Genomic DNA, 72,089 nt, shown 5'->3' with positions numbered 1-72,089 from the left:
GTGGTGGCCTCTTCAGTTTGCAGATGAGGAAACAGAGACTCAGGGAGGCTGGATATGCACCCAAATTCAAGGACTCACTCCAAGGGCTTCCCAAGGCATCTCACTGCCCCCTGGAAAAGGTCCAGGTTTGGTCCCTTTCTCCTTCCCCAGTCCTGCATAGTCCAATGCAAATGTCATGCTCGTGATTTTGCAGCTCTGTTCACTGTTCTTTTCCTAAAATGTCCATTTGTAAGAAATAAAACAGTTGGGCTCAGCAGCAGAGCAATAACTATGAAGCTAACTGCCATTAGGGGCATGGACTTGGCTCCCAGCATTACCGTATTCAAAGTAGATTTCCAAACACCATTTGACGTCAATGGCAACTCCAGAGAAGGCCATATGCCTCTTTCCTGCCCTGCCTCAGGCATGTCTGCCAAGATCAAATCAAGAGTAGGAGATGGGGTGAGAGGGGCCTCCAGAGGACAACAGAGGAGGAGTTAGTCTGAGCCACAGGAAGATGTCAACACCTCAATTTAGGGGACAGATCAACTGGTTATTCCCACCTCCTCCCCCTCTTGTAGATGGGGAAACAGGTACAGAGAGAAGCAGTGATTGGATTATGATGAGATTAAATCCCAAGTGCTTTGACTCTCAGCCCTACCATTACCTCCCAATAAAACTCCAGCTTCACAAGGAGCCAAGAAATCCATTTATAAGGAAAATTTACATATGTATTACTAAGAGTCCCAATACATATCTTCCAATGCAAATAGGCAAAGACTGTATCTGCATATAAACAGAAGGAATGCACAAAGATAACAGTGTTCCTAGCACTGTCTTTCATAGTTAATCTCCATGAGTTTACACCACACAAGACACACCGGCCTTTTTCTCAGTCCCTTAAAGGCCCCAAATTTGTTCCTACATCAGCGTTCTTTCTCTTGTTCTTCCCTCTGCCAGGAACATGTTTATCCCAGCTTAAGTGACTACATTTCTCTTGTCACTCAAATAACTCAAATGTCACCCTCTCTGAGAAGCCCTTCCTGACTACTCTGCTAAGGTGACCACACTCAGTCTCCACGAAGGTAGGTCTCAACCTTGAACATGCATCAGATTCACCTGGGTGACTTCAGATACAGATTGCTGGACCCCACCCCCAGAGTTTCCAGTTCAATCAGCCTGGGTAGGACCTGAGAATTTATGTTCTAATAAGTGCCCAGGTTATATTAATGTTATCAGTTCAGGAACATACTTTGAGACTCACCATTCTATAGTGTCACTCCCCCTTTATCATCTTCATGGTGTTTATTACAGTTTGAAATTATCACGGTGATCTATTCAATTAATCCATTACGGTCTGCCTTTCAGGACCTAGAACTAAGCTAAGCATATGATGGATGCTCAGTGAGTATTTGTTTAATTAATTAATTAGTGAATGAGTGGATGAGTAGATGTATAGATAGATAGGGAGGGAAGGAAAGATGAGAGGAACAGTGGGAGGGAGGGAGGGAGGAAGATATGGATGATTGATAGTAGATACATGGAGGATGGATGGACAGATGGATGAATGGATGGATGGTAATCTCAACCTCTGGATTTCTGCCTGTGTATACACCATCTTTGTTCCACACCAAGCTGATCCACAGGTAAAAACAATCCCATCTTCAATTTCCAAAATTCTATACCACTACTAACAGCATGAACATGGAACATTTTGCCAAAAAAGTTAGGGTAGGGGGTCTAGCCAGGAAATACATATTACAAAACGACAGATTATTGTACTTAAAACTGAACATAGACATGATCCTCTCAGATAGTCCTTTCATCAGTGGTTACCACCCTTCTGCTGTCCCAAAGGCTCTCCTCCTCTTTCTCTTCTCCCTTGTTCTCCTCATTCTTGTTTTCTTTCTTTTGCTCAAAGATCTGAAATAATCCCTCTCATTTTCCTATATAGAGCAGCTTAATCATAATTTTTTATTGTTCAATTTTCCCTTCCTCCCAGGAAATCTCCCGCATTCAGTGAAATCTTGAGTCCCAGCTCAATGACTTCATCCTGATGCAGACCACAGGTAGACTGCTGATAGCAAGGTGAGAAGAGGCATTGAGAAGTATACAGGGGGGAGGGAAGATTTAAGGAACTGCCATGAGTAGTTGAGAAGTGAGCTGGCCAGATAATCACAAGTCTAGCTTTGGAGATTGAGTTGATGATGTGGACACCGGAATGGAAAGTCCAAAATATGAACAGTCATCCAAATGATTTCTCCTCCATTCTCTTAGTCACTTGTTAGTCTCTATTGCTGCCAGTACAAGTTACCCAATATATTGTCTTACAGTTCTAAAGGTCAGCAGTCTAAAATGGATCAGCATGGTGTGCGCCTTCTGGGAGCCCTAGGGAAAAATCTGTTCTCTTGCCTTTTTCAGCTCCTGGAGGCCACATGAATTCCTTCGTGGCCCTGTTCTTAGAATCACCTCCCCCTACACACATCTCTGTGATCTCTGCAAGGTAACATTCACAGGTTGCAGGATTAGGGCATGTGGACATCTCTAGGGGGAGGGTGCGTTATTCTACCAGTCACCCACTGGATGAGTCACACCCTGTATCTTGTCATCATCTATAACTGCTTCCTCCAAAGTTCTGAACCCATACATTACTCTCCCCCTGTAACCTCTTTCCAGCTTGCCAGCTTGAGCACCCACTGCAGCCCTTCCTCAATTATACCAGGGCCTCCAATCCACCAACCTCTCATCTTCCTCCTATCCACAGCTCAGCCTATCTTCCCTTTCCTTCCCTTCTCTCTTGGATCATCAAATCTATTGTTACCTCACTGCCACCCCACTATATCTCTCCATCATATCTATTGGCAATGGCCTGACCCTGAATGAATCAACCATCTCCCTCCTCCATCCTGACACTGATGGATAAAACCATGCAACAGTATCCAACATAAGTTTACCATGGAAGCAACAGGAAGCCAACGAAGGATTTGAAGCTTGTGAGTGATCCATCCAGAGTTATATTGCAGAGAGATCATTTCTGAAATAGTGTGGGGAAAGGTTCAGAGGAAGAAGTAGAGAGATGAGGAGTGCATTCTCTTCACCCCAACACCTCTCTTCATTCTCAGTTAGTTCACAATCAGTCCATAATCAGTTCACAGTTAGGACTCTCCTCTTCTCTTCTTTAGTGCTCTGATAATCCCTCGTATCACTTGTATATGTGTCTGTCTCCATGGCTAGACAGGCAAAAAGCTTAGACAGAAGGTCCAAGTTCAAGCTTAATCATTCTTCCCTGAGGGAACTTCAACAAGTTATTTAACCTCTCTGAACTTCAATTTCCTGATGCAATCATAATGCTAAACAAAAATAATACTGTATTAATCATAAATTGTGATATGACACTGACAAAAAGTGTCTTGCAAACTGTAGAGTACCCTATAATCATGACCTACTGTCATGGTCCCTGTTTACAACTCCTTTGAGACCAAGACTTATCCCTTAATGCATTCATCCCTCCTATTACCTCATGCATTAAAGGTATTCTATGATCCTCTACTGGACAAATAAGCCAGGCTTAACCAAAATGGATATTTAAAGAAGTAAAACCTTACCAATACAGCTCTTTTACAGATGCTCCTTCCCCCTCCCAAGAAGGTAAACTTTGCTCTGATTTTGATTTTCCTCTGCTCTGAAACATCCACTCTGACCCACTGTAGGAAATGAGTTGTTTACAAAGGGTTGCTGCCTCCTAGTGCCAACCTTGAAGAACCAGACATTGATGGCTTAAAGGCCCCAGTGAGATGCTGAGATCATGAGAATTTGGTTTCAACAAATTCATCAGGCTAATCCATATTGTCCATATTCAGAAATATGGCTTGTGCACCACTGAGATGCTTGACCCTAGTTCTTTGGAATCCCAAAGTAAGGCCGCCTCTTAGAGTCATCTGATCACCCTCATCCCTAAAAATACCTCCCTGCTCCAGCATGGGCAAGATTAGACACCGCCTGGGCCATTCTTGCACATCCAGGCACAAATATGGCCTTGCAACTGTGTCTTAATTTCCTGGGCCAATTTTCACACGGAAATAAAAAATCTTAAAACTGTGGGCCATTCACAGTGGTGGGAAGGCAAGAAGCAAACAGGGCTGAGCCATCCCCTCTACAAGAGCCTCGAGGCTTGGGTCTGCTGAACAGCGCCATGCCCAGAAATTGTATCTCTCAGTCTCCCAGGCTGGCATTGCTCAGGAGAACACTACAGCTGGGTTTTACTGTTTAGTTTGCAGAGTACCCAGAGCAGTCAGATTCTGGGCATAGGGACCTGGAAAGTGTGACAACCTCATGACAACAGCAAAGGTGATCTTTTCCCACCCTAGGAAGCTGTCTTCTCTCTCTCTCTGGAAGTGCTCTGTGCCATCTCATACACTGTATAATTGAAATTTAAATTTTGAGCAGAGGGACGAAGAAACTACAAAACTGTGGGGATCCATCCTAGGCCACACTCTTCCTGCTTCCTCTCCTCAGGCGCTGCCCTGACTCTGGCTTCTCATTCTCTGGCCCCACCCACTTGATGAGCTCTAACACCCTCCATTCTGTTGGAGTGCTTTCAGATGAGCTCTTGGGAAAAGAAGGACCAATTCTCCAAATTCTCCTATGTGTTTTCTACATGTCGATGATATAAACATCCAGCAAAGAGCTTGACTCCTTCGACACATTTGACCCAAAGGATATAAGACTGAACTAATTCCCCTTTCTTTCTGAAGCAGGTATGTCCCACTCCACCAGGTAGAAAATAAACAGCCTCTGTCCTGAATCCCTAATGGCAAGACAGAAGTTGCTGGCAGAGCTTCAGGGTCAGTGATCTTCACCTGCTTTATAAAATTCGGTCCTACTATCAACTGTTGAAATAGCAAGAAAAGCGGCTCTCAGAAATAGACCTATTTGGCAAAAGCAACTCAGAGTCTTTGAGTTGCTTGAAGAGTCAATCCCTGAGGAGTCGACCCTGCACCACTGAGATAAAGCACACTGATAATTCCTGGAGAATGCAAAATGCAATGCTTACCTGCAATTTGGAACCATTATGGCTGCCCAATGTTCTTTCTATTCACCTCAAGGGGCATCACAAAATTCACTTCATTGGTTAATTTAGCATATATGGAAGCAGCTTTGTGCTGCCAGAGAGCCTCCATCTAGCCTTTGTTAATGAGCTCAAAGTTAAAACACCTTTTTCTCCAACAGACAGCCTCCTTCAGAGAGCCTCCATCTAGCCTTTGTTAATGAGCTCAAAGTTAAAACACCTTTTTCTCCAACAGACAGCCTCCTTCCAACAGACAGCCTCCTTCTAAGGAGGCTCAAGGGGTCCCAAGGCAGTTTTCACAATACTTCCCTGTCAGGCACTGTGTCAGTCAGTCAGCTGATACACTAGCCCACAAATCTCAATAGTATGACATAAGGATGTTTATTTCTCACATCACAGTACAACACAGTACAAATGGAAAAGTGAAAATTTCTGCTCCATGCTGTCATTCAGGGACCAATGCTCTTTCCATCTTGTGGCTCCACACTTTTCTAAATGTCTGAAGTTCTCTCCAAGTAGTCAGTAGATAGTGAAAGAGATGGAGTTTTCAGATTTGCACAGAAAGTTTTTACCTCATTCCATTGGGCAGAACTTAGCCACATGATCTCATCTAACTACAAAGGAGCCTGGGAAATGTAGTCTAGCTCATGCCCAGGAGAAAAAATGAGTGGAGTTTGGTAAATAAAAGAATACCATTGGTCCCTAGCATTTATGTTGCTGTGAGGGAGGGTCTGCTTCCCCTGGGACTGCGAGCACCTCAAACACAGGAACCAAATTCCTATTTGCTTCTCTGACCCGTCTGCTAACCCTGGCTGAGTGGTCCAGAAGGTAGTAACTCAGAGGTGAAGCTCAAATCAGATTAGAACCATGTGAATGTGGGCAAGTCACCCAGTTCCTCTGAGTTCTTGTCATTCCCACCTGTTGTGGAGGTGATATGGTCTCCCTCCAAGCCTGCCAGGAAGAGTTGATTAGATACCATCAGTTACTCCTGAATCTTCTATTCTACAATTTTCACAGGCCTTCTTTCTTTCCAAAGTAGCAGTGCAAGGCTTCCTGGAAAGGGAAGTCACTAGAGCTGTGAACCTCACTTCTCTGCAGCGGGGCTGAATAAACTGACTTAATATGCAGCAAGACCACAAAGAGACTGCAATCAGCAGTCTTAAGTGCTGAAATGTCCTCCCACCCTGCACTTTCTCAGACAGCATTTTCACTAGCCTGATTATTATGATTATTTTAAAGGAAACCTAATGAATTGTTTGGACTTGCCTCCTGACCCATTCCAGGCTAATGGACAGTGGGTTTCCATTTCAATTAAATGGATATTAAAGAGCTGCAAAGGCGGTGTATCTCACACATTGATTGGTGCATATCTCAGATCCAGCTCTCCCTCAAGCAGACCCTAAGGCAAGGGTATGAATGTGAGTGGTTTGCTTGGAGCAGTCCGAGGAAGCAATGGTAGGGGAGTGGGGAAGTGGGACGAATAGGGTACCCACTGGTATTGGCAGCTGGGAAATTTCTAGTGGACAGAATAGATCATGATCATTCCTCCTACAAGGTGAGGGAGCTGGGGCATTTATCTGCCACTTCTGGTCTGGTACTGATTGAAGGCTATAGTGGGGGCATTTACTCTTCGACATTCCCATCCTGCATGCAGAGGACATGCAATAGGAAGCTATGACCATGCACAGGAATGGTAACTGACAAAGGGATGTGGTCTGCATGATGGTATCTCTACAAACTTAAAAATCTGGATCCCAAAGCACTCAAGACAGAACATCTCACATTTATAATATTATTCTATATTTGTCCTTTTCTCTAGATTGTAAGCTGTCTGAAGGCAGGTCCATGTTTTACTTTCATCCTAATGTCCTGTTCCAGAACAGTCACTCAGCAAGTACCTGCTGACTGTATGAATGAGTGAGTGAGAGAATAAATGATCCATGACCTGAAAATGCATAGGGCAGGGATTGCAAACTCAAATGCTTGTAAAGGCTGAAGGGATGACTTTACTATGCTAGAAAGAAGAAAAGACAAAAAATAAGAAGGTGTGCATCATGGGATCTGCAGGACACATGTCCTGTCTGGAGACAGCTACAACTCGGCTTTAGGTGACAATCATCTATAAGAATCAGGCCCACAGCCAGGCTGGGTATAGTGGCACACACTTGTAATTCCAGCCATTTAGGAGGTTGAGGTCAGAGGATTGCAAGTTGTAGGCCATCCTGGCCAATTTAGTGAGACTGCGTCTCAAAAATTTAAAGAATGAAATGAGCTAGAGATATAAAACAGTGGTAGAACACTTCTGGGTGCAATCCCCAGTACTAAAAAAAAAACAATTTTTCATATTTTTATGTGAAATAACTTGATCTTTAAATGTGCACAGTGACTAAAAGTCTCTTTTTGAAAACAAGAGACAGACCCCTCAGAACACATACACGTGATATAATTCATCACTAAGCATATGTGGTCACCTGTTTACACACAGCAGGAGACAGCCCAGGGTGCTTCCAGAAAGAGGTAAGGGCTTTCCAGGTCCCTAGAAGTCCCCACAGGGATGTTCTGTTTACTGCTTGTAGATGGATAGCATAAAACACTATGCTAGAACACTAACTCTAGACCCACACTCCTGCCTTCTCACGGGACTGTATATGTGTCCATGCATGTGCAAGTGTATGTGTTTGCGTGTCCCTGTATTGGTAGACAGAGAAAAGGAAGGAAGAGAAGAGCAATAAGATCTACCCTTGGGTCTCAGAAATACACTGAAAAAATGAAATCTCTTGGATAACCTCATAGCATAATCCCATTAAGTGGTCACAGATGAGTGAGGCCAAAAATACAGCATCCTTGTCCTGGGCTGATGGCAAGATCAGGGGGCAACATATGCAGAGGGTCAGGCATGTAGGGCTGACTCAAGCAGTGTCATCTCTTTCCTTCTCACCCCTGTCCCAAGTCTAGAAACTAGAGGGGCCTCTGGTCTGGATGTTCACTGCTACCGTCTGCCTTCTAGGATCCCACACTGCCTGCTTCTATCAAAAAGCCATACTAATAATTCCAACTCATCAACCCTTAAATTCATGGCCAATTTTCCCAATACACTGTCTATTTATTTTCCAGGCTGCAATCTTTATGATGCATATTCCTGAGGCAGTTAATTTGCTCTTGAATACTCTTCTTTGTGTACTGGTTACCCATTCCATTAGCTTCAATATTGAGAGTGGCTGGAACATGTGGGGGATTTTTCATGAAGTGAAAGAAGGTTTCTAATAAGTCCCATCATTGCTGGCTTTATGGTGCCATTTGATGAGCGACTAGTGTATTCATTTGGCAGCTGCATTCCTTAATCAGGTATTCACTGTGTAACAGCTTATACAAATACAGAGAAACACAGAATTTAAGGCACTGAGTGCAATCATGTTCCACAGGGACTGGCACATAGTCTGTTCAACACTGGTGTTCAGGCAAAATCCTCCTTGCCACGCGTGGGATTCTCTGTTTAAGAATGCAGTACCACAAAGGACTCCTGGCCGTCTCCCAGGAGTAGCCCTCCTCCACCTCAGGGACAGATCCTCCAGAGGAAGCTTTACTTCTTCTTTACATTAAACCAGCTACCTGCAAGTGAGCCTCTTTGGCCAATGATACTAAACCTAGTTTTTAAACACAAACTGTCTCCTAATGGTCAGAACCGGAAATTAAACTTTCAGTTTCTTGTTTTCTCAGGTGACTACACATAAAAACACACACAACTTTTCAGAAGCTTGTCGGCTCTGTCATGTGGCTTCTTTCTATCTGGTCACACTTGAGAAATACAAAGTTCTTTAATAATGATGGCTTCTTAGCTTTTTGAACTAAGGCAAAGGCAGACATCCCTTTAATAAATAGTCATATTTTGTCACTCCTTGCATTAAAATGCCTCTGCAGTTAGATATACTTAAAACATCAGTTTTAAGTTATCACAAACTCCCTTACAGTGCAGATGTCACAAAGATTCACTAGCTGTGGAAACTACAGAGTTGAGTATAGCAGGAAATTAATTTTCCAGGTAAATTTAACTATCACCTTGTAATTCAAGGAGAGTCATAATCCAAGTGAATCTGTCCCCATCGTCCCATAATCTCTTTCTGCTTCTCCAGCATTCCCTATTTCCATTCATACCAAATTGTTCAAGTCAGAACACTTTGTATTTCCTTTCCCACATTGAATCGACCACCAAATCCTATTAGTTCTAAAATGTAACTACCTGTGACACTGTGTCCTCTACCCTAGCCTTCACTCTGCCTAAGTGGTACATATGTAGCCTGCTAATTGGTTTTCTGCATCCTTTCTTACCTTTCACTATAACAGATTGTTTTGTACACAAAAGCTAAGGAAATGTTTCAATAGCACCAATCAGATTCTGTCAGTCCATGCCCAAAATCCCTCATGGGTTTCCCACTGACCTTAGGAAAAAGTCTACAACCTTTGTTTTCCAAAGCCTTCTACACTTTGGCCACTGTTGGCCACTGCTGTCCCCTCCACACACAATGCTTCCTCTTGCTACAGCCAAACTTAAGGCCACACCATCCTCCTTCTGGGTTGCTCCACCCTGTTCTATTCCCCTTAACCTGGCCAACTCTTACCCCAGGTCACACTTCCTAAAGGCCTCCATACAGTGGGCAGGGGGTGGGTTGTAATCACCAAAGCCACAATTGAACCCCTCAGGACCTTAGTCTAGAGCTCCTAGCTTGGGTGGTTCCAATGGGTGACTCTTCTTGGATAAATTTTGCAGCTCTCAGAAGATTAACTAGAGGTAGAGGAGGGGAGAAAGAGCCAATGACGGCCAATACATCTCCCCCTAGTCAGTCAGATCTACAATGTGTCCCTCCTGCACTCACTGCTCAGCAACGATGGTGAAAACCATTGAAAATAGGAGATCTGTCCAAGGTCAGAAGGGCCTCTGTGGATTCCCCATCCCTGCCCACAACCAACATAAGAAGATGGATCAGGTTGGTCAGAGAGGGCTATGGCAGAGATCATCTCAGACTCTCACCAACTCAACTCATTCCAGACCTCGGTTTAAAGAATCAACTGTGAATTTCCATTGAAAATTGGACAGAAATAAGAAGTCCATTGAAACAATCAACCTCTGTTTTTCTTCTCAGCTGGAGGCAAATTCTGTTATCCCTAGGCCTAGAACCAAGACAATTCCCTTGAAGACAGTAAGACTAGGTTTCTCAGGAGCTTGAAGACCAGGATATGTGTGTGTGTGTGTGTGTGTGTGTGTGTGTGTGTGTGTGTGTGAGATGTGTGTCCGTATGATAGTTGCTTCTGTTGATAAAGAAAGTGCAATCCAGTCAGTTAGGCAAGGCAGGACTGGTGTCTGATTGTTATTATATCCCTCTTCCTAGAGCAATGACTCACACATCCAAAGGTAGTTAACCAGTCAAGGGTCTGTCTCCATCCAGTTACTTCCAAGCATCAAATGAAAATTCCCAGGTGTGCCAACAGAACAGTGGCTCTCCTCTTCCTGCTCAGGTCGCCCATGGCATGTCTGAAACAATGCCTCCACTCTCCCGTCACCACAGGAAGAAAAAGGGTAAAGAAAAGAGAGTGGCAAAGAAGCAATTGAGCAGATGGAGGAAACCTATCCCAGCTGCTGGCAGCAATGAACAAGGAAAACCAATCTCAATTTGGAAAGGGGAATGTCTGCAGGGACTTGGCCAGGATTATAATGAAAGGAGGAAATTTATTAAATGTTGTGGAAATAACACCAATCTTTTTCTCGCATTTTGAATGGCCTGAACCTCTCATTATAGCCACAAATGTCAACAGGTCCTGGATCACTGAAAAGAAAGCTAAGATCTCTAATACATAGGGAGCTATGAGAGTCAAGGCCGTGGTCAAAGGGACACGGCAGACTCAAGTGTGAATGGTTTCATCCATAAGACAGAGTCCAGAAAACACCAGGGCCAGAGTCCAGACAGCACAAGATAAGACCTCAGGCAATCAGCACCCCTGGATGTGTGGTCCTTGCTTAAAGAAGCACATGGGTAAGAATCAGGAAATACTCAGGCAGAATGAGAGACCAACAGCTTGTCACCTCTGAGAAGACCTCCCTGGCTTCTTCTCCAGGTGAAAGTGTCCCTCCCAAATCCCCACCAGTTAGCTCTATTTATGGCATCTTACACTTCACACTTGACAGCTTCCCCAGCCAACTAAACAACTGATGTCTCTTTACTAGGGGGAACCACATGTCACTGGATGTGCAAAATGAGGTAGAAAATGAGGACCCTACTATGCACGTAGGCTGTTCAAGCAGAAAAGTGATTACTCTGGAACCAAGAAACCAGAGCTTTGCTGCTCAAAGTTTTGCTATTCTGTGGAACAGTACATCACCTGGCACTTGGTTACAAGGGCAGCATCTTGGGCTCCACCCAGACCTTCTGAATCGGAGTCAGCATGTTAGCAAGATCACAGGTGATTTGTATAAACATTATCACCTGAGAACCAATGGACTGGAGAGGTAAACTTGAATCTTTAGAACTCTAAACTGAAACCTCTTTCAACTCCCACATCTCCATGGTGTTTTGAAAGTCATATCACACTCTGATATGTTTTCTTTTTACGCCTTACCGACCTGAATAGGAAGAAAAGAAAGAGGGAAGGAGTGTTGTAAAGGAAGCCAGGACTCATTGATAGGGAGTGCCTGCTCAAAGGCAAACATGATCCTGGAAGCTATCACATCAGTTTCCTTATCACACCAGTTTCCTCAGTTTCAGGTCACCAAAGCAAACACTGAAGTCAAGAGAATGATGGCACCATTTTCAGATGAAGTAAGACTGAAAATGGTTGAGTCACTTCACCAATATCCACCGTTAGCACTTATTTCACTGCAAAAAACAGAGAGCTAATGCCAACTCAAGGCAAAGGGGTTGGATTATTGTGAAAAAATAAAAATAAAAACAAAAACTAGGTGCCCCAGAGTCCTAGGATATATTGGAAACACAAGACCAAACCTGAAAGAGCTCAAGAGTAGGCAGCCCTTGAGTGCTGGAATCTGCCTCTGTTTCTTGGGACTCCAACTTGCCCCTGAGATGAAGATTCATACAAGTGACCCTATGCAGTCTCTCAGGACATAAAGAGTGGGCAGAAGGACAAGGAAGCAGAAAGAAACTAAGCTAGGATAGCATCTCAGATGCATACCTGCCTCATCCTGATCCTCCAGCAGCTCAAATATTAAATGGCACTACAGAGTTGGTCCCCTGTGTACCCCATGTCAGTCAGTCACAGGCAGCTGCTTGCTGTGCAAAGAGGAGCTAAGGATTTCTCTGGAAGGGAAGACCCTAAGGTATTGTCAGCCAATACACAGATGCTTGAGCGATAGGGACACCAACACTGAATGTGTGTGTGTGTGTGTGTGTGTGTGTGTGTGTGTGTGTGTGTGTGTTCCTCTCTCGGGCATGAAGTAGTCCTGTATTTCTCTGTAAGCTTTTCCACTCCCCAAAGTAACCCTTCTTTGCCCACACTTGTCCTCTTTTGTTTTCTAACTCTGGTTTGTAGATGCCCCAAAATAACCAGTCCCGACCAATAGTGCCTCTTGACCAAAAGGTTTCAGCTCCCTGCTCTCACTGGTCAAGCCTCTTAGCCAAAATCCTGAGTGAGAAATTTGATTGGCCAAACACATTATAGCTCCCCGCCAACAGACAGAGCACCCTCCAATTACATGTCCATCCCCGCCCATCAACTGAAGCCTTAAGTGACACAGTGGGACATGACCAAGAAAAGTGGGGGAAGTGAATCTTCCTTTTTCTTAGAAAAATTATAGATAGAACAAGCAGAAATGAAAATTTCTATTGTGCTCAATAGCTGAAAATTCAGGCTTACATTTCAGACTCCATAGCTATGTTTTTCCCCCATTACTGCCCCTTTATTGTGAAATTGTTCGGAACAAAATTCTACATGGGTCAGATCCCAGATGCACTGTTTGCTGGCCCTGAAACTTCAGGCCATTTATTTAACTTCTCTGTACCTGAGTTTCCTCATCAAGGACATAGAGTTGTTGCTTCTAGGGCTACTGGGAGGCTTAAATGGCTTAATACTTGTAAAGCACTTAAAATAATGCCTAATGCCCAATACACAGTAAGCATGATAGAAGTGGCTGGTAATAAAAAAATTTTTTCAACTCTCTGCAAGAGGAAGGAGGTGCTGAACAATGCGGCCCTGTGGAGTGCAAGCTGGCCACCAATCCAGAGACTGCAGACACTGTCTGGGAGCTGTCTGGGACTGAGCCCTGAGACACAGACAGGTATGTCAGCATTGTGGCTTAGGTAAGAAAGGCTGTGCTGTCCCCTTTCCAGGAAATCAGCTCCGTGGCAACTTGAGGTGACAGAATGATACATCAAAGCTCGCAAGAATCCCGAATGGTAATGATGACCAACATTTCTACATTCTGCTCTAGATATTGCAAGTGTTTGTTGTGTGTTGGATTGTGTCCCCCCAGAACTGCATATATCGAAGTGCTAACCCCAGCTACCTCAGAATGTGACCTCATCTGAAAGCAGTATTTGCAGAGGAAATCAAGTTACAATGAGATCAATAGAGTGGGTCTTAACCTAACAGGCCTGGCATCTTCATATGGAGGGGAAATGTGGACACAGACACACTCAGAAGGGATGATGATGTGAAGATACAGGGAAAAGACGGCTGTGTACAAGCCAAGGTGAGAAACCTGGAACAGATTCTCCCTCATAGCCCTCAGAAGGAACCAAACTTGCCAACGCTTTGATTTCAGACTTCTAGTATCCAGCGCTGTGCAACAGTACATTTCTGTTGTTTAAGCTACAAGTTGGTGGTAACTTGTTACGCATCCCTAGCAAAGGCAACAGTGCCTTATATGACCCAGGGACCATTGCTAAGCTCTTCATAGGCCCTCACTCAATTATCTGCCCGCCCATCCTGTAAGGCAAGGATTATACTGTCTTACCTTGCAGAAAACAAGCCCAGTGGAGGTAGTCTGTCTCCAAGCAGTCAGTTAGTAAAAGGTAGATCTAAATCTTGGACTATCACTGGCCTTAATAATGCCCAGCACATGGGAGGTGCCACCTGGCACATAGGAGACACCCACCTGCACTCCCAGGAAGTGCCCACTCTTATTCTACCTCCCTCTTGAGACACCTTCATTAACCAAAGAGAAAGGTGACAACCAAGAACTCTTTGAGGAGGAATCAGAACTAGCTCTACTTTCGGCAATATCAGGTATGAATCCAGACCCTAGGGAGAAGCAGGGATTGCCCAAGCCCGCTCCAACTCAGCTTCAAGTAAGCAAAAGCAGCTGGGGTCACAGCTTCCTCAAGCACTTTGTACTTCCTGGTCCCAGTCCTCTCCTCCAGTGCCCAGTCATTGTTGACAGCCCCTTCTGTCCCTGTTGTAGAGAAAGAGCCTCTCCTTCCTGGGAGAGCAACAGAACTACCTTCAGTTTTTCCCCTGAAAGGAAAGGCCACATTTTGGGCTGGCTTTTATTCCTGTAGAAAATTGCCTGTATCACTCTAAAATAAACTCACTAACATATCTTTCATATCTAAGACTAGGACAGTTATGGCTTTCATATCTAAGACTAGGACAGACAACGCCATCTTTTTGTGTGAGAACAGAGAACTCTATCCAGAAAAGAGGTCCAGTGAGGAACATCAGATGAGAAAGAGAAGTGGCTGCAGACATCGACACTCTGCCTTTTGTCTTAAATTATTTCTTTAGGGCAGAGAGAGAGAGAGAGAAAGAGAGAGAGAGAGAAAACAGGAAGGAGGGAGGGAGAGAGAAAAAGGGAGCAATTTTTCCGAGTATAAGGAAATTGGTAAAACATAATAAAAGCAAAGAGAAGAAAATTTAAATCATCCACAATCCTAACCCTCAAAGTTAACCACTTTTACATACATATAAAAAAAAGCATTGTATGTATATGTGCACACAGATATGTAAAATTGGTCTGGATTTGTTTCTTTTTTCCACTAAATATGTTGTAAAATTTTTCTGTGCAGAATCAGGCTGCTATTTTTCTCCAATATCTGTTCTTTCATTTTCCTGTTATTTACAGAATCGACCAAATTTTTTATTATTGCCTATAATTTTTTTACAATTATACTTCTCAGCTTCCCTTGCAGCTAGATGTAGCCATGTGGAAGTACCAGCCAACAGAAGTGATGGGTTTGCTGCTTGTGGATGTTAACTGAAAGACAAGGCTCTGCCGTCTCTTGCCTTCTCTTGCCACTTTCAGCTAACAGGAGTGAGGATGAGTGTGGATTGTCTATATCATGCTCTCCATGATAACAAGACTGCCAGCAAGATAGCCTTGGTATCCAAAAACAAGATAGACTCTAACAAGACAGGAGGCTGACATAACCAGGTAGATGGATGACAAAGACAGAGGCACAGCAAGACAAAAAGAGGATGGGCCCATGAGTGACTTCCAGGAGCCACCAAAGCCATAGACTGACTATTTCCAAGCAGCTGCAGGAAAAAGAAAGAAATTTCCATCTGATCTAAAACATTTAATTTTGGTTCTTCCTCTACAATATAGTATGAATGACTGCATGTTTTTCCATCATATGAATGCTCAATATCAAATTTATCAAATTTTACTGATTACAAATTGTTGGCCATTTGTGTTGCTTTCGAACTTTTCTTCATAAACACCATAAAATGAATACTCCTTTTTTTTTAATTTAAAAGAGCAAAAGAAGGACAACAGAGCAATAGGTGGATTCATCAAATTACAGACAGAGTGGTAGGACATCATCAATGGTTGTTATTTTACCTATTGGTATCTTTAAGATAGTTTCTCAGGAAAACAAATAGACAAATAATAGTGAGTTACAGACAAAAATGGTAGGAAATTCTCTATCATTGTTGTACCATGCTTTGCTTTCTTCAAAGTGGTTTCTAGGGAAAACAAATAGAGCTATACATGAGTGATCAATCAAATCATCATTGACTATTCTCAATGGTTGTTGTTGGAAACACATAGTAATAAACATACATCCATTTATGAAATGGCATAGGAACAATAGAAACATTACAGAGTTATGGACAGATTGGTAGGAAATTATCAGTGGCTGCTGTAATACATGTTGGTATCTTCAAAGTGGTTTCTCAGGAAAACAAAGATATGCAAGAAAGATCTAACAAGTAATTACAGCCCAAGGGTTGTGAAAAATAGTAGATTACCTCCTCATCAGTGAATCCCCTCACTGAGGTGTGACGGCTGGAAGAAAGGCCAGGATTGAAAAGAAGGACCGAGAGACCAGCACCAGTGTCCAGCAATAGGCCGTTTACTTTTTCCTCTATAGTCATGATTATGTGGGGCTCCTCCTTGAAGATAATGGGCTGGCCAAAAGGAGAAGGCAGAGTATGCCCTGGGCCCCTTCATTCCTGTTGGACCAGCTGGTAGGAGGGGTCTGAGCTCTGGAGCCTTCGCTTTAGAGGGCAGTCTGACCTCTGGTGGTCACCTTTACAGTCAGGGCATGGCCCAGGGGGCTTCTTAGGGCAGTCTCTCTTGAGGTGGCCTGGCTTTTGACAGTGGTAGCAGATGAATGTAGTCGACGAGTTCTCCTTGGGGCCCCGAGAATCAGACTTAGAGTCTGTTTCTCTTAGTGCTGCAACAAAGGCAGCTGTTTTTTCTCAGTCTCTTTGTTTTCTCTGCTTGGCCTACTCCTCCTCACAGCTATAAAATACTGAGGAGGCAATTCTTACTAACATCTCAAGTGAGCTATCTGGGGCAAAAGCCATTTTTTGTAGCTTTTTTCTACTATTTGGGGCTGACTGAGTAATAAACTTGTCTTTAAGAATAGTTTGTCCCTCTACTGAACTGGGATCCAGGGAAGTATGCTTTATCAATGCCTCTTGTCTAAGAAAGCAGAGAGGTGTTCTCTCCAGCCTCCCAGCACAATGGGATCCCGTGACCACTTAGCGTCCTCTCCCCAACCGTCAACACAGGTGGCAGGAACATGTGGATGAAGTCCTCGGCCCACTAATCAGTCTCAGCGCCATCAGGTGCAAAGTGTCCCAGGCAGGTAACCTAGACACATACCTTCTCCATGAAGGCAGTTCTTCAAAATCTGAATATTGGGCACCCATGTAATCCATGAAGTCCCGGTGCAGACCTCTCTGGAGCTCCACTCGCTCCTCCACTGCAGCTGGCACAGTCAAGGGAAGAATGGCCTCCAGGGGGTCTCCCCAGGCATTTCACAAGGTCCTCCTGGCTTCCAGCTCCTGAATGGCTCCTGCCTCCCCAGTCAGCTAGACCTGGGAGTCATCAGGCATTGGCACTCCCACACTCTCCGAGTCCCTGTTCATCAGCTGTTCCTCCTCTGACTCCGAACCTTTCTGGCTCTCAAGGGCAGGGCCAAGAGCAACCCACCGTGTGGCATGTTTTCCCACAGGTTTCTCCATGTCGGGATGGTGCATGCATATCTCCCAATGGGCTTATTGTGTCAGTACTTCTCTGTAGCATGCCATTTCTTGACTGCGTGGCGGCAGCAGGCCCAAGGGCCGGTGCACCTCTCCCCGCTGCTTCCCTGGCACCTGCTGCCTGCCCTTCCTGGCACCTGTGCTGTCGGGTGCACTGGGCCCCAAAGGGCCCACGCTCCCCAGCCACGCGGCCTCCCAGAGCAGGCGCCTGCAGACTACCTGCCTCCCCAGGCGCCTGCACGGCCTCCCAGAGCAGGCGCCTGGAGCCTGCCTGCCTCCCCTGGCTCGGCCTCCCGCAGCGGGCGTCAGCAGCCTGCCTGCCTCCCTGGGTGCCCGTGTGGCCTCCTGGAGCAGGCACCTGCTGCCTGCCTGCCTCCCTGGCGCCTGAGGCCTGCCTGCCTCCCGAATATTCTTGTTCATAGACCTTTGAAAATATTTCTGATTATTTCTTGGGATAGGCTTATAGAAGTATCACTAGTATCACCATTAGGTCAAATAATACAAGTTTGAAATTTTTTTTTTCTTTTAAGAGCTTTGTATGTATAAAAAATATCTTGCTTAAATTTTCTTTCTTCTTTCAATTTTTTTTTTTTTTTTTTTTTTTTTTGTCTTTTTGAGACAGGGTCTGCTATGCAGTTCAGGCTGACCTTAAGCTCACTTTGTAGCCCAGGCTGGCCTTGAACTCACAACGATCCTCCTGTCTCAGCCACCCAAGTGCTGGGATTACAGGCATGCGCCACTACGCCTGGCCTTGCTTAAATTTTCACTTGAGCTACTTCCTATACAAAATTTTATTTTCATAGGTTGTAAGGTTTGCCCCATATTTATTTTTAGTATCCCTTCCCTTAGATAAGGGAATATATCAGACATTAGATATATTTATGAAGATATTGGCTATATTTATGAAGGAGTATAATTAGTCAAGAAGATGCTGGAGTCATCTTTCCTGAAGTTCATGTGTGTGTAACCTTGAGGAAAATCACTTTGCTTCTCTTGTTCATTGTCTTCATTTTTAAAATAGAGGTTCTGAAAGTACCAGCTTCATAAAGGTAATTAATGAGTTAATATGTATGGGTAAAGCACTTAGTACCTACCATACAGGAAATATTCCCTAAATATTAGCTATTATAATTTTATTCTGCCTATAATTATTTATGGTATTTACTGTACATTCAAAAATACATTTAGATTTATGCTAAATTTAAACTATTTCAATTCTTACTACCTATCTTTGATATGTCCATTTTCTATTAAAGTATTCATTTCATACCTAGATATGTTGAAATGCATTTCTCTCTTTTCAGGAAAAAATACAAATGGAACAATCCCATCTCTGTATTTTTTTCTAGTACAAATGACCTCTTGCTTAGGCATAGAATTTTGGGGTAACTTTTCTTTTCCTTCAAAGCTTTGACTCTGATGTTCTACTTTCTTCTGTATTCAGCATTGTGGAGAAATTCATTGTCAGTTCAGGCTTATTTTTCTTCCTTTGTTTCTTTGAAGAATGTTTACCTTCAAGTATTCTTGTAGAATTGTTTCTTTATCCTTGAAATGTAAATCTTCTCTAGCAGGGACTAGGGGATGTGTTCTTTTTATTACGTGGGAAGACTTCAGTCTTTCTTTTGTTAAGTTAAGCTTACTATAACTCTACCATTAGAAGCTGCTACTGTTGTCCCTTGCTTAAATAAAACAGTGTTCTAGATTTTGAATCTCCCTTTCATTCCTTGTTGTGTTTATCAGCTTTCCATCGATATAAATACCCAAGACAATCAATTTAAAAGAAAAGGTTTATTTTAGCACAGAATTTTGGAGGTTTCAGTTCATAACCTAGTTGCTTACAGGCTCATAGTGAGACAAACTACTGTAGCAGGAGCATGTGATAGAGCAAAACAGCTCACTTCACCATCACAATGCAAAAGAGAAGAAGGAGAGGACTGGGCTACATCCCCCCTGTAACCTAAAGTCCTCCCACTAAGCTCCACCTCTTAAAGTTCTATAACCGTCAAATAGTGCAATCCTAGGAACCAAGCTCCCAACACCTGGGCTTTTGGGGGACATTTAAGATCTAAATTACACACTTTTTTTAATTACCCACTTCTTATCCTTCATGCTTCCTCTGATCACTTTATAGCTCCGTGTGTTCTAGGAGAACTTTCCAGTCATTGGGTCTCACTGAAACTATCTCCTAAATAGTTCTTAAATGAGTCTACTTCTCTCCACCCCAAAAATCTCCTACTAGAGGTCTTCCTGCTTCTACTTCAGCACTTCTACAATTAATTCTCCTTGGAACAAAAAATAAAAAGCATCTCTGTTAGAATATGTCCTTCTTCTCTCATGTGGTAACATTCTTCAATGATTTCTGGTTGCATTTTGAGTAAAACTCAGTCATTCCATGGCCTTATTGAAAAAAAACTCCATATCTTTTAACCATGTGAGTCCCAAAAAGGTATCTACCAGCCTTCCCTACCCTGGCCTGTTAAAGCTGTTGCATTCTAAAGTGGGTCCAAAGCTTGGAAGGTAGAAAAATTCTAAGAAGGTGAGCTTCTCTTACATCCCAGGCACAACTATCCTGACAAAGATAAAAAGAGGTGACAGTGGGTGCAGGAAGTGAGACCACAGTGCACAACTAGTGGCCACCACCTTGATCAGTCAGCAGGGACAGACTAAAATTCTTTCTGCATCATACCAGGAAGGTAATAAATGGCATATTTATTGAGCACCTACTGCAGACAAATTCTTTACATATATAGCTCATATAACCTATTTGATCTTCACATCTTTATTAACTACTCCCAATTTTAGTAAAGAAGCACAGATTCTGAGAAGGTAAGTAACTTTCCCAAGGTCCTGTGGTTCATAAGAAGTGAAAACAAAGATAAAATTCAGTTCTGCATGATTTCAAGGTTTCTGGCCTTTCTTTATATTTTATATCCTTCCTAAAATGTGAATTCTGCAAGGACAGAATTACGTGGAAGCAGAATGCTTTAATAGTTCCTCAAAATGAAAACCAAGTCCTCACACTGCTCCAGAGAGTCAGTTTCTCTATTAGTTAGAGTGGGCTAGATTTGGTTGAAATGACAAATAGGCCCCCAAAATGCAACAATCAAGCAGATATTCCTTGCTGGAAGATAGCTTTTTTTATATATACATTCCCTGTTACTGGGCCATCATCATTGTCATCATATGTATTCATCCAGAAAAAGGAAGCCTTCATCACCTGCTTCTCAAAGGCAAATTATCTACCCAAGGACTTTAAGGTGCTTGGAGATGGTAGAGTCAAGAGAGACAAGTAGGGGCTGGGGATTTAGCTCAGCGGCAAAGCGCCTGCCTGGCAAGCGCAAGGTCGTGAGTTCGGTTTCCGGTACCGGAGAAAAGCCAAAAAAAAAAAAAAAAAAAAAGAGAGAGAGACAAGTAGATTAGGGTCCTGAATCACTCAAAAGATAACTCACCAAAAACTTAATTCCATCCAATTGCAGTGGTGCATGCTTATAATCCTAGTGCTTATGAGACTGAGGTGGGAGGATCCCTGTAAGTTTGAGGTCAGGCTGGGCTACATAGTAAGTTCAAGGCCAACTTGAACTTCATATTGAGACCTTGCCTCCCCCACAAAGAAGGCCAATTGCATTATGTCTTGAGCAATATATAAACCTCCTATTGTCGAAGAGCCGCTGAGATTTTGAAATTATTTATTACAACAACAGCAGTAATTGCATTGACTAATACAAGCAATATAGAAGGAGCTTGCAAAAGGTAATGTTCACATCCAAGTCTGCTTTATACTACAGTCACACCTCCTTGCCCACTGGCAGCTGCACTGCAGTCCTAGATTGGGCTCTAGTGCTCTGTAGAACTCAGAGAAAGCCACTTTCCCTCTCTGGGCCTCAGTTTTCCCATTTTCAAATAAGAGCTCTGTCTTGAATGGTGGCATGGGACACTGTGAAAGCAAGTCAGTACTGCCTGCAGCCCACATGCAACATTCCACAGTGACCAACTGTACAGCCACCATATCACTTGGGTTAAGGAGTTGTTCATTGTAAGAGGAAAGACAAAACTTTCCTTTTTTTTTTCAAAAGAGAGTCATCGCAGCTGATTATATAATCATCCACATTTAGAATGCCTTTATGGTAACCATGGCAACGATGGCATGTGTAAGATTCAAACTTTGTTCTAAATCTGTGATGAGGATGAAGAAAAGGCTCTTTGTGTGGACTTTGGAGGGCCCAGTGTGGTTCTGCCCCTCCTCTGTTGGCATCCAACTTGGCTACTAACCTAAAGATCCAAGACCAAGAAGAGGAAGGCTTTCTGGAGGAGGTAACCAATATTTAGACTGAATTTTGCAAAATGATTTGAGGTTTTCTGGGCAGAGGAGTCAGGGAGGGAATCCAGATGGGAGACAGAACATGTGCAAAAGGCCTGACTCTATGGAAACCTTGGTTTACCCAGGAAACACCAAGTGCGTATTTCCCAGGCATAAGTATGATGAGGTAGATGGCAGCTGATGAGGCAGCCAGGAGTTAGATTAGTGATAGATCACCAAGGTGTGGGTATGCCAAACTCAGGAATTTAGGCTCTGCTCTATCAAGTGGACAAAAGGTCAGGAGGAGCTCACCAGAGAGCCTTGAGAAGTGGAGGTAGCAGGTACTCCGCTCCTCCCTTCCCCAGACCTACTGAGTCGGCATCTCCCAGGCAGGCCTTGAAGCATCTATAGTGTTTAAAGTCTTTCCAATGGTACGGTGGTTCCTCAAAAAATTAAAACTAGGACTACCATATGATCCAGCAATTTCACTTGTGGCTATATATCCCAAAGAACCAAAAGCAGAATCTCGAAAAGGTATTTGTATACACATGTGTATAGCAACATTACTCACAATGACAGACAGGCAGAAGCTGTCTAAATGTTCACTGACTGATAAATAGTGGGCTATGCATGCAATGGAATATTATTCAGCCTTTAAAAAGAAGGAAATTCGGGCACAGCTATCACATGGATGAACCTGGAGGATATGTTAAGTGAAATAAGACAATCATGAAAAACAAATGCTGTATGATTGCACCTACAGTAGTCCAGTTCATAAGGGTAGAAAATAAAAAGGTGGCTGCTGGGTGGGGGGTTGTTCTCTGAATATAGTTTGTTCTGTAAGATAAAAGGAGTCATAGAGACCCATTGCACAGCAATGTGAATATGCTTAACACCACTGAACTCTATGCTGAGAAATGGTTGAGATGGCAAGTTTTATGCTATGTGTCTTTTGCACAAGGGGGAAAAAGGCACCTTCCCAAATGCATCTGCAAAATAGAGGAAGAGGTCACATGGCTTAAAGATGAAGGTGGGAAACAACATGACCAGCAGAGAGACCAGGAGTTGCGCTCTGGAGCCTGGATGAAGGGACCTAGACGGAAGATGGGAGCTAAGCCATGCCTCACTGAATCAAGTTTCGTTATTCCACTTTACAGATGAGGGAAGGAGGCTCTGAGAGGTAATGATCTTGCAACAGGTTCAGAGTAGGTGAGTTTCACACCCAGGTAAGTGTGAGCCCAGAGTCCACCACACACAACTCATTACCCCTCGTGAAGGCAGGGAGCGCCCTTCCAACCGAGAAGCACATCAAAAGACACGTGTGGACTTCAGGAAAGGGACTCTTGGTGCAAGGAATGGGTGAATGGCCTCTAGGAATGGTGATGGGGGCTCTGTACAAGTCCCAGACAATGAGTCCAGTCTTAAAGGTCAAAGATACACATGCACAAAATAGCACTGGCTTCTGACGGTCATAGCTAGCAACAGGAACCAGAGTTCCCCTGAGCTTGGCCAGAGGAGGCATCAGATGCCAGCAGGAACTCAGCCTTCTCCAAAGCCTCAAGGACATCCCACTTTCCCCTTTACCTCAGGGCCTTTGCACTGGCTTTTCCTCAATTGGGAAATTCCTCTTTTCTCCCACTTTCCCACACCTGTTTAATCCTTAGTCATTCTTAAGCTCTCAATTCTAACTGCAAAGAAGCACACCTGTGCACACTCACAAACCAGCTCAAATCAATGGTCCCTGTTGTCCTTTGTCATAGATCCTGTACCTCTTCTACCCACCAGTCTCCCAGAGGAAGCAGAGCACAGCAAGGCTAGGGAGATGAGGACAGTTTAGTAGAAAGACTAAACAGAAAGATGAGGGTAGCATGATGGGAGACACCAAGGACAGCACAGTGCTCCAGAGCCCCTTGTCACCCAGTCTTGGAATTGGCCCCACTCAGAGCTGGGTACAGGGCTGTGGCCTTCAGCAGGGACACAGCCAGCCTCCAGTAACCCAGGGGAACAAACACACGACACTGCATCTTCCTCTCTCCCTCCGTCTCCTACAGGGCTGCACTTGACCCAGCCCGAATGGAGGGCAGAGGACAGAAGAGCTATTCGAGGCAGTCCACAGCGGTCACCTCCAGGGCATAAGGAAGGACGGAGAAGAGGGGGATATGGATCTCGAGAGGACAATCAAAGGCACCAACTCACCTTCAGAACTCTGACCCCACCTTGTGACTAAGGCATATATCAGCCATTGTGGTTATGTAAAGCCTGCCTATCTCATTTGATCTTAAATTGCTTGAGAGAAGGCACTGGGTCACCACCTCATTCCTAGCAGCCAGCAAATATAGAAGGCACTCACTCAATGTTTACTGAGTGAATGAATGAAAAAAGTTATCCCAGCACTCAGGAGGCTGAGGCAGGAAGATCACCATGGGTTCGAGGTCAGCCTGGGCTATATAGTGAGTTCAAGGCCAGCCTGGGTTACACAGTGAGACCCTGTCTTGATAAATAAATAAATAAATAAGCAAAACTCCTCAATACAAAGAGTAAACACACAGAGAGAAGGCCTCAGGATCATTTGGGACCAATCATTCCTCTGCAGACCCAAAAACTAGGGACTGGGGATTTAGCTCAGTGGCACAGTGCCTGCCCAGCAAGTGCGAGGTCGTGAGTTTGATTCCCGGTACTGCGGGGGGCGGGGGGGGGGACCAGACCCAAAAACTGGAACAGTTGTCACTAAGCATCAAACATGACCCTCAGAGCCCTTTGTCATTCGATTGGGAATCACCCCTGCCCAGCACGGGGGCTGGGGTAGACTGTGCTGCCCCAACATATTACATCAGCACCCACTCAGGGCTGGACCCCACCACCACACACCGACTCTGTATGGAATCCCACGGCCTGCTGAACACCTGCTGAACACCAACTCCTCTAGCAGGACCTGCCACTCACCGTATCTGAGCCTCACATGAGCAAAGCAATCTGAGTGAGCTGAGAGGTCCACACATCCTCTGATAGTGTTTGGGGTCATGAACTGCCCACTACCACCCCCACAAAGTCCTGCAGCCCGGTTCCACCCCTATCCCCTAGGCCACACCTAGCCCCATCCCGCCATCTTTCCCTCATGCATTCTGCTAAAGTCCCGGGATTCAAGAGGATTCATAGCATCCAGGATTCATAGCATCCATCCAACCAATCAAGGTTCTACTTAGTAAGAGATGGTATCCAGAATCTGTGAGCTTGACTCCTGAGGCCAGGTTTAAAATGGTAAGATCTGGCTTTGCCTTCCTGTCACCTTATTCTACATGGCAAAGGATACCAAGTCTGCTACATATGTAAAAGTTGTGCACTGCACAAAAGGCCAATGAGAGATGAAATCCAGCCTGTGCTTCATTTTCCAAGCTGTACATTCTACGATGGACTGGATCTTTGCAAAGGAAGAGATGACTCTCGTTAATATGTACTAAGATGTCATTTGGGGTGGACGGACACTCTGAACAAATCCTATATAAAATGTGGGCAACAGAGTATATACCCAACACAGCGGGAGCCTGGAAAATTCTCTTTTTATCTGTGATTTTCAGGAAGTCAGATGGCTTCAAGGCCAGTCCTTCCAGTAGAAATTCATTTCACAAAAAAGACCTTCTAGTGTCACAAAAAGATATCCTTGCAATTACATTTATCAAAAAAAAGCATGGCAATCAGTGTCTCATGCACAGACCACATTTCATATGCCTTTAATCGATGGCTGTGCTAATTACGCATTTATTGCAATTAATTTCATTTCAATTATACCTTAATTACTAACCTTGAGCGAGATGGGACAGCTCAGAGAGTTTGTGTCACCACAGAGGTAGGATCCAGAGATAAGTTGCTGTCCTTCAACTGAAAGATGCTGCTCCATTAAAAGTTGGTTTATTGGCCCAAGACCTTTTTGGGGCAGGGAGGGGGTTAGTTTCTCCAGGGAGGCAGTTCATAATGTGAGTGTGAAACAACGCAGAGAGCCAGGCAGCTGTGCTTACCAGTGAGCTGGAGCTGGTGCTTAATTTGCTCCTTATTGATGCCATCTCCTCACTGGTTCATCAGCGGGCATGGGGGATGAATGCCTTCAGAGTTCATTCTGTCTTTCCCTTCTGGTTTGGTCCCATTCTCTCCTTGTCTTCCCTCTCCTTTCACATCTTGAAGGCTCAGCTCTATATTTCTGAGGCTTAGGGTTGGCTTCAGTCTGCTCCCAGGGCTGAGAACCCTTGACATCGTGGGCTGCCCACTGAGACACCCTAAAGAGATGCCATGGCCACCACCCAGACAGAAGTGGGAGGAGGGAGAGCTGCCTTTTAACAGAGCAGTGGCAGCTTATCTGATAACTAGAACTGACTTCAGAACTCCTCAGAGTAAAGTTCAAGTTCCAGTTCTGATACATTTTAGGTCTGTGGTCTTAAGAAAGCCTTTTCATTTCCCTGAGTGAAGTAAATGCAAAATTACCATGCCTAACACTTGCTAACAGCTTAGAAAGCATTAATTATCTTCTGAAATAAAATTACTAGAACTTAAAGCAAGCCACCTCTGGGAGAGCTATTTTATTCACAGAAAGGAAGATCATTTTCTAAACTTTTCTTCAGCTGAGAACAAAGGGGCTGCAGAGATTTTTGGGTCCAGGCCTTCACTATAAAAACTGAGGCCAAGGGAGGGGAACCTCATGATCATATTGTTAGTTGGTACCAGAATTGGACTATAACCAAGTCCTCTGGTTCCCAATGCTAGAATCTTCCTACCATATAGAAACTGTTTGTCCATCTCTGATAATAAGTGAAGATATACGAATATGTCATATGAGTGGACAAAGAAAGAAGTATAAAAATATTTAGTGCCTTACCATGCACAAGTCCCTCAGTTCAATCCTCATCAATCCTCTCAAAATTAGTGCAGCATCATTTAACAGGAAAAAACTTAAATTAAAAGTGTCAACAACCTAGAGAGCTCTCAATATAAAAACACAGAGACATACAAACTGTGATGTGCTCTTGGGCTGTACTGCTATACAGCAGGCTGAGATGAATGCTCTTGGTCTACATGACCAGCAAGAATACATTTCTAAAACATCATGTTTGAATTTTAAAAAGTTGCAGAATATTTACAACATGATATCACTTATGTTAATTTTTTAAAAATCATAAATGCAAAGGGAGATTATAAATACGACCATATGCAATTTAAATATTAAAACAGAGGCAGGAAGAACCTATCAAACCAGGGGTAGTGGCTACCCAGCAGTGAGGGAGAAGGGGCACAAAGGTGACTTGAGCAGTAAGTGTAGCACTTTACACATTTGAGAGGGTATGTGATGACATGCCCTCCTGTGGCCACTTTGGGTGGTACCATGGTTTAGGTCTGGCTTAAGCACATTTCCTCTAAAGTCTATGGGTTAGAAGCTTGGTCCTCAGTACGCTGATGTGGAGGGGCAGAACATAAGAGGTAAAGTCTAGGGGAAGTCTTTAGGTCACTCGGGGAGCTGCCTTCAGAAGTAACTACAGTAGCTCTCTTGAGCTCCTTGGAGGACAAGTTGTTTAAGAACAAGCCCAATCCCTGAATCATTCTCTTGTTTCCAGTTTTGCTGCATGATCTCTCCTTCCACATACTCCAGCAATTACCGTCCACTATGAGATGACAGCCAATGGAGACCCTTGCCCCAGCCAGTTCCATGCTGCTTGGAGGCCCATCATCCAAAACTATGAGCTAAATACACTTCTTTCTGTTCGAAAATTAGCCTGCTTCTAGTATTTTATCATAGTAATCACAAATAGACACAGTTGGTAGATTCTTAGTTTTCTTACTTGCCAAACTCTTCTTCCCATGTGAAATTTTTCATCATTACAACAAAAATAAGAAGGTTAAACTTTGATGCACATTTTTCTGTCTAAAAAAAAATCCCAATAAACATCATACACTGAGAACAAAGAAAATAAGATGGTTCTAGGCTAACATATAACACCACCACTGATAGCAGTGACCATATAGCTCACTTTTCCAGAACCAAAATAGAGCTGGTAACATGTACTAAGTGGCCGATAAATATTTATTAAATTAATTAATTAAAGAATTAAAATGTAGTGAATACTCAAAAATGTATTTTCTCTCCTTTGCTTATGAAAGATTCATAGGAGATCAGTGATTTGGGCCAGAGGGAGACATGGAGATCGATACTGCACTCATTACAGTTGCCTATGCCTTGGCTCCTGGAGAAAGATGGTGGTGGTAGAGATGGTGATGGAAGTGGGCATGGAGAGAAGGCAACAGGCTTCAAAGACAGGAGATAGAATTAGTGGGATTGAGAAGATCCTGGCTTCACTGCTCCCCACGAGAAGACCAGGTAAGAGGGAAGATTCTGAGTTCTACCGTGGACATGATGTATTTGAGATACATCACAACCTTCAAGGGAAACATATGTCATAGTGCCCTATCCAGTGCCAATATATCTTCTCCTGCAACTCTGGGTGGTGGCCTCAGCCCTATACCAGGAGTGTGCATTTGCTTAATGCCCCAGAGATCTCTCAGCTTCCATTCCTTGGGCTCCCAGCAAGGTTCCAGTGATTCAGGTGTTGCATCACCTGCTGTCAGGTGGGCTCTGAAGCAATAGGTCAATCTGAGCCCAGCAAGTCGGGACTCTCTCTTCTTATGTTCGAATTGTCAAACTTCTGACAATTAGAGCAAGAGGAAAATGTTCATGAATCTCACCAATAGACTTTCATCCCAGCTGGATCTGACCCCCAGAGGAGACCCACGCCAAGAGCCTCTTTGTCACCTGGGAGAAATATGAAAGGGCTCTGGCCCCTGCCTTCCCAGGGAACGCTCTGCTTTGACAGCACTGGCCCACACCCAACAGTCAGCGGCTGCTTTCACAACCCTTAAAAGGGAACAGAGAGGAAAATCCTTTGGCAAGTAAAAGATTTGTACAGTTCCAGTGAAAATTATTCAAAAAATGAGGAACATAATCAAAATCTTTGTGGGTCATGCTGAAAATGCCTTTTCTTCAAACATTAGTTTTGCTCTTGAGATGCGTTCATTCTTTTTCTGTCCTGAATGGTGCGGAAATAATGGCTCCACCCAGATGGACTCACTGACTCTTCGTAGCTGCAAATGGATTTCCCAAAGGGTGTGTGCAGTTGGTTTTCTTTCAGCTTTTCTTAATTTTCATTTATTTTCTTCCACTCCTCACCCTGGCATTAGGCCAGCGCTTGTGAGTTGAATATATTTAAATCCTGTTACCAATAATTGGAAAAGCTAAGCCCACCTTTGAGCCATGCTACATAATACAAATTTTTCAGATGAGGGGATTATAAGTTATCAATATCCCCACTCATACTTACCCGTAAACCCATCACACACCAAGTCCTAGTTCACGTTTTATGCAACTCCAGGGTGCCTCCAATTACCTCAATGGCTCTTTCAAACTGCTCAAAAATTTCTTGAAACAAATTGAATTGTCACTCAGTATCCAATTAAAAATAAGTACATGTCATACAAGACTTTGAAGTGAGGCTTCTTAATCTGGGGTGTACAGGCCTACAGCTGCACTGCAGAGATCTAGGTACTTGGGCAAGAAAGAAGTCACATCTTTCTCACACACCTCTGATTGAAATGTAGAATTTTCTTCCATGATGAATGTAATCAGCAAACCACAGTAGCAGTACCTGGATTTGGAGTTTTCACCAAATAAAAAAAAAAAGAAAGAAAGAAAATCCATGGATATTTTCTCTCACCTAACCATTGCTACATGTACCAGATATTTATGAATATTTACATTCAATACTACTTTAAAATCAAAGTAAATGTTAAGCCCTTTGCTAGTTTGATATTCAAAGCATTAATAAAAAGTACATTTATTATATTATCACCAGTGTATTTTGTTAACATATTGATATATTTGTTATGTATTTTAGAAGTTTATACTGAGTAGAAACATACGGGTCTTACTAGATGGAGGACCACATGGGCTCACGTGGAATAAAAAGGCTTTGGAAGGGGAGGAACAGAAATAGGAGAGAGGAAATCCCATAATCTGATGGAAAGTCTATTCACATGCCATTGTACTTTGAGCTTACAGAAGGGAAGAGGTGTTTGAGGGTAAAAAAAGCAAAGAGTCCACCCCTCTTTGACCTGCTTTAAGTAACACTCCTCAAACTAACGTTAGGCAGCAAAGAACCTGGCCTTTTCCAAAGAAAGATTTAGCCTTTGCTCCTGACTCCTGGGAGGTAACCTCTAAATCCTTGAAACTTCCTGTGATTAGAGTCCTTGTTATTCACAGTGGCCCCTCTGGCCACCCCTGACTGTATGCTAAAAAGGTGACCCAGAGTTGGCCTCTCTATGAAGAAGTTCTGGAGAGTTGAGTTCCGCTTGTGGGCAATCAGCCAATCCTGACAATGGATTGAGACCCCAGGAAAAAACTCTGAAAACCAAAGCACAAGTGTGCTTCCTGAGTTGGCAATACTCCATCCATGTTGTCACATGCTGGGAAGGTCACATGTCCTCAAGACAATGGAAGATTTGCATTTGAAGCTGCCTCATACTCTGCCCTATGCAGCTCTTCACTGATTTTAATGCGTACCTTCTCTGTCATAAACCGAATCCATGAGTATAACTGCTTTCAGTGAGTTCTGGGAGTATTTTAGAGAGTTATTGAAACTGAAAGTGATTTGGGGAAGTCCTCTAAACTTGAAATTGGTGTCAAAGGACAATCCTGGAGGGACTTGTCCGTCTAACTTTCCAGTGGGACCCCCAGCTCCTTGTACTTAGGGTCAGAAGTCCTGGACAGATTTTAAACCTGGAGAACTATGCTCATTTCAGTGTAGGCAAAAGGAGTAAATGTACATGAGAATTGCCTTGAAATTTCATTGAAATGCAAGTTCATATTCAATAGGTCATGGGTGTGGCAGGTTATACTGATGCTATTGTCCGTAGACCACTCTTGGAGTGTCAAGATCCTAAAGCACAACTCTGATCATAACCCTCTATCGATTCAGATTCTCATCCAGGAACCATCTGAGGCAATATATACTCCCAAGATGGCAATTTCAGTCCCTTCAGGGTCTAGCCTTGCCCTGCCCTTCCACAGTCTTCACCACTCCTGGCCCTAGCTGTATCTCAAGTAATCCACCTGCAACATAAAACCTCCATATTTGCATGTGATATTCATCACATGGCACATCCGTCCAGCCTGCTTCTGGCCACAGGCCCACCTCTTTATAAGCCCATCACTGTCCCAGCCTTAAAGCTAGGCTTAGCCAAGAGCATTAATATGGCCCTCATCCTAGGCCCTAGTTCTGAGAGCTAAGCTCCTACCAAAGTATGAGCTCAAAATACATTTATAACAGAGTAAAGGCCAACTGTTCATTTTCTATCTCTTTTTCTCTTTGGCTATCTGGACCCCAGTTTTTTATGGAACAGGACTAATCCCTTATGTTTCATTTGAGCACTTTTATTTCCCCAGTGTAACTAAACTTCATGGGTTCCCATCTGCTCTAGGTCAGTTCACTCAGAGCCTAACCCATGTAAGAACCTAATGACCTAAGCTCAACTCCTAGGATTCACCTTTCCTAATGCCTGTCAAGACTGTCAAGACTGCTTGTGAAGACTGCTTCCAGGTGCCTCCTCTGGGGTTGACTACTGTTTCCTCTGCCTCATTTCACTCTCAGCCACTGCGTAGACTTAGGTGAAGAAAATCTGCCACCCGTGGATATTTTAGATGACTGTTCAAAAGTACTCACTCTTGCAGAGCGTGGTGTGGCACATGCTTGTAATTCCAGCACTCGGGAGACTGAGGCAGGAGGATCAGTATGAGTTTGAGATCAGCCTGGGCTACATGGTAGGTTCAAGGCCAGCATAAACTACATACTCAGACCCTGTCTCAAAAACAAACAAACAAACAAAATATTTGCTCTTTGCCACCGCTGTTCTCAGGAAAGTTATACTTCTTGGTGTTGTTGGGCAGTGTCATGTGATTAACTTGTACATTATGGTGGACAGTGTGTTTTCCTATCTCTTTACTTTGGGCTTAGCCACATGAAGTTCTTTGTCCAGTGAGATGCTAGAAGACATAATGCACCAAGAAACTTAAAATGTGCATGTGTAGTTGGACTTATGCTCTTGTACATGAAAAAACAGGTTGCCAACAACAGTCCCTATAGCCTGGGGCACAGGATGAACACACTTAGAGCAGATCTGAGCAGACCCACATTGATGAATGTAGCCCAGCAAGATCCATAATTTAAGGCCCAGCCTAGATCATGTCACATCTAGTAAATCTTAGCTATGTGAGAAATTTAAGGGTGGTTTGTTATGCAGCAGTAGCTGAATGATACACCTTTGGACACTTGTGCTTACTGCATTTGACTGAGCTTCTGTGCCCTCATCTTCCCTAGGTCAGTTCCTCCAGAGCCTAACCCACACCAGGGGCAAAATTTGCACCTATTCCCAACCCTCTATCTCCATTTTGTCTGTTCCTGTTTTGTTTCTCATTATCTGCGTGATATTGAGGGGAAAATATTTAATTTCTCTGAGCCTTACTTCTTTAGATGTTGAGACTGTTGAACACAAGTGTTTGTAAGCTCTCTAGGACAATGTTAGCATATAAAAGATGTTTAATATACAGCAATAAGTCAGCCAAATTCCTGAGTAATAGAATGGGCATCACTCCACTGAGATGCCAGTGAAAGAACTAAAATCCTACACTACAGCCCCATTTTATATCTTTAATCATTCCCTCCTTGGGATTCTTTCTTCCTTGTTCTATGGCACTTGTGAATCTAGATGTGATGTGTCACATTCATTGCTGTCTTGATTAGAGGCCCCTTAAGGGCAGAACTATTACACACTCATTTTTTATATCCATGGTGCCTAAACAGTGTGTGCTCAGCAGAAACTTATTAAAAGAATGGCTCAACTAGTCAGTGAATAGATAGTGGATCAATGAAAAATCAGGAGGAAGGAGAAAAAGAAGAAGAGGTAAAGAGGGGAGATGTACAAGGACTTAGATGATTGGATGGGTGGAAGAATGGATGAGGACACCTATCCCTTGGGAAGAGTGGCTAAACAGATGAATGGATAGTTTACTAATGGATGAATGGAGCCCTCATCGCTGGGGATGTCCAACTGCTTCACACTTGCTTCTTTTTCAACCTCATCTAACTCACACTTATTTCTCTCCTTTCACAGTCAAGCCTTGGGTTTATTTTAAGTGTCCCTTTGAATAAATAACAAAACTCAAGTTAGTTTGTGAGGGCTTTCCACGTTCTAATTGCGAGGCATGCTTCTGAATGACTTAGGAACTGAGGCGAGCTTGAAAAAGCACAAGATGCTGAGAGAAAATGAGATACATGACATTTTGAAAAGGAAACCAATTTTCTTCAGCTGAAACTGTTGCCTCTGTGACCCACATTACCAATCCAATAAATTCACATAATGCTATGGTAAGAACCCCACCAAAGAAGTGGGAGGGAAGATGGAGAGACAAGAAAGAATAAGAAAAGACTTGCAGCTATCTCCAAAATTATTCCTCCCTTTAAAAACAATACCTTTGATTCTTGGGCTAGGTCGTAAAACTCACACTGCCTGAATTCAAATACAGACATCGCCAACTCCGAGTGCAATCAACTTTTGCAAATCACTCTGCCTCCCCACACTTTACCTCCATAGTCTATAGAATGAAGATGATATTATCACCTACTTCATAGTTGTAAGAATTGCTAAGGTTACACAGGTGATGCTCCCAGTCACATGGTCAGTGCGTCGTCGTGAATGTGACCAACTGCCATTACTCAGGTTGGCCTTGAACTCTTGATCCTACTACCTCAGTTTCCTGCATGCTGAGATTATAGGAGTGCACCACCACACTTAGCAAGAAGTGTGTTCTTAATACACAACAAGCATCTTTAAAACCTTGCCATTGTGACTTTCAAGTCCACACATGCAGCATTTACCCAAAACTCTTTCTTTCACCACTTCTCAATCACACACCTTAAGATTTTCTTATTTCTGACCACCCCCGTAGTTTCCCATATTTCTTCTTTGCTGGGTAGATCAGCTAACGCTTTTGCCATCTTTAGTGCATTCTCTCCATTTGACATATTACCACAAAGGTCTGTACAACATGTTAGCCCAGGAGATGACGAAGCATGTCATATTTCTTCCCCACAGAATCAGGGAAGCAGTTAAAAACATTCATTCGTAATTATTGCCCTTGCTACACCAAATTTTCTGATATCTCCATCCCTTGGCTCAAGTTATTTCTTCTACCCAGAATGCACTGCACATTATTGGAGAAGCATTTGGTTGGAGTGGGCCTCTGTTCTGAGGGCTGGCAGCAAGTTAGAATGGAAAAGGAGAAGCAGCCTAAAAACCTGAGCTCTGTTTTAGACAGGCTGTCTCACCTCCAGTCATGTTTGGAAATGCAGAATGTGTTTCTATGTAGCCAGGATGACCACTGGCCTAGTAGGTGATCAAAAGGACATAATGGCCAGTACAGAGCCTAATTTTCTCACTCCAAAAATTTAGATTCTGTGACATTTAGGACAAAAAGTGTTTCTTGGGGTGGGGGACAGGCCAGTGTTCATCCACCTGGTAGAAAAGCTGGCCATACCCCATGGTCCCGATCAGGCGAGAACCTGAGACTTGGAAGGTAGTAAAAGATCCTCCAACAAGCAGGCATCTCTACAGCCTTACTTCCACACCACAGTCTGCAGCACAGAGCCCCTGAATCAGACCTTAATAAATACACTTTGGAAATCTCATCTTTTATTCAGAAGTTCATAATTTTTGATGACTTACCCATGTCCTCACCATCCCATAAGACGAACAGGAGCAGAGCTTAACCTCTGACCACGACTCCATGAGGCTTTGAGCTTACCACTTCTCTTCTCTGGAGCTGTTTTCTTATTCGCAAATGAAAATATATTTATTAGATATTCAAAGTGAGCTTGTCCGGAGCTCTGCTGTACGCAACCATGCTGGCTGCCGGTCTCCACCATCTTGTAGCTGCACCAAAAAGACTGAGGTCAGTTGGCAAGAAAAAAATCACAACAGAATGGACTTCTCAACTCCTCAGGAAGGTCATACAGGAGTCCTACTCATATTTCATTGGCCAGAACCAGTCATGTGGCGCTGCCTACCTCCAAGAGGGCCAAAAAAATCTGACATAATAAATGAAATATTTGGTGAGCAATACTGTTGCTGCTACAAGGTAGGATAATATCTCTCTTACTAGGTAATTAGAAAGATTACATAAACACATTTGAAAAAGACTTTCAACACTGAAATCTCGGTTAATACATACTGTGCACCTACTATCTTCTAGACCGTGTGCTTAATGCCAGGAATTCAATGGCCAATCTGTCCTCATGGAACTTATGGTCTCCAGCATGAGATAGAAAGAAATGAGATGATCAATGACAGTGTATTGAAATGCTGAGGCAGATGCTCTAAAGACAGATGTGGGGTGAGACCATAGGAAGCTCCAATTCATTGGGGGCCAGGAAGACTTCTCAAAGGACCTCACTCTTAAGTTACAATCTGAAAATGAGCAAGCCCTAAGCCATGGGCAAAGGAAAGGGCAAAGGCCCGGTGGCAGGAGAACTGCACCATGCTTGACTAGGAAATGTCAGAGAGATGTGGGAGCAGAGATCAAGGGGCAGTGTGAAGTAAGAGGAAGCAACTGAGTACAGCAGTCAAACCTTGTGGGCTGGGACATGGATTTATTTGTCCTTTATCCCTAGAGCAAACTGATGCGATACAGTTATTGTAGTCATCATTCCCACTTTGAGGAAGTGGAAATTGATGCTCAGTGAATCCAGGATAATCATTTAGGGGTCTACGACCATCAAAAGAGGAGCTGGAATTCAGGACCAAAACAGTTTCCTTTATCATGGAAAAAAATGTTTCCTGTCTGGGGTAGAGGCTACATCCAACAGCCAGTGATATGGACAGAATCAAACATTGTACTAGACAGGGCCATTAGACAGGGCTGGAAAGGACTGCAGCCAAACACTGAGAGTAAAGATTACTGAGCAGAGACCACAGGCACATCCTTACCATCTCGGCAGTATCAGTTTTGCCACCTGACTCCAGGCAAGCAATTTCCCCTTCCCAGCCCTCGGTTTCCCCACCTCTGAAGTGAAAACATTGGATTACATGGTCTCCGAAGTCCCTTCCCACAACAGGAGTCTTAGGTGTGTTTTCTGGCTGAGTAATGAAGGGAAAAGTAAGTAGACACCAAACCAGTCTTTATGTCAAGAACTGCAATTTACCAAACAAGAAAATCAAGGGGAAATTGCAAAGATGATGAGGGATGGACCTTTTTTGGGAACAACAACCTAATCACAAATCACTGCTGGAGAAGAGATATCACAAAAACCTTGATTTGCAGCTCTGGGGAGTGGCATGCCATGGGATACAGGCAATTAACAATGCGATGAGCTTCACAGAGACAGAGATGAATCATGGAAGGCAGCGTTGATAGTCTGGAAAGGAAGTCAAGCAGCATGTGACCAACATCCTAGTCTGATTCATGAAATCTTGCAGAGCTGCCCCACAAGTAGTCACTCTGCATCTGCCTAGACAGCCCTGCAATGGAAAACTCTGCACCTTTTCTCTTTGGGACAATACCCAGAATTATATGTGGTACATAGCAAGAGTTCAACACATTTTTTGAGTGAATGCATAAACAAATGAAAAGAGAGCTTGGGTGCTTCCCAAACAACTTCCTGGTACTTTCACCTATAGGTCCTGGTAACTCTGTGTGGAGCACCCTTGGTCTTATGGCTTTCTTTTTTAGGAAAGGATTTTGGAAGTGCATTTAGCAACTGCCCTGTGTTAGCTTTCTGTCACTGTGATAAAACACCTGAGAAATTTATCTTAAGGGAGGAAAGGTTTATTGTGACTCATGGTTTCAGGGGTTTCAGTCCATGGTCAACTAGTTTCTGGGCCTGTGGTGAGGCCAAACAACATAGTAGAGAGCACATAGCCGAGCATGGCTGTTTACCTCATGGTAGATGGGGAAGTGGATGCAAGGACAAGATATCCCTCTAGGGCACATCCTTAGTGACCTACTTCCTCCTAGGAGGTTTCATCTCCTACAGTTTCTACCACCTAATGATCCATCAGCCATTAATCTATCAAAAGGTTAATTCATTGATGAGGTCAGAACCCTTATGATCCAATCACCCTTCCAAATCCCCACTACTAAATATAATACTGCATGAGGGAGCAAACCTCCATTATATGAGCCTTTTGTGGGGACATTTTAGGTCTAAACCATAATGTCTCCCAATTAGGTATGGGGAACTGAGGGAATTGAAGGGAGCCAATAGAAGGCATGTTTATCAGCAGGTGACCACTGTGGGTAATCATCATTTAGTCCCCCTGAGAATCTTCTAGAAAATGATAGAGAACTGTGCTGGCCAGTATAAGAGCCACTAGCCACATGGGACTACTGAGTACTTGAAATGTGGCTCATCTGAATGGAGATACAGAGTAAGTACAAAATACCAGATTCTGAAGACTTGGTATAAAAATATGTAAGATATCTCATTAATTATTTTCAAGCTATGTATTAAAATGATAATGTGTCCACATATTAGGTTAAATATAGTATTAAAATTAATTGTACCTGGTTTTTATTTTAAGTTTGAAGTGCTATTATGTTTCTATTGTTTAATGCTGGTACAAAACAGACTTCAGGATTTAACTTATGCAAGGGGCGAGGAAGATGGAGTTTACCCAACACTTCCATCCACCTCAAGTTGAATGCCTGTCCCAGAGGGATTAAGGACTCTAGCACTTCAGTCTGTCCCGTGTTTCCTGAGCAGCCAGAGACAGCCCTCAGGCAGAGTTACAGGAACTTGCTACAAAGAATCATCAGCATGTTCAGGAACCTTGAGTGTAGGGAATAAGGACAGAGCACCAACTGCCCTGCTACACTGTCCTACAGAAATGTGACAGCCATATTTGCATCCTACTCTATGTCCTGACCTCTTAACCTCCACATTGAAAAGCCAACCCCTATCTTCGTGTCCTTCTCATAAAACTTGAGACCTGTCCCCTGTACTTCAGGATTCCTTTTCTAAATATATACCATTTGGTCTTTGTCCTTTTCTAGGATATTGATTGAGATTATCTATCATTTATTGACCTTCCCTTCCTCCATTGAGGACATCTTTGAGATTCTGGTAACTTCATGGAACTTCTTCCCAGGAAGAAAAAAAAAATTAATAACTATGTACACCTTATTGCATTGCACTTAAAAGAGTTCACAACAAATTGTCTATAAATATATCTCTCCAAAAGTCTGTAAACCCGAGGTTGGCAGTTTCTGTTCACCTCTTTTCCTCCAAATCTTCCTTTCTGGATCCTTTTTGATTTTTGCACTAGAAGAGGAAAGCAGTTCCTAAAGCTATAAGGAGAAGCAGGCTCACCCAAATGATCTGCTGTCAGCTGATGAGCAGTTACTGAGCGCTTGAGATTACTCTCACCCTAATCTCCATTGATTCTCTGGCTCCTGGTAAGCAGTCAGCATTGTGAGGATGAGAATAAGCATAGGTAGCAACAAGGATATTGTTATGGTTTGTGTCTAGATGCCCCCAGAAAGCCTCATGCAATTTTAGGTTTTTTTAAAGGTGGCTGAAACTAGTGAGTGATGCTTGGCTTAAGGGTATATGTTACTAAATCAGTCCACTAATTGGTTTGGCACTGTCCTAATCCCAGCAGTCTGGATAAAATAAAAGGGGCAGAAAGATGCTGTTGACCTCTCCTTGTTGCTTTACTACCTTCCACCCACCATGACTGTTTTCCTCTGCCAAGCCACCCTGCCTTGGAGCCAGCCAATTATGGACTGAAACCTCTACAAACTGTGAACTAAATAAACCTTCCTTCTTTTAACTTTGGGTGGCAGGTATTTTGTCTCTGCAACAAGAGAAAAGTAAGTGAAACCGATATCAAGGCTGAGAGTCCCCTGCCCACAAGGTACAGAATGTTAAGGCCAGAAGGAGCCAAGGACATCAACCTATCTTGTGCATGTCAGCAAGTTGGAGGTTGCATGTCACCTCGTCTCAACCCTGAAACAGCTCAGTGAGGCTTGGAGGGCTGTAGTCTTGATGATGCCAGTGGAGAAGGGGAAGCTCAAAGTGGAAAAGTGTTTACCCAAGAGCACATAGCTAGTAAGAGGGAAAGCCAGAGCTTGAACCAATAACCGCTGGCTCTCAGCTCTGATTCCGTGTCTGTATCAAGGCAGTCCTCATAGAAGAGACTGCAAGCTGTGTACCCAAGCCCATTCTCCCCTTTTTCCAGAGTAGTTATGATTGGGATTGTGGCTGACCTGCCAAGGACTGAGACAGCTTCCCTAGAGCTGAGGATGCCCGTGTGCCTAGGCACCAGTGATGGGGTATGAGTGGACATACTATGTGCCATTTCAGTCTCACTCATTTACAAAGAAATTCACAGTCTTAATGGTCCTTGATTTGCACATTGCCTCCTTTTACCAAATGGATGGAATGATGAAAGCCACAGGAAGATGATAGCTACCATCAACCTGGGTTCCTGGGTGACCCTATGGAGCACAGCCAATTGCTGACCGAGAACATCTGCCTACTGTGTGGGAGACAAAAAACTTGTTTGTTCTATAAACCATGTTATTTAGGGGTCTTTTGTTATAGCAGCTGCACCTTTTATCCTAATAGGGAGCACCAACCCTAATTTCCTTATTATATGGAGTACACTCTGTATCATACTCCTTCCTGCTCATTTATTCATTCTTTCTTTCTTTCAGAAAAGATGCCTCTGAACCATGGGATCCTGGCAATTCATGAGTCCCCTCAAAGAGAAAAGAAGACTTTTAGTTTGGCAGCAGGGCTCATGAGATGCTGGGTCTGGTGCCCTGGATCAAAGGATAAAGCAAAAACCACCCTCAGAAGTAAAGCATGAAAGTAGCCAGACTTGACTCTCCAGTGCAACAGGAACTTGGTCTGAGCAACTCCAAAGGTTTCATTAAATGGAACAGGAAGTGACAGCTGTACTTGGCAGAGGCCCTAAAATGACAGTGTCAGACAAGACCAAGAGTCTGGTTTTCCTTCCTCCTATTCACCTGGTTGGTAAGAGAGGGACTCTCACTGTAGAGTGTTGGGATGGCAAAACACACAACACTGAATCCTGAACAACAGTTTATTGACTATATGTGCTCCCTCACTGGCAGGGCAAAGAGGACACAACACATCAAGTGGGATCACATGGGCCTTGTACCTGGAACAAAGTGAACAGGTAGGGATGCAGGCCTTGTGATAACAAGAGGGTGAGGCAACCTCTGGTTCCCAAAGGCAAATGGAATTGTCTGGTCTGGATAATTCCACAGTCAGGGAACTAAAACCTCAGGGATAAGCAGGAACTATACATGGTCCTCTAAATAAGGAGCATTTTTTTGTTTAGGGGTCTTTTTCTGGGGGAGCAAAAGATGTACCAGATCGTTCAAGGGCCTCTCCAGTTTACCGAATGTCAAAGTAGCGTACAATACTGGCCCTCAATTCTAGGCATTATACCATAGGACACTCCCAGGGAATACATCAGCAGCCAAAAAATTCATCTGGCCATCATCACCAGTTCCAGAGAGACCTCAACACGTACAGGATCTCTGCCCAGAGATTTCAAAATCTCGGAACCCCGGTCATTACAACTTACTGCTGGCTAAGGTGGACTCAGACCGTGACTTGACCTAAGAGGGGAGATTGATGGGGACACTCAGTCATCTGCACATCCCTGACCCTCCCTGCTCCAGCTGCTTCCAATAAGTCATTCTGCCTCGCCTTGGTCAAAAATCCTCACCCCCAGCTCTTTGAATTTCTTACTTTCCCTCACATTCCTTACATCTGACACAGATATGAATTAATACATCTGCCCTTTGCTCTTGTGAGAAAGCAGGCTCTGTAACCAAGACAACTGACTTGGGCCTACAGCACTGAGCACAGAAGAAAGCTCGCTGTCAAACTGAGAGTCTGTCCTGGGACCCACCGTCCTAGAGCCCTGCCTCCCGTCCTTCTGTCTTCTTTGCTCCCAGTAACCAAGCTCAGCCAATCAGAGGCTGTGTCAGCTTTCTGCACTGGCCTTTCTCAAAATCTATAATCAATTCCTGGCTTGAGATGCCATCTGGGCTGAACAAGCAGAAAGCGATGAACTTTGTTCTGCTTTTAACATTAGCTCCGGCTTCCAGCCAACTGTGAGTTCCAAAACTGTGCATCTGGCAGAAATGGTCTCCATGAAGCCACGTGAGACTCTAAGTGGCCGTGTCACTGGGATGGGAACTTCAAGTCGCCAGTTTTCTAAAACCTAGGCTACCCCATTCTGGCTGAATTTGGGGATCTTAGGCCACCCCCAGGCCCTCAGGCCACTGTGTAGGGCTGCTAGGGAATAGTGTGGGGAAAATCATCACCTCCTTCCCTGGATCCTGAGCATCTAAAAGCACTCCTAGAGGAGGGCCATGTCTGAGTGTTTTTGAGTGTCTCTCCGGTAGCCTTACTAGATACACTATTCCTCTGTGAGAAACTAGAGTGTCACTTTGGGCACCCATAATCCAGAGGGAGTGGACCCAGTATTAGGGCATAACGGCTGCCACAGTATGGGTGGCTTCAATGATTAAAATTTATTTTCTCACAATTCTGTAATTGGCAGGGTCAGTTTTCTCCAAAGCCCTCTCTTCTTGGCTTGCAGATAGCCATCTTTTCCCTGTGTCTCCACACCATCTTCTTTTCCTTGGTTACACACATGCCTAGCTCCAACCCCCTCTCTGACCAGGACACCAGTCATACTGCATTAGGACCCATCCACATGACCTCACTTACCTTCATTACCTCTCTAAAGGCCTTATTTTCAAACACAGTTGCATTCTGAAGTCCTAGGAGTGAGAACTTCAACATGTGAATGGAAAGGACACTGGGATGGGATTTTCCTAGAAGATGGACAAGCCTCACACAGACGGAGTGAACAACAGGAGATGTATGAGATGCCTAAAGAAGCAAGGAGGCATGTCTCAAACACAGGAAGATAAAAATGTCCTAAGCATTGACATATTCAAATAGAAGTAAGCTTCTACGACAAGCAGCATGTTCCTGTCACTCCAAGTATTTCAGTCAAACTGGAAGGTCATCCAGGTGCTTGGAAGAGAAATTTTGATGTACTAAATCAAAGGGTTAGACTACATAATTTCTCTCAGAGACTGTTCTTCTGGTCCCTTAGTCCTTATAACACTTACCAAGTCATCTCATTCTCAACTAGATGAATTGCAGGGAGAGTGGCTAACGACATTCAAAACATCAACGTTAGTAGTATTTTTCAACAGATTTCATAAACACACACAGATTAGCAGAAGCAGAGCTTACCTAAAACACATGAAAGAACTTCTGAACCCTGTCAAGAAACCAAGCTGTTGGGAAGAATATAGTTCCGTGTCTGCTGGGTCAGGTATTCATCTTTCTTGAAGTGGTAGGCAGAATAATGGCAGCCCTAATGATGTCCATGTCTTAATCTCCAGCCCTGTAAATATGCTACTTTACAAGGCAAAAGAGGCTCTGTAGATGTGATTGAGGTTAAGGGCCTTTAAATAAGGAGATCATACTAGATTATTTGGATGGTCCAGTGTAATTGTATGAGTCTTCATGAGCAGAGACCGCTTTTGTGGCTATAGTCAGAGAACCAGAGGTAGGGCGAGGGATTTGGCCACAAGCCAAGGAATAGAGTCACACTCTGGAAGCTGGAAAAATGAAGGAACCAGATTCTTCCCTGGAGTGTCCAGAAGTCAACACACCCTATCGACACTTTGATCTTAGCTCAGTGAGGCTCACTCAGACTTCTGACCACCAGAACTCCAAGATAAATAAGTTTTGCTTTTAAGCCACCAAAATTGTGGTGATCTGTTACACCAACAGGCAGCTAGCACTTTGAAATCAGAAAGCCAGAATTTGCTTCCCAGTGTCCATACTATGCAACTTGGGCTAGTGAATTAACCTCTCTGAGTCTCAATTATCTGCACCTGAAGAAATGTACTTTTCTCACAGGGCTGAAGTGAGAGATGAGGTAGATAACAGACTGCTGGCCTCTTGCCTAGCCCAGAGCACCCAGCAAGTACACCCATCTCTCCTTTCCTACCTTATCCTTTCAGACTGTTTATTGCATTACTGCTCCTTGGGAAATGAGGAGATTGGGTCTAGATCACCCAAGGATATTCCCAGTAATATGCAGCAGGTTAGAGAAAGTCTGGGGTCTGCACTCTGGCTCCTCAAACCCTGATTTGGTAGCTGCTCACAGGGCATCCAAAGCCAAACCCTCAAGCAGCAATAAAAGTAGCTCTAGAAACAGCATTCCTGGTGATCCAGGCAGAGGGTGGCAATGACCAATAGGGTAGCCTGGGACTAGAGTGGCTCAAGGTTTAAGACCTCTCTGGGGTCCAGGTGTCCTCATCAACCAACCCCAGGAACTCCTCCACCTCTCACCACCACCCCAAATAGCACCTTCTGAGCTTCCCAAAGACTTTCTGACTCCAGGGTGAGCTTTGTAGGAAGTCCCATGGGACCCCACTTAGTAACACCCTACTGCTGCCACCTTGAAGTGTAAAATAATTTTTTTTAAATAATTTTTTTAAATTTTTTTTTATTTTAAAGAGTAAAAGAAGGATAACATAATAATAGGGGAGGCTTACCAAATTACAGACAAAGTGGTAGGAAATTATCAATGGTTATTGTTTTACATATTGTTATCTACAAGATAGTTTCTCAGGAAAACAAATGGACAAATGATAGTGAGTTACAGATAAAAGAGGTAGGAAATTATCAATAGTTGTTGTACTATACTTTGGTATCTTCAAAGTGGCTTCTAAAGAATATAAATAGAACTATACATGAGTGACCTACTGAATAATCATTCAATAATTCTCAATGGTTGTTGTAGGAAACATATAATAATAAACATAGATCCATTTATGAAATAGGATAGGAACAATACAAACATTACAGAGTTATGGATAGATTAGTAGGAAAATATAAGTGACTGCTATAATACATGGTGGTATCTTCAAAGTGGTTTCTCAGGAAGACAGAGATACACAAGAAGGATCTAACAAGTAGTTACAGCCTAAGGGTTATCAAAAATCAAGTGAGTCGTCTGGGGTGAAAGCCATTTTTTGTAGCGTTTTCTCTCCAGCCTCCCCTCACATTGGGACCCCACAACCAGTTAGTGTCCTCTCCCCAGCTGTCAGCACAGGCAGAAGGAATCCTGCTGCAGTTCTCCGGAGCTCCACCACAGCCTGGACTGTCAGGGGAAGAACGGCTTCCAGGGAGTCTCTGCAGGTATTGTGCAAGGTCCTCCTGGCTTACAGCTTCCGAGCGGCTCTCATGACCCCAGTCCACAGGACCTCTGACTCCGTGGGCTTAGCCTGCATTCTCATGTTCTCTGAGTCCTTGTTTAGCAGCTGCTCCTCCGCCGGCTCTGGACCTTTCTGGTTCTCAATGGCAGGAGCAAGAGTGGCCCGTTGTATGGCATGTATTCCCAGGGGTTGTTCAAAGTTTGAATGATTCAAAGTGTGAAATAATTTTAACTTATTATATAGTGTTTTGAGGTAAAACTCACATAACAAAACTGACCATTTAAAAATGAATAAAGCGGTGGCATTTAATATATATTGTGTCTCAACACTGTGCAACTAATGCCTCTACCTATGTCCAAAACACTTTCATCACCCTAAAAGGAAACTCTATATCCATTAAACAGTCATTCTCCGTGTCCGTGCTCCTCATCTTCCAGCACCAATGAACTGCTTTCTATTCCTACTGTTTTACCTATCCTGGATACTTCAAATGAATGGAATCATAGAATATGTGACTATGTTTGTTTTTTTTTCATCTGGCATGTTTTTGAGCTTTACACTGTGTAGCATGCATTTGTATTTTACTCTTTTAGACTGTTGAATAATATTCCTTTGTGCTTAATTTTTGAACAATAGAGCCACATTTTTACTTTGTACTAGGTTCTGAAATGGTAAGATTGACCATAGGAGCTTTTGACAGGTGCATGGAAGCTGATTGCGCTTGGCTGAACCATAACCTCCCCGCCTCTCTGCCCTCCATGCACCCTCCAACATGCAGCCAAAATGATCTTCCTGTAAAACCTGCCCATGCCATCTCCCTGCTTCCATGACTGGCATCCATCACCCTCCACTCTACCATGTCTCAGCCTCCAGCTACAGGGTCCAGCCTTCTGCAGAGGCCAGGTTATGGCAAACCCCTCCCAGCCTAGAAGCTCCCCTCTGCTTTCCCTACTTCCTATGGCAAACTGATCAAATATAACTCTATGAGCCTAAGGTCCTCATTCTCCAAAATGAGGTGAATGGTGGAAAAGCCATGAGCTGGGCACTGACAAAGATTCCATCTACTTCAAGGCTGACCTTCAGGAAGATGGACTAAGAAATTGATGAGTCAATTTAAGCTTCCACCCTGACACTTCAGGGACTATAGACCTTACGTACAAGGGAACTTATGCACCCATCGAGATATAAATCAGCACATTAAAGTATTCCTGCTGCAGTCCAGCCTAATGGCCAAGAAATTAATTGTCAGAAATTGGAAAGGGCTCAAAATAAATATGGCTGGAGTGTGCTTGCTCTCACTAAGGACCTGGGCCAAGGAAATCAGAATGAACACAGGGCCACTGAGAGGCACCTTCTGGACATAATCAGCGGGCAGGTTTTCATGTGGATCACTGAGTTTTCTACCTTACCACATCGGCCATCAGGAGATCATTTATCCGCACCCCTTGATTTCTCTTCCTTCCAAGAGTCAGGAGACTGTAGATTTGGAAGAAGCCCTGGAGAGCCTGGAGTCCAAAGCTCATCCTTTTGCATCAGACAGCAGAACCTCAACTGTGAATAGACTTGTCACAGTTCAGTCTCTATGGCTGGGCTCACATTTGTAGGCTGGGTCCCCCAGCTGTCAAAACCAACACCTGCCCTCCATCCTCCCCTCCTTGCTCACCTGGCCTGGGTTCCTACCTCTAAGGTCTGGCTCCAGCAGGGTGGCCCTCTTCTATCTCCAGTCTCTGCCCCTCCATAGACCCCTGCCCACCGAGCTTTAAACATGCTCATCTCCCCATCTAGACAAAAGCCCATACCTTGACTTGCCTGACCCCCACCTACCTCATCTCTCTACCACCACACACACACCTGACCTCACCCATGTCCTGCCTTCCATCCCTACAAGCCTCAGTTTCACCATTTACAAAATGAGGGGTTTGATCCAGTTATCCCCTTCTGCACCTAAATGAAAAATAGTGTACACACACACACACACACACACACACACACACAGCCCACTTAGGCTTTGCCCTGAATAACTAAGTGCTTTCCACAGAAAACTCAGGAACAGACCACGAGGATCCCAATGAAGCAGCGGGTGCATTCTCTCTCATGCTTTTTTCCTTGCTGCTTTCACCATCTCATGAACAAAAATAGCCTGGTCTGATTCCCTAAGGAATAAATAGAAAGGAAGCTGAGAGTCAAATTAGTGTCCACTTTCAGAAAACCAAAGGGAAAAGTAAAGAAAGGAACAAAACAAAAGTTGGAGACATCAGACCCACAGCTTAACAAAGGAGGCGCCAGAGGTAGCCAAAGAGGCTGGGGAAGTGAAGGCAGGAAGAAAGCTTTGCCCAAGGTCTGAGTTCTCTTATTGGGCCCATACTCGCAAGCATTATGAACTATGTATACTTTGGAGTCAGCTCAGACACATGTGGCTTATCAGATAGGACCAAGACTCATCTACCGGTAGACAGGTCAGCCCTCAACTATAAAGTACAAAATTCTTTACATTTGGGCATGTGGTGAGCTTATTCCTTTTTCTTTCTTGGTCTTAGCATTACTTTTCTTCCTATTTTATATATGTTGTGGCCAAGAAATTACTAATTCAAGCCCTCTCACTAGTGCTTATATATGTCTAGCCTTCCAGGGAGGAAGAAGAGGATGGAGAAGTGGGTCTCAGGGTCCTTGAGGACTGGGATCTCAGTTGTCACCTCTGGTGATGGAAACAGTGATGCACAATGATGAAGGTAACTTCCACTTTTGTACCTCTGTCAAGACTTGACTACTGGAGCAGGGATATAGCTCAGCAGCACAGTGCCTGCCTGGCAAGTGCAAGGTCCTGAGTTCTATTTCTGGTACCAAAAAAAAGACTTAACTTTTTAATTATTTTTCAATCAACCTGTGCTGGCTTAAAATTTTGTTTTATTTTGTCCCATTTTGTTAACATGCAAAGAAATGGCAAGATGTGTTACTCCCAAGGTTATTCAAGGAAACAAATCAACCCAGGAAGACCAAATCAACTTGTTGGCCATCTCCAGTGTGTTAAACTATCATCTGTAACAGGTGTCAGCAAACTATGGCTCTCAAGCCAAGCCAGCCCCATCATTTGTTTTTGTAATGTGCAGATTGAGAAACCCTTTTTTACATTTTTAAAAATTTTTAAATCAGAAAAGAAGCCTATTTCATGACATGTGAGAATTACATGAAATTCAAATTTCAGTATTCATACAAAAAGTTTTATTGGAACGCAGCCATGCCCATCCATTTACATATTGCCAATGGCTGCTTTTGCACAAAATACGGAGACACTAACTCCATAGTCCCAAAAGCTAAGGATATTTACACTCTGGCCCTGTACAGAAAACGTGTCCACCTCAACTCTGTACTACAGCATCCTGTCATCTCGGGTCTCAAAGACTTAAGAAAGTATTAAAAACTGACAGAGTGCGCAGGAAAACGCTAAAAGCCAGACAGACTGTGCTTAATCTTTCTTATTTATTTTTGTCTTGCTAGAGATCAAACCCAGCCTTGGCACACGCTACCACGGAGCCCCAAGTTCAGCCCTCAATCTTTCTCATTCTACTGTAGCACAGGCAGCAAAGCCCAAAGGAATTCCGATAAATTAGCCCTTTATGTTTTGTGAATATTTAATAGAGGAAACCCTTCCATTTCCTTGTTTATGCTTTTCTTCCTATTTTATCTACATTGTGGCTGAGAATTTACTAATTCAAAGATGCCTGAGTCAAGCCCCTTGGCTGGAGAAAGGGAGGGAGAAAGTGCAGGGCAAGTCCATAAAGCAGACGGATATTCCAGGATGCCAAAGGAAGCTTTGCTGGAGGAGCCCCATCTGGTGGCACTGAGAACCAGTGCTTTCCTTCCAGTACCAGTCAGCTACGCTGGTTCTCAGCTCCACCTCTAATCTGGAGACTGAGGCCTGTCTGTGGAGATTTTCCAAGAAAGCTCTGGTGGCTCTGGATAGGGGGGATTCGTTTCCCCCCAGTCTCCCTTGAAAACATATTTGACTCCTTTGTTCAACCCCAAATAGCCTGGTGATGTGCTGACACATTCTGAAGAACAGGGAGCTAGGACTAGGGGAGAGGCATCCTTCAGCAAGGCGGCACCGGGAGGGCACTGGGGGCTCTGGAAAATGACTTGCAGGCCGGAGAACCCTGGAATACATTGCAGCTGGCAGGGAAAAGAGAAGATGCATCAGAAGAGATTTGTTTTTCTAATGTGAACGCCTCATACAGACTCACAGTATCTCAGCCTATGAGAAAAGTGCTCAGTCTGGGGAAGCCAGGGGAGCCCCAACACAGCGCATGCTCTGGCGCCACCCTGCAGATGCACCCAACAAGCAGGGAGCAGTTTGCATGCTGCAGGTGAGCTTTGGGGGAGCACCCAGCTCCCTTCAACAGAGTCCTCACACCACCTCAGCCAGCAGGGTGGAGGGAAACCTGAAGTCTCTTCAGCAGTCGCTCTTTGCCCCACATGTTGTCCCTAAGCTGTTCTCGTCCCATCCATTTCACCTGTTCCCTCTCTTTCTTCGCACCCAGGAGCCTCCCTATTCCTTGGCACCACCCTGGCGGCTCCCCGGTAGCAGGGTCTGCCCCATGGAACTGAGGGCTCCGAAAGGGACAAGGAGGGCACCCAGGACAATTCTGCCTGATGAGACTCAGTCTTGTCCCTCTGTGTCCAGTCTTCCTCCTGCCTACCATTCCTCTCTCTGCCCTCCCATGGGGAGCACTGTCTGTACTCCAGGCACTGCTCCGGGTGCTGGAGGAGCTACAACGAACAAGCAGTACCAGTCTGTGCCCTTCTGGAGACTGTGTCCCACTCATTTCTTCATGTAACAAACATTTCCTGAGACTCTACTCTGTGCCAGACATTGTCCCAGGTGTTGGGGACACATCTCTGCCCTGCTGGAGTTTGCATCCTAGGGAGACACTAAATAAGTCATTACATCACTGACAGCTAAGTTAGGTAGAAATATTATAGGCACTCAGACAGGGCTAGGCCCTCGAAAAAGTCAGTGCAGAAGATAAGAACACGTTATAACTATGGCTGGAGGCATATTCACTGAAGGCCAGACCTCAAGATAAAGATGGAATGAGTATACCTACATGCTTCCCTGAGGGAAAAACAATAATGGTCAATATTCTAAATAGGCATCAGTCACCCAGGTGGGGGACTAAGACTTCCTGATCCATCCCTTCCAGGAAAGGTCCTCGTTCTTTGCATCTACACTTGCTGCGTGCCTTGCTTGCCCATTGGATCAATGTTACCTAAGGGACTACACTTGTAATCTTATCAGTTGATCATAGTTTTGTCCTACTTTATACCTACCTCATGATTTTGTACCCACCTCATGATTTTGCTCTATAAAACTTTCTTTGAGAAGTAGGCTCAGTGGCAACTCACTTTCAGGGTCCCCTCCTGTCCCTCTTAGGCAGGAGCTATCTTTCCCTCAGTAAAATTTCTTACTTTTGTTTTGGTACTAGGAATTGAACTCAGGACCTTGCGCTTGCCAGGCAGGTGCTTGTGCCACTGAGCTATATCCCCAGCAAAATTTCCTACTCTTAACCTCTATTGTTCCTCAGAATTCATTCCTCATTTTTGGGGAATACAAACATGGCATACTGGACATCCAGCAAGTTGGGAGTTATAATATTTCCCTTCTGTCATCTGGAGCTCCTATGTCATTCTTAGAACAATTATACACATTACTCATTACCAGATGTGATGCTGGATAGGATGATGCCAGATGTAAGGAAAGCATCCAACAGAACAGACCCAACCTGATCAATCACTCCCCAGCAGTTGTATGACCTGAGGAAGAGGATAGTCTAGGAGAGGGAGGGGAGGAAGGAGAGCATTGCAGGCAGAACCCCCGAGAGAGAGGAACAATGAATTAAGAACTGAAAGATTACCAACATGGGGGGAGGGGAGGATGAAGAGTGGCCCTTGATAAAGCTAAAGGACAGGCAACGCTCAGCTACTGGGACTTGAAACTAAGGATTTCGATCTTTATCCTGGAAACATGAGGGAGCCAAAGAAATGTTTTAAGCAGGGGTTTGATGTCACCAGATGTGTGTTTACAAAGCAAAGGTTGGTGGCCGGGCGAGAAAAAATGGCAGGGGGTGATGGTAAGAGCAGAAAGGGACTCTAACAGCTACTCCAGGAGTTTGGGAGAAGTTGGGGATTCAGAGTCCAGTAAAGGATGTGACAATGGAGAGATAAACAAGGACAGAGAGGCTCCCAAGAGGCAGCCCCTCCAGGAGGAAGCTAACTACAGTTGCTCGCTAGGGCCGCTGTACTGTACAAGTTCACTGTCTCAGTTATGGAAGCTAGAAATCTAAAGCCAAGTTGTGAGGGCTGTGAGAGAAGAGCCTGGTCCCGTCTCTTGCCTTGGTTTGTAGACAGCATTCTCCACATAGGTCTGTCTTCCTCCAGATTCCCCTTCTCCCCCTCACACTGGTTTGTGCTCACCTCAGTGGCCTCATTTTCACTCCATGACCCCTGCAAAGACCCTGTCTCCAAATAAGGTCCCATTCTGAGGGACTAGAGGTTAGGGCTTCAACGTAATGGATTTGGGGGCATAAAATCCAGCTTGTAACCCTGACCAAGGAAAGCCTGACAGGAAGTGAGGGGGAGATTTAAGAATCTGCCAGCGTTTTCAGGGAGACGCAAGTTAAAATCACTGCCTTTGTATCCCTTTCAACTGGTGACTGCCTGTCATTTGTTCCCTCACTTGTCTGAGGTGGTACCTCATAGATGACCTCACAGGTCTGGGAGTCCCAGACTCCCCAAGGATGAAAATTCATTCGTTCCTCCAGGATACCTTAGCCAGAGGCAAAACAAAAGAGCCTGGCTGCCTGTGAAGCAGAAACCAGCAACCTCTAACAGGACCATGGGATATGCCAGGAGGGGCGCAGGCAGGAGCCCATGTTCTTGTTTCTTTCCAAAAACATCTAGAACTTTACCTGCAGTATTACTTACTCTCTCCTACCAGAAATCCCCAAGTCTGACTCATCACCACCCAGGCTCCTCGTCAAAACCCGGCTTCTCTGTCCCCCTCTCCGTGGAAATGCTGAGGCAAGACCCCAGATTAATATTATTAATCTCTATCTCCCAGTGACTCTGGTCTCCAGTGGCATTTGGAAGCTGCCACTCCACAGGCCTCTCTTCCACTGGGTCTAAAGATAAACACAAACCCAGGGCTCTGTGGAGCCCAGCGGTGGAGTCTGCGGGGAACTGGCACAATTCCTAGCCCTTGATTATCCCCTAAGTTGTCTAAGGCAGACTCTGATTTCCATTTCTATTCCTGCCTCTCAACTCTGATTACTTCAGCAAGTGCCTTTCAATTGCTCCATTCTTTTCTTTCATAAAGAAATGCCTCCAACTTCAATCTTTTGAGAAAAGATTATATATATGCTATTTCCCATGTTCAGAAAGCTTTGTGTTTTCTATCACAGGGAGGGGTTTAGGAAAAGATTTTATTTGTCCTAGTTTTGATTGCTTTAAGTCAACAAAAACAGCCTTATGGCAGATTTTGATCAAAACTTCTCATTGAAGGTGGAGGTAGCCACTGGCTGGTTAGACATGAGCACCGCTTCAGGTGGGTCCCATGGTGAATTTGAGTGCGTCCCAGAGTGAACGTTGTTGGGTCACCGCACACCACCCCTCAGCATTCACCTCCACATGCTGAAGGCTGGGTAGCCACACACTGCAACTCTCCACCAGTGTCTGTGAGCTCAGGGCTGAGCAGTGTGCTGGGAAAGCCAGAAGCCCTAGGGAGTCCACCCTCCAGAAGCAGCCTCTACCCAAAAGGAACTGAGAAGTGTCCGGCTCCCTGGTCTCTAGGTCCAAATAACTCCAAGCTATGTTCTGTGCTGGACTGCACATTCCCCAAACGACTGCCCACAGCAGTAACCTGCTTCATAACACCCTTTACTTGTTCCTTCCCATCTCTGTCTCACTTTCCTATGTTTCCTAGAATCACATCCCAGGGAGATTACCTGGGCTCCAACACTTATCTCAGGATCCCCTTCTAAGGGAATTCTAGTTAATCCCTATCCCTAGGCACTAGTATAACCTGTTCCTCCTGTGCTATATCACAGTGCTTACTCAAGAACTCAAATCCAAGATCATATTATATTTTGGATTTTATTACAGAATATTTAGGGCACAATATCATAGACTGTAAAAGGTCTTTTTCTGACCATGGTAAATCCAATCCTGTAATTCAAACTGGGTATTCCTCTGGGACTTCAGACTAAATTAGGCCTGAAGCTTCAATAAATCATCAGCATCTGCAAACCCATTTCAGTCAACATAAACTATAACAGAGTTTTTGGAGATAGGATTGTAAAATGGTACAATCACTTTGGAAAACAGTCTAGCGGTTCCCCCAAAGGTTAAACACAGAGTTGCTATACGATACAGAAATTCTACTCCTAGATCTAAAGAGAATTGAATTCTCTGATTCTGATAGAGATTAAAATTAAAATCTGATAGAGATTAAATTCTACTCCTAGATCTAAAGAGAATTTCAATTCCAAGAGAATTGAAAATGTATGTCCACACAAACACTTGCACATGAATGTGTTAGCAGCAGAATTCGTAAGAGCAGAAACAACCCAAATGTCCATCACCTCAGCTGATGAAGAAACAAAGTGTGCACATCCATACAATGAAATTACTCATCCACAAAAGGAACGAAATACTGATGCATGCTACAATATGAACTTTGAAAACATACTAAGTGAAAGAAACTAATCACAAAGGACCACTTATTATATAATTTCACCCACATGAAATATTCAGAATTGGCAGATTCATAGAGACAGAAAGTAATTCGCAATTGCCAGAGATGTATGAGGAATGACTGCTAGTAGACGGGAGGATTCTTTGGAAGAGGGATAAAAGTGTTCTAAAAGTAGGCAGTGGTGATAACTGTGCGGCTTAGTGAGTGTAGCAGACCACTATAGTGTGGCTTTGTGCAAGATACATTTTGTTGTGTGTGAATTCTATCTCAAACTGAGAGACAGAGAGGGATTGTAAGATTATACGTATTTCTCGAGTCCCCAAGGAAAGTAAACCTCCAAATATTCTACAACTTTCTAACTTTCCTGAAATATCTCTTCAACCCCATGTCGCAGTCTCAGAAGAAAGTGACTGGAAGGTTGTAGTTTTGGTGGTGGCAAAGCTACATCCAAGCAGAGCTGGGTCTGAAAGCGGCCGTGGGCACAGCAAAAGGGCCCAGAGCAGACCCGGCTCTGGATCTCAGTGCAGCTACTTGCTGGTCCTAGTACCTCAGGAGGCTGCGCCTGGAGGCAGAGTTTTGTAAATATTCAGTGAGATGCACTCAATTTAAATGTCTACCTCAGCCAGGCAAAAGTAAGTCTTATTACAGCAACATCTGAAGGAGGTTTCTCATTTATATGCTTTCACGGCAGCTGAATCTTCATAGCCACGGGCCAGCTGGCTCAGATGTCCTTCTGTAATGATGGGGGGCAGACTGTACTATGGGATAAATGTCCCAGCTGAAACTGGGATTGAAATTTAATCCCAATTGGGAGGTATTAAGAGTTAGGACCAGGTGGGGTCCTTAAAATATAATTAGGTCATGCAGGCTCTGCTCTCACGCAGGGAGTAATCCATTCATGAATTCATGGGTTCACTGGTTAATGAATTATCTTGAGAGTGGGTCTACTATGCAAGTCAGTCTGGCTCTATCTCTTATACACACCCCTCCCCCCATGTGATGCCCTGTGCTGCCTTAAGACTTTACAGAGCGTCTCCACCACCAAGAAGGTCCTTACCAGCAAGAAGGCCCTAGCCAAATGTGGATCCTTGACCTTGGAACTCCTAGTCTCCAGATCCATGAGTTTAATAAGCCCTTATTCTTTATAAATTACCCAGTCTCTGGTACTCAGTTATAGTAACAGACATTGGACTAAGATAATCTCTTTATCCCAGAATCTCTTAGGGTCACCAAAGAATTCATTCAAAGGAATGAGATCATTCCCTGGGGCAGAACAAAGCATGCAGTTAAGTTCAACATTTTGGTCTTTAATCAACTATAAAAGTCTTGAATAAAGTCTAACATCACCCCCCCCTTTACAGAAGAAAAAATAGAGTCTCAGAGAAACTGAATGACTAACTCAAGATCACACAAGTAGGAACTCATATTACTGGAGCTTGAGCCCACATCTCCAGCCATGTTCCATACACATAGCAGAAGTGAGGCAGAGAGGCTCAAAGAAGCCAGGATGGGGGAAAAACAGGAGCACACCAGAGCTACTTCCTGTACCAGGAAAGCAGTGAATGTAGCTATCAGAGAAGGACCTTGGAGGGAAATGTAGAATGACCAACTATTCAAATTGGGACCAAAGAGCAGGATGACTTCTTCTATAATCCATATCATAGCCCTACTCCATGTAGCTCATAGGTACATATGTGCAAAAGAGGAAACAAGGCTGGAGAGCTGTTTTGACCTGCCCAGGTACACAGCTGGTACACTGGAAAGGCAGAATTTGAACCCAGGCCTATACAACCCCAAGTCCTACACTCTTTGCCCTGTGGTACCCACCTGGTAGTCAACTCAAAACAAAACCACTTACCTTTAAAAATCTTTGTGCTGAACTTATACAGATGAGGTAGGACAGCTTGAAATGTGGCCCCAAAAGTAGTGGTTGCTCCTTCACTTACATCTCATTTGCTCATAGCTATAAAATGGAAAGAAAACCCATTCTACAGATCTGCTATGAGGAGAAATGAGCCTGGTTTACATAAAACACATGGCAGGTGCCTGGTGTATCCCACAGATAGTCTAAATGTTGACTCTTTTCTCTTAGTATGAAGGCTGGTAGTCCAAGGTCAACAGCTTGTTTCTCATTGCAAGTAAAAAGACAGAGACCCATGGGTAGTTAAGGCACACAGAATTACAAGACAGGGTGGCCAGGGTCTTAAACAATACCCCATCCTATCCAGTAGGTAAAGATTTCATAAACTGAGGTTCATAAAGAGGCCCATGGTCATCCAGCAAGACAGCTTCATTGCTCAGAGAAAAAGCTATTCTATATTTCCAAGTTTTCCCCCTAAATACAGAGGGTCAATAAACAATTCCTCCTCCAGTAATCCTCGGCAACTCTTCATAAAGACACTTCTCTGGCATAAAGCTAAATTGCCTAAATATGGCTAACTCTTGGATAATGCTGGTTAATCCTGGCTAATGTTTAATTCTCTAAAGCATCTTTTCCCATCAATAAACTTTTTGTGGGAAACTCTCATTTGCCTTGTGTTTCTTATGGAAATGTGATTTGTACATACATCCTCCCTGCATAAATATTTAGCTCATCATTGTGCAGCATAAATTCCCTGCAAATTAGGTGGAAATCAGCCTCAGCTGACAGAAGCATCTATACTCATCCAAGGGGAAAAATCATTATTATTTAGAACTTATTAAGCCCTGACAGTAAGAACTAGATGGACCCGGAAACTTCAATAAACGTTGGATACAAATATATACCAACTGTTTGAGCTCCGATTGCTCTTACAATTTCCACCTGCCAGGAGGAAAAAAAAGGTAGAGGTAAGAAAATGCATTGAAAGTTGGTTCTACCAATTATAAACTGTTTCAACCAAAGTCAGTCTCTACATTCTTCATCTACAAAACGGGTCTAAGCACATCTATTTTACAGAGTTTGTATTATCAAGATTAAATGAGATCACATGTGTAAAGTACCTACCATGAAACTTAGTACATACTAGTTGGTCACATGTTCATTTCTAACAAACATATGAACCTAATTCAGTGAGACATGGACTTGATAGCTGACAGGTTGGTTATAGTTATGTCCCACTTTCCCATGCCATGAACATAGTTATCTCTAATCTCAACTATGTTTTATTTGAAGGCTGCAGATAATCCTGCCAGTCTGACATAAAATTAAGCAGTGAATGGCAGGCCAAATGGGAAAGAACACTTCCAGGAGCTGCTCTCCACAAAGACTAAGAGAGTCAGTGTATAAATATCCCACCTCCTCAGCTCTTGTAAGGGAGCTCTCCGAGGCATATGTTTTGCATTATTTCCCCAAATTCCTCCACAGGATTAAACCATCCTGCTTGCTGGCTCAATAACACAGGTTGATGGCTCCTTTCCTTCCCTTTTTCATTGAACTTGTGTGATCTTGAAGAGGTTCAGAGTATGCCATCCCACCATACGCCACTCCGACGTCAGGGTTGTTTTGAATTAAGAAAAAGTAAGCATAGGATGAGCTCTGTGCCATCCACAATCTGTCTGAAAGCAGAACGTAAATTCCCTTATGAAGGTGTCTCCCACTCCTGTGCCAGGAAGTGGTAACAGCCTTAGCACCAGAGACGAGAAGGCACGAGACACAGTTAACACACACTAACTTTACTAACCAGCCCATACTTGCCATTACTTTCCCCCTATATTTGTCTGCTCATAACTTGTAGCTCCTAGAAACTCAGAGTCCTTTTCCTCTGCCTGATCATGTCTCTATAGATGAACTGTTCTTTGTTCGGGTCCTATGGAAGCTCAAACTCTGACTACCCCTGAGCTACTCATCACTTGGTCTCCCAAACACACACCAATGGACGAATTCATAAACCTGTGTTTGTTTTCTCTTGTTAAATGTCCTTTGTCAGGACCACAGTTGAAGATGTAGGGGCATGGAGAGGGAGTTTTCCTCCTCTGCAACATCCACTTGCAAAGTAAATTTCCTCGACTTGAATGCCTATCTCAGTGCCTAAAAGAACTCTAAGTTGATTATGGGCCAGCTTCTCAATGCTGTGCTTGAAACTTAGGATCAAATCAATATGATGTGGAAATAAAAACAGCTCCCACTCCCCAAAGGCAGACCCTATAAAGCTGCAGCACCACAGACCAAACAGCATATCGGACACTTCCTCTTTCTCTTTAATTCAGCGTGAAAAGATGATCCTCCCATCTGCCCCATTCATCCCTGCTGCAACACCAAGAATGGCTTCATCCTCACACTCATCCTCCCAAGCCTGCACACCATCCTCACTTTTTCCCTTTGTCTTCCCCGCTCCCCCACCCAACTTTTCAGCCATTCATCAAGTCCTGCCAATCTAACCTCCTCTCATCCCTCTAACTGGTAACCCAAGCAAGACAATCCTCATCTGTGGCTTGGACCTTTGCAGTAGCTTCCCCCGTGTTGTCACACACCCACCTTGACCCCACCACAACCCCTTCCATGCCACAGCCAGAGGAACAGCTAATGAGAGCAGCAGTCAGCATTTAGTGAGCACTTACTCTGCACCAGGCGCTGTCTGATCCTATCACTCCTTAAAATCTTCACTGGTACCTTGTGGTCCTTAAAATAAAACTCTCAACTCCTTGCTTGAGCCTACAAGGCCCTAAATGATCTGGTGTTCTCTTTTGTCCACCGCTCCTTTTCTTCCTATTTTCCCTACTGCATCTAAGTCTACAAGTCCTCTATTTGAACAGCGGTGTAGGTCAGCTTTCCACTTTAATTCTTCCACGGAAGGCTGACCTTTGAGCATCATTCGTGCTTACTCCCCACCCCACCCTCATTCCTACCATTGTCTCCCCAGGCTGTACTCAAAGCTTCCTTCTGAAGGCCCTGGGATGAGTGTAGAGCATTGTCCTGTCCATCCTCTTTCACAGCCCAGAGGTTCTGTAGAGCAAGAACTCTCAGCCATCACAGAGGCCTGCCAAAGAGCCCAACACACAGTAGGTGCTCAATAAATGTGTGTTGAGTTAATTAAGGAGGCCATCCAGTCTTAATCACAAACACTCAGGATGCTCCCTTCAAACCACCTTCCCCCAGGGAACCCATGGTTGATTGGACAATGACTTCAGCGCTGGAACAAATCACCCACAGGCGCTCAATAAACCTATTCAGTGAAGGCTGCCAACAAAAGAGCTGATTGCATGGCTTTGACCCTGAAAGTAATTACATGCACCAGCATCCATCTGCCCGTGGGGTAGCCTGGAGGGGGGGCGGGGCTCACCTCCATGCAGCTCTATCTTCTAAATAAACTTAAAAGAGCACATGTTGTCGTTTCCCTCAGGACCCCTGGATCATTGGGGCTTGTTAGAAATCAAACAGAGGCCAGGTAAAAGGTGTACTCTGCGCATGTAGATTTCTTCCAGCCCCAGCAGGGCTCCTTATTCATCTCCATCAGAGACCAAACACTGAGAGCCCCGACTTCCTGAGAACGCCATGGGACAGCTTCCTCCTCTCCCTAGGGCCCCTAACTGTTCGCTCTGTTCTCAACCCAGCATCTTCACTGCTTCACATCAGCCAACCCATAAGTCATCCGTGCTGCTTCATCCACCTGCCGATCCATCTATCCGTCTGTTCTTTTTTCTTTTTTTCTCTTTCTTTCTTTCTTTCTTTCTCTCTTCCTGTAGCACTTACTGAATCCATGCTAGAAGCAAGCAGTCACTGCTAGGTTTTCACTAATGAACAAGAAAGGCATGACCCCTGACCTCAGAGAGCTCATAGTCTAGAAAAGGAAATGGATGGTAACTTAATGTAGTGACACAGATATTGATGTTATTTGAAAATGAAATACATCTAGTGTTTGTTGGACCTTTGCCAGGACCTCAGGGGGAAAACATAGCCTGTGAGGGGAATCACTGACCAGGAAGTGCTTAACTTCCCCTAAGTTTGACTGCATTTTAGACAGGTTTATTCCTTACTAGGAGGGCCCTGGCCTCCGTTTTCTTAAAGCATTTACTTTGGAAATCTACTGATTTAACTTTTCAGGAAATAAAGTTCCTTGGAGACGTCACTGTTCTTCCAGTCTCTGGCGGTTTTACAACCCAGGAATGCCCTTCTCAAGGACCTGAGAACCATCCTTTTGCAATGTAGTCATCAATAGGTAACACCCCTCTCTCCCAGTCTCTGCGGAAGGGTAGAAACTTCACTTCAGTAAGTGCCAACCAGCAAACACGGATGGCCTAATCACGTGGACCAATCTCTCCCTCGGTGTCCTCCAGGGCTTTTCTCCCAGCTCACCCAGAGCTGGGAAACCCATGTGCCTTTTGTTTCAGTAAACTGGAGTTCAGGCAACGATCCACAACCTTCCTTGCTTGCCAGAATGCATTGTCCTGTGTACTTTGTCTTCAGCATTATACAGGAGTAAAAAAACAAATAAAAAGAAAATGGATCTTGCCACTTTTATGGATGCAAATTAAAACTTGCAAAACTTGAGTAAAGGCTGGGAAAGAAAACTGAGGGGTAGGACAAGACTAACTCAGGTAGCAAGGGGATGGAGGGATAGCTCTCTGAGAAGTAATGGCTATGCTAGGAAAAGTGTCCAGGCAGAAGAGCTATTATGCATAAAAATGCTCTTAGCTCAAACATTCAGAAACATTGAGTCTCTGTGCCCACGATGTCTTATTAATTTGCACATGTGGCACTTTTTATCTCTTACCAAAGCATAGCTCCAACTTCGTGCAGCCTCAGCTCAATAACCCTCCCTGAATCCCGGAGGCCTCTGTCCAAAGACCACAGCTCTTCATCTCCTCAGCCTGATGGAAAAGACTGTATTTAGTTTGTTTCCCTCTTACCTGTCCAGCCACATGGAAAGCAAATGATACACAAGTCTTCTTGGATGTGACAGAGGAAGGGGCCTTCTTGCAGGGGAAATTGGTAGCCACACGGAAGTGTGGATGCAAAGCCCTCATACAACTGAGAGTTTATTTCTACAGTTAAAGCACTGATAAGAGAAAACACTGTTCTTTCCAACTGTATCAAAAAGCTAGCTCTTTTGCCTTATTCACTACCACAAAGACCTCAAGCAATCAGGATAATGCACAAGGTCAGTCTTCAGTGAGTTTATTTCTCAAACCAAAGACCTACCAGGTGCCTGGTTGTCTCCTGGGACATTACTAGCCATGGAGGCCCCTCCACTTCCAACACACCAGTTGCCTTCACCCAGTCTGAACCCATGCACCCCATCCCCACCGCTGTTCCTCCCAACTCTCCTGATGGTGAAGGACCCTCTGAGTCAGCTTTGTGTTAGGGATGGAAGAGGGGTCTTAATGCTACTACATTTGGACTCCCCAGAATGCCTAATTCCACCTCCCTGCATGATTCCTGGAGAAGCCCTTATCACAGAGGGGTCACCAGATAGGAGATACCCTATTCTTCAGTGATGAATGGGACCTCTCCCTGCTCCACACAGTACATAAGTTGGAGGATGCAAGGCTGGAGCACAACTGGTGGATACTCTACTTCTCTTAAAGTTCCAGAAACTTTAAATGTGCCAGCAGGGAGGGAATGCTGGCTTCAGAGCACCTCCTCTGGCAGGAAAGAGAGATCTTCATGCATGGCCCAACTACGGCCTCACTCTCAAATCTTTGTGATCCAGTCACTATCCTGACCTGTGAATAATCACATGATCAGAGAGACTGGAGCACCAGGAGGAGTGAAAATACCCATCACCTCTGACCACTCTTTGCCAGCCTGCTAACCTTGAGCACAGAATTGTCTCGGTTGATCTTCTAGGTTCCTGGGCCACGCTCTGTAGCCCAGGGCCAAACCTCCCACCTCATCTCCTCACCCCCAATGCTCCTTCCTTCATACCTAAGACCAGGGCTGGCTTAGGCCTTTGAGCTCCGGGCAGAGGCCCAAATACCCATCTCCTGCCTTCTCCAGGTGAGGAGCTCCCTAAAGCCAGGCCCACAGCCCAGCAACCTCTTCGCCTAGACTCTTGCTTCCAGGGTAAGCTCTATCTGCACCCTGTCAAGGGCAATGAGTTACTGTGGAGATAGGAGGAGGAATTTTTTCCCTTAAATTCAATTAAGCCACATGCTGACTCTGATACTTTCTCCACTATCTAAGGCAGCAGGTGCCTTTGCAATTACTTCCCCTCTGCTGAGGTTGCATGTCGCCTGTGGTCTCCGGGAGAGAGAGATGAGGTTGTAGAATCACAGGGTGATGTGATGAGGGGAGGGACAGGCCAAGGAGACCAGAGGACTGGCTGGGGAGCACCTGAGAGAAAAAGAAGCCAGGAATGCAAGTAGCATAACATGGCCTGGGGCAAACTACACCAAAGAATGGCTGAGATGTGACACTCAGCTGCCTGCAAAGGTCTTCAAAGCAAGGAAATATGGCTTGATGTGGGCTTCCCAAAACCAGATCTAGAGAAAGGGGTCTGGATACAGGTTATTGACTAGGGAGGAGCACAGCAAAGCAGTGGGAGAAATGACAAGGTAATGTGGAAAATGGACACAGCCAGCATTAATGACAGGGGTGTCCCTGTGGGCCACAGGGCTCAGTTCCACCTACAACTGTCTAGGAGACTCTTAGTTATTTTGCTGTTGCTGAGACAAAATACCCAATGCCCAAAGGGGAAAGGGTTATTTGGCTTACAGTTCATAGTGGTTTCAGTCCATGGTTGGTTGGCTCCAAGGCAGGGTGGCACATGGCAAAGAGGCATCGCAGAGAACAATTTATACCACACAGAAAACAGCAAAAGCAAGCAAAGGCAAGACAAGCCTCTTTGTGTCCCTTATATTGTATCGAGGCTATTGGAATTAGGGTAGTGCCAAACCAATTAGTGGATTGATTTTAGTAATCACCCACCCTTAACCCCAGCATCCCACACTCAAGACATTCAGGCACCTCTGAAAAAGCCCCACTCGTGACCACATGAGGTTTTGGGGGAATATCTAGACCCAAACCATAACAGAGACTGTGGGGAACACAACTGAAAATGTCCCCAAGGGCAAAAAAGCCAGGTATTGATTCACCATTGCAGGCTAACTGGTGGCCCTCAAAAAGACATATCCATGTCATAACCCGTGGAACTTATAGATGTGTTCATATTTGAAAGAAAGGATCTTTGTTAATATAATTAAAGATCTTCAAGTGAGATGATCCTGGATAGCCTGGTGGGTCTTAAATCCTATAGCAGGAGGCACACAGGGAGGACTAGAAAAGGCCATGAGAAGTGGGAGGACAAAAATTGGAGTGATGCAGCACAAGCCAAGAAACTCCAGAAACCACCAGGAGCTGGAAGAGGAAGGAAGGATTCTCCCTGTGAACCTTCAAAGGAGTGTGACACATTGATTTCAGACCTCTGGCCTCTTGGACTGTGAAAGAATAAATTTGTAAACCACCTGCTTTGTGGTCATTTGTTACAGCAGCCACAGGACACTGATGAATCTACCAATCCCCATCTTTTCTGGGCTAACAGTTACTCCTGGAATCCTTAACTTCCCAGCATTGCCAGCCTATGCTAACAAAATCCAAGCCCACCCCAACAGCCAGAGAAGGACCTCAGGCATAGAGATACTTGTGCTTGCACTACGAAGCCACTGGATTTATCTGTGGCAATTTGTTACAGAAGCAATGAGAAATTCACACATTTACATTTACAAGTTTAAAGGTTGAAGCTGACTCATAGGTTGTGAGGTTCCTATTGTCAGAAGCTTCTATGAACTCAATTTTCTTTCCTATGGTACAGCCTAATGTTTTTGAGATGCTACAACTTAAATATCTCTAATCTGAAAAGTGAAATCTAAGAATGCTCCCAAATCTGAAACTTTTTGAGTGTCAACTTGATACTCAAGAGGTTTCAGATTTTTTGACACTTTGGGGATTTGAGATTTTTAGATTAGGGATCTTCTACCAGTAAAGTCTATATAAAAATCCCCAAATCCAAGAAACTGCAATCTGAAACATTTGTGATCCCAAGAATTTTGGATGAGGGGTAATCAGCTTGTAATTGATGCTGTCTTTTTCCTCCTTGTAGCTCCGCTCTTGCTTTCTCTCTTACCTCTGTCTACCCTAATTTAAGCCACCAAGCCTCCGAACACACTGCCCGGGAGATGGGTAGGCTGCAACTTGTGAGAAAACAGAAACAAAGACATCTTCCTGATTTAGGTCTCCACAAGGCTGTGCTCTTGGAAAACATTAAAATATTTGCAAAGAATAAGGCCTGCATGACCTTCTCCACCCCTATAGCCAGAACTAGTGAATTTCTCCCAGGCCTAAGAAGGAGAACTACAGATATCCAGTGAGAAAAGGGTCTAGACCTCCAGGAGGCAGCCAGAGTCTGCAAGGAAAAAGCTGATGGGGAGTTCAGACAAAGGGGCTGGCACCTCAGCTGTAATGTAGTGTTTAAGAGTGAACCAGCCAGACCAGTGGGCTCCAAGAGCTGTGAGAGGCAGCTTCAGCCCTGCCCCCAACCAAGGAGTCCCATGAGGAGGGGCTCCAGGGGTCATCAGCAACAGACATCGCTGTTCCCAGACCCAGTTCCTCCTGAGGACCGCTAGCAGCAGGGTGGGCACACAAGAGGGCAGCCAGGAGCTCTGTGAATACCAGGGGCCACTGGAGAGGGGTGTTAATGCCAGCAAGAGGCCCAGAAGGGGCTAAAGCCAGACAATCCCCTTGAGGGTAAGATGTGGGTCTCACCTCAGATGCTGGGGAGGCTCCAGGTCACATTAGTAACAAATGGTAGTAAATTTAAGTGTGTAATAATAAGCACAGTTTTAGAGTTTTTGTATCATTAGCAGAATTAGATAATTAAAAATCTAAACCAGCAATAATAAGCCCTCCCTGTATGGGCCACCCTGTGCATTGTAAGAGATGTGAGCATAAAAGGCCCTTCACGAGACCAATCAGTGCATTCCCAGAAGGAAGGACTGTTTTACACCCCCTACTGGTGAAATTATTTCTAGTAATAACTGTAGAATGATCAGTAATAATCATTACTTTCCTGATTTGTTCTTTAGTTTTCAAGCAATTAGCAATTATAAAGGAGAAATCTCAGTGTTACATATATTGCTCAGGTTCAGTTAAATATGGACTCTACAAACCAAAATTTTCACCTACCAAACAAAAATATTACAGTTTACAGTCTATTTCATTGTTTTCAATTTTAAGTAAAGCTGAGCACAGTGCACACTTATAGCTTAAGCTGCTCAGGAGGATGAGGCAGGAGGATTGTTTGAGGCCATCTGGGGCAATTCAGCTAGACCCTGAAGAAAGAAGAAGGAAAGAAAGAAAGAAAGAAAGAAAGAAAGAAAGAAAGAAAGAAAGAAAGAAAGAAAGAAAGAAAGAAAAAAGAAAGAAAGAAAATTTTACGCACATATAAGATCTACAAGACTGTGTTTACAGTTCAGTAGTAGAGAACTTCCCTGGCATGTGAAAGCCAAAGAAATGGAAATTTTAATCACAACATAAAAACTCCAAGTGGTCATATAGAATGATAGAAAATCACATCCGGTTTATTCACTGTTTAGCTGCTGTACCATCACTGCTGATATTGGATTGACTGTTTGATCCAAGAATATATAGTACTGTAGGGCTGAGTGACCTGAACTGAGCCCAAAGCAAGCTTGAATGATTCTGAATCATTGGAAACTAACTTTCAAACTGAACACAAGTTGCTGAGCCTACAGGTATAGAGGGATGTCTATATAATAAGGACATTTTTGAATTAACTTCCATACAAAATACAATGTGTATTAAAAGAATAAATGAATAATATATGCATATTATTAAAACTCCAAAAAACCCACAACAATTCAGATCTTAGATCAGCTAAACATTGGATAGCACAATATTTTACCATTCACATATTTAGAATAGCCAGTGCACAGTGATAATTAAAAAAAAAGACTGACTTTGTTGGGTTTTATTATTGCTTCAAATTCTCTAAAGATAGTCCCTCCTGCTACTGTGCCCAGGGCAGTGACCATTCCTCAGTACCCTACTGGTGACAAGGACCATTTCCGTTCTTCAAAGGAAATCATTCTTTTCTTAAAAAGTGAATGGTTCACGTTTATTTAATGTGTGTCATGTATGTATCAGACACGGTTTAAGAGCTTTATAAGTACTAGCTCATTTAATTTTCACAATAAGCAGTAGCAGTCTATTATTACTACAGTTTTACAGATGAGAAAGTTGAATCTTTCAAAAGCTTATATGGCCAGGGATATAGCTCAGCAGTATGAGTGTCTGCCTGGCAAGTACAAGGTCTTGAGTTCAATTCCCAGTACCGGAAAAAAAAAAAAGCTGATATGATGGATGTGGAAGCATAGTGGGTCTTCCGTATTCATGGACTCCAGATCAGAAGATTCAACCAATCTTGGATTAAAAATATTTTTATAAAACACTGCATCTGTACTGAGCATGTGCAGACCTTTCCTTCTTTTTATCATTCCCTAAACATACAGTATAAAACTATTGACTACTGATATTGTATTTGGTATCATAAGAAACCTAGAGTTGATTTAAATTATGTGGGATGATTGCATAATTTAAGTAAATACTATGCCATTTTCTTTAAGACACTTGATTGTGTGTGTGTGTGTGAGAGAGAGAGAGAGAGAGAGACAGAGAGACAGAGAGAGCCTAGGGACTGAGCCCAGGGCCTTCACACTGAGTTACATCCCCAAACCTTCTTTAACTTTTTATTTTGAGACAGGGTCTCTCCAACTCGCCCAGGCTGAGAATGAACTTGTGATTCTCCTCCTTCAGTCTTCAAGAGTGTTGGAATCACAGGTGTGCACCACCACACCAGCAAAAAGACTTGAATATCCGAAAATCTTCGTACCACTGAGGCACCCTGGAACCAAAGCCCCATGAATACCAGGATGTGACTATACTTTGGAAGCTATAAGTGTAGTACAAATGTTACTAAAGTTAGCAGTAAAAAATAAAAAATAAAGTTAGCACTGACCACAGTGAAAATTGAATGCATTTAGTCACCACAACAGACCAGAAATATGAGGTAGAAAAATGAAGGGAGAGGTTAATGTGATTATGAACAACCTGTACAAAATATCACAGCCAAATTCAGCAGTGCCAACATCGTGTTATCAAAATGGAGCCTATAAAGACAGCCAAGTGGTGTGACCATGTTTCCCCATCCAGGCAGCCAGCTGCCAGAGAAGCATCTGAGCTCACAGTCATGAATAGGCAACTAAGCCACCACAGAGAAATGACCCATGCATTCACCAGCCCCCTGGAAACCCAGAAGGGTGGGGACTCTCCCAGAGCCAGGTTTCATAAGGATTGCTGGCAGAGGACAGAAATGTGAGAGACAATGCCAGGCGTGGTGGCGCATGCCTGTAATCCCAGCACTCAGGAGGCTGAGGCAGGAGGATCATTGTGAGTTCGAGACCAGCCTGGGCTACAAAGTGAGCTCAAGGCCAGCCTGAACTGCAGAGCAAAACCCTATCTCAAAAAGACCAAAAAAAAAGAAAAAAAAGAAAAGAAAAAGAAAGAAAGAAAGGTGAGACAGCAGCCATACAGGTGTCCACAGAGATGCCCACTAGTTGAATCACAAGTTCAATGCTCACCCTTGAGGTAAGAAAGATGTTGTGGAAAATCCACGAACCCTCCCAAAACAGCCAGATAATCAAAAGAATAAAGGTACTCTTTGCAAAAGCACATTTAGTGAACACATAAGGTTTAGGCTGACTGCTTCCATATTTCCCATTGTCTTCTATTTATTTAATATTCAGCTCCTAAAACCATTCTCCGCCCACTCACGTGTAGACACAGTTAGTTTGCTAGGATGGTGTGTGAAGAGGCTGCCACCAAAACGACCAGCACTAGAAACCCCAGGCTACCTGCAGTTGGTCCTAGAAGCATCTTAACAATCCTAGACAGGACCCCTCCTATAGGGTCATGCCGGCCACTTTCCATCCAGTGTCAGAGTGGTCTTACAACTTCTGCTTGCACAAATGCAAAGACAGGACACTCGCTGCTGCTTGAAGGAACATGTGGACATTTCGGAAGATCCTCAGCCAACCCCTCCCTGCTGCACTGGTCTCTCGGCTAGGACCATCTTTCAAAGACTGTCTTCAGTGAAGCCCAGGAACACGACCCCTCCTCCCCAATCAAAATTAACCCCCACGTTGCCTTTGCCCTTGTTTATAGCATGAGCAACTACCTGTGTTCAGCTTGTTTTGTTACTGTCTCCTCCACTGAACTATGAGCTCCTTAAAGGCATAAACTGAGTTTTCTCCCAATACCTGACCCAAATAGATAAAATCCTTTTGTTAAAAATGGAATTCTTAAACCGCGCATGGTGGTGCATGCCTGTAATCCCAGCACTTGGGAGGCTGAGGGACGAGGATCATTGCGAACCTGAGGCCAGCCTGAACTGCAGAGCTAGACCCTGTCTCAAAAAAGACCAAAAAAATGAAATTCTTTAACAACACCTACCAAGCTTCCTCTGCCGCCTAACTGCTGAACACGCCTCTCAGAGCATCAGCCAACCCTCCAATGGCCTCACCCCAGATGCAGTTCTTAGCATTTCCAAACCCATGGAGGTGGGGCTGAAAGCAACGGTTTCAGCATCCCAGGTCAACTTTCTTATCCAGCCCTCTATCCCTGCAGTTCTCAAACACAGTCATGCATCATGGTCATGGTCATGGTCATGGTCATGGTCTCATCCCATCCTTTACCTCTCAGTTCTCAGACACGGTCATGAAGCCCTCTGTGGGGTTTAAAACAGATTTCTGGACCCTCCTCCGTGTTTCTAATTCTGTGGGTCTGGGAGGGATTTGAGAGTTTGCTCTTCTAACACATCCTCAGGGCTGCTGATGTCTCCTGTCCTGAAACCACATGTCGAAAACCACGGTAGCAAAGTACTTCCCTGATGATAGTTTTTGAAGCATATTCCTAGCCACAGGGCTGAATTTCACACGGGACAGGATGGACATAGAGAGCTTGGGCGATTGTCTGCCTTTTCTTACCACCCAAGAAGTCCACAGCTATTTCAAGCAACATCCAGGGCCCTGTCCTTGGAGGCACATGAAGAAGCTCCAAGCCCATCAAACTCAGCATCTCCACTCTTTGTCTAACCTCCGCCTATACAGAATGCTCACTCCTTATCAACTCAGACTATCTGGTCTTCAGTTATTCCTTGCATTGAGTAACTCCCCACCTCCTACCTAGGACTGCCAGATAAAATTCAAATTCAGTTTGAATTTCACATAAATAACGAATAATTTTTTAGTACGTCTCATTCCAAGATAGTTATTTTTATTTGCTAACTCTGGCAATTCTACATTCCTACCCATGAGGGCTCCAGGTGCTGGAGCCAAATTCCTGCCAACATGCAGGCAGGCAGTTGAGCCTCTGTCTCAACTAAGCTACATCCTCTCCTTCGAAAAAACCATTCTAGCCAAAATCAAGAGCAGAAAGAGCCTCAAGGAATACACTTTGTCAGAGCTGCATGAAAGTCTGGCTTTACAGCTAGACCAAAGCTTGTCCTTGTCAGGAAAATGATCTTCCACAAGGCTCTCCAGCCACAAGCCTCCTTGCCCTTGAGGCAGATTCATGCCGGAGCCCCACCTGCTCAACCATTCACAGCCACACAGTAGGGAAATGTTAGATCCACAACTGAAATCCACTTCTGCTTCCCATGCTGGAGCCTCTTCATTTCAAGAGCTATCTACTAAAAGGTAACCCCAGGACCCTAGCGCAGGTGCTAGGTGGTGGGCAAGTCTTGTCATTGCCAATTCCAAATACCATGTACAGAAGCATCCTATATATGTCATATTTGTCCCTCTTAGAAATCCCCTGGCCTAAACAGAGACCAGAGAGGGGAGGCATCTTACCACTTCAAGTTGAGAGCAGAGCTGCACAAGACTTTCACTCTACTGACCTCTACTCAGACCTCATCCCACCCTATTGGGACATCTTCTAAACAAAAGGAACTACTGGTGAATTAAAACCACAGAGGCACCTCATTTTTCTCCCGTGACACTAGCAACAATACAAACTTCTAACATCAAGCATTGGAGAGGATATCTGCTATGGCTTGTGACTAGATGCCCCTCCAAAGCCTCATGCACTCATACGGCTGGCTTTTTGGAGGAAGCTGGGTCTAGGATGTGTGATCCTGGGATTAAGGATGCGTGATTACTAACTTAACCCATTAGGTGGCTAAGTATATTTCAGGGTGTGGATAATGGGAAAGCCCCTCTCCTCCAGGTATGAGTGGCACCACCCAAAAGGTGGGTAGCCTGAAAGGGATAAAAGGGAGAGGCGTCTGCTGCTGCTGTTTGCTGCTTGCTGCTTTGTTGTCTTCTACCTTCCCTGCCACACCATGGACTGTTTCTCCTCTGCAATGCCCCTCATCCATGCCACCCTACCTGGGAGCCAACCGACTATGGACTGAAACCTCTCACAAACTGTGAGCTGAAATAAATTCTTCCCCCTTTAACTTGTGGTATTGGTTGTTCTGTCTCAGCAATGAGAAAAGTAACTAAGACAATGTCACAGTGTTGTACTCCTCTTTGCTGACGGGTGTGTGGGGGGGGAATATACATGTAAATCACCAGAGTGACTTTGGAGAGCCATTGGTAATACTTAGTAAAACTGCAAGTGCACATACCATGCAACCTAATAGTTCCACTCCTGGTGACACATCCCCACAGAAAGTCCAGAGCGCAGTGAAATCCAGAGCAAAGATGTTGACTGCAGACTTGTTTGTCCTGGTGAAAACTCAGAAATAGCCCAAATATGCAACAAGATGGAAATGAGAAACAAGACGTGGTCTATCCACATGACAGAATACCTTGCAGCAGATAACATGAATAGATTAGAGCGAAATGTGTCAACAAGAATAGAGGTAAAAGCGGCCTTACGGGGAAAAGCAAGATGTAAAGGAATACAGAGCAAAGCTATAAATGTTGAAGGCATTCCCACAAAACAATACTATGTACTTATTATTTGTCACATATATGCATGTGTGAAAAAATAAATGGTTTGCAAAAAAGTTAGTTTAAAAGACAAGCTGCTCATGAAAGTCATGATAGTGCAGACTCTAGAAAGGGGTAAAGATTAAAATTTGAGACTGTCAGTCAAAGACTACATCATCTATAATGTTTTACCTCTTTTATGAAGCACATAATTGAAGTAAAAGTAACATTTTCATAGTTGTCACCCCAAGTGTGGACATGTCGATTTGTTACTTTTGTATTTTTCTTTTGTTTTAACTTCCTAAAAAAAGAAAAAGACAGAAAAGCTATTCTGAGGTGCTGACCTCTGAGGTCCCCAGAGCATACATGACTAACCAAATGGTGTTTCTCAGATTTTAATAATTCATAGTCTGAGTAGAGGCGCAAGTGTGGGAAACGCTCCATCCTTATGGGAGTGCGTACGAGCGCATCCAACACAGGCTAAAACATCACTCCTTCTATTCTCACTAGAGATGACCTGGGGTTTGAGCGAAAAGGGAGAGGGCTTAATGCACTGAACACTTCTCTCAATCTACTTTAGAGAGGTGGAGGGGAACTCTCACCTGTTTCAATAATTCACCAGAATCTCAGCGTGACAAGGTGAAGAACCTTCCAGAGGCATGGCTGCAAGTCCAGCAACAACTCTGGCCAGCATTAGGTGAGAGCTCATCGCAAGAATAACTTCGTCCTGAGATTAGTAAGAAGAACATAATCCCTTATGATTATGAGAGGCAAAACCCAAATGTGCAACAAGTCACATGCAAATCCTGTGAAAACGGACACTTTTCAGTGGAAGAGTCTGTTCTTAGCATGTAGAAGGCTCTGGACTCAATCTCTAACATGGCAGAGAAAATGTGGATCCTTCAGCAGGTCTGGGGGAGGGAAGGTGGGCTGGGGTTACTGAAATGCTGCATTTCCACCAAGATGCCAGATGTTACAGATACTACTGGTCCCCCGTCGATACTTGGAATAGCAACTCTCTGCACTGTTTACTGGCCACCACTTGGTCCTTCTGCTTCCCCATCTTACTTAAAAATAAAAACACAAATATCATTGATGATATCTGAGAACATTAGTGTCAGGAGAACCTGGAATATCTAACTTGTCTGTCCTAGGGAGAGCAGCTGGGGACCTTCATCAAAGGTCACGGGTTTTGCAAAGCAAGTGAAAGAGAAAGGCTCAGAACAAAAAGCAGAGCTGAGTAACAATCCAGCCCAGCTTTCAGGATTTCTCAGACTCAGGATTCACACACAGTGCTAGAATGGGGAAAGTCCCAGGCAAACCAGAAGATGTTGGTCACCCTAGCAAAACTCAGCTTGGAAGACTAATCTGTTGCCACAGAAATGGGAATGTGATTTTCTTTGGGAAGGAGGCAGGGGGATGGGGAAGCTGACTGGAAAGATGCCAGAAGTTATTGATGTTGTTGGACCACAGACCACACTTCCTGAGGAGGAATGTCCTGTGGGAGAATATATATGTTGGTCACAGAGGTGTACACAAGAGATAGAATTTATCACACTTACGATCTGTGCATTTTATATATGTAAATTATACCTCAGCGAAAATATCTAAAACAAAACCAACCTGGCTCACCAGCTTTACTAAGCTCTAATCTAAATTTTGGCATCACGGGCCTACAGGAAACTGTAGAGAGGAAAAACTGAATCTGACTATCTGGCCCAGGTGTGCATCCTTTTCATGTGCAGTGGCCACACCCCAGTAACCATGGCTCTTCTGGGAAACTTCGACTTGCCTCACTTAATAATGCACCCTTCTTTACAGGGAGAAGTCTAATTATGAGGGGGTCAGAGAGGAGAAGGTGTTCTTCTCCCTTCATAGCGGCCATCTTAGAAGGGTTGTGTAATTACTGAGAGGCTATGTGGGAGGTGGAAATGTCACCAAACCCTGTCCTTGGAACTGTTCCTTAAGGCTGTCCCTCCCAGCTCTGCTTACTCTATGGCCACTCCTTGCCCTGCACTGTGGGAACAGCTGCCAGAGGCCACAGACCTCAACACGCCACACAACCACCTGGAGACATCACAGAGCACAGAGCTTCCGATCCAGCAGGGTTGGGTAGGACTCGGAGATATGAATTCCTAACAAGGCCACAGGTGACACTGCTGGCCCAAAGACCACACTTTGAGAACGATCAAGGCAGACTCTCAACAAATATTTGCTAGGTAGATAAATAACCAGCTCTAGAAGCGGAGTCCTG

At 44.1% G+C, this 72,089-nt stretch overlaps 1 long non-coding RNA gene across 1 annotated transcript; it reads right to left on the bottom strand.

The window, feature by feature from the left end:
• Nucleotides 1-54,713: 54,713 nt before the first annotated feature.
• Nucleotides 54,714-70,538, bottom strand: LOC106149395. Its single transcript, XR_001235551.1, has 3 exons — nt 70,438-70,538; nt 70,028-70,136; nt 54,714-54,866 (listed from the first exon to the last, which is right to left on the bottom strand). It is a non-coding gene; the product is annotated as an uncharacterized LOC106149395 (long non-coding RNA).
• Between the last annotated feature and the right edge of the window lie 1,551 nt (nt 70,539-72,089).

The sequence above is a fragment of the Chinchilla lanigera genome, unplaced genomic scaffold, assembly GCF_000276665.1.
Source record: "Chinchilla lanigera isolate Chin_1 unplaced genomic scaffold, ChiLan1.0 scaffold00044, whole genome shotgun sequence".
Classification (NCBI taxonomy): domain Eukaryota; kingdom Metazoa; phylum Chordata; class Mammalia; order Rodentia; family Chinchillidae; genus Chinchilla; species Chinchilla lanigera.
The sequence above is the reverse complement of the archived record's forward strand: the minus strand, read 5'-3'. Positions and strand labels throughout refer to the sequence as shown.